We start from the raw sequence: 65,656 nt of genomic DNA on the forward strand, positions 1-65,656 counted from the left end.
TTTTAACTAAACAGTGACTTATTTCCCAATTTGCTTCTAAATACGAAAATAAAGCATTTCAAAATCATTAATTAAACCCAATGGCTTTGTGATGTAGGGGTCAGCATGGGAGCTGTTACCACTTTATCTTTAAGCGGATTAAAAAACGAATTATTTTCTTAAGTTGAAATGGTACCCTAGAATATTGCGATGTTAATGAAAACTTGCCAAAACTTAAGCATTTCGAATCTAACTTACCAAAGTTCCCTCATAAGAGTGTGAAATTTAAGGAAAGTAGTTTTTAAGCACTTTTGTCTAGCAACGAACAAAGCAACTGCTGTTTAAAGTACTAAAGTCAGCGCCAATTTTACATCAGTCAGTTTAACATATAAGAGCGAAACTTTGTGGAAACGTTTTAAAGAAATTCACCAATCGATTGGTTTCATTACTTGTGAAAAGCTTCATTTCCTGAGTAACCGTCACAGACTCAGTCATTGCCATTATGAAAAAGGAATATTGATTTGGCAGAAAATTAATGGCGGCAAGTTATTGAAAGTCCTGGCGGCAGATGTAGAGACCGTATTTACTCGATTAAACGCCGCGGCGGTGATTAAATATTTCAGGATTTGAGTGTGGCGTTTATTCCAGGGCGGCGTTTATTTAAAATCCAAATTATTTCATGTAAACAATAGCCTGCTAAGAGCATTGAGAGAGCATTGAAGCATACTCACTTCGAACTGACAACATTGTTATCAATAAAACCAAATTTCCAAACCGTGTTTGAATTGAACTAGCGCATATTGTTATCCTGTTTTGAATGTATTCCTTTGAGCTTAGAAGGTAGTAGTCAATAACGCTGATAGGGGCCGTAACCAATCAGCGTGCAGGGATTATACCACGTGACCAGGGTTTTCCCATACATTCTCTTAAATTTTAAAATCCAAGATGGCCCCTTTGGTAGCAAAACATGGCGCCCACCGGAAATGACGTCATAGATCCCGCGCATTTAATTTTTAGCCAGGTGTTCACGTAATCGGCGAAGAGTCCTTTACGGCGTTGTTCGGGTGGAAAATGGTGTACTTCGTGGATCTTGTTGAGCGTGTATCCCATGGCAACGGCTTTCTGGATTTCGGGTGTGCACCAGGTCCCTCGTAGTGTGCGTTGCTCGGTCGTGTGAGGGCAGCGATGCGATTTCTCTAGGAGTGGTTTGGTCATTTCGTTTTCCACGCACGATCGGCAGAGTGGGAAGGTGAGTTTACCTCCGTGCCTGAAAGGTAGAACGGGATGGTATAGTTCGTGAGGAGGCAGTATGTCCACTTTGGCCATTCCGAAGTAGTGGTGGATATCTTGATCTTCGGGGTTGAAGATGACTTGCGGGTGTCCTACGGGGTATTCGCCTTCCTTGTTGGCCCAGGGGTAGAGCGACGTCACGTCGACGTACTTGGTTTTTTCTCCTTGGGTCACGTTGGTCACGTGATGCAGTTTGACGGCATTCGTACGACCTCCGAAGAAGGTTTCTCGTGGCTCGAGCGGGTCGACGATTTGGAACGTGTCTAGGAACTGGCGGAGATCTGGGTCGGGTTTGACCTCCAGGTCCCACTCGCATTCCCACTTGACGTGGAGCTGGTAGCCTCGTTGCCTGAGAAGGTTGTGTTTCTGGAGCGTGGACTCGTAGACTTCATGTAGAGTGCGATCGGTGTGGCAGATGGGATATCTGTCGCGTTTGATCGGGAAACAGCGAGGACACCCGTGCCAAAGACATCCGTGGAATTCGTAGACGGTTCGAGTGGTAGGATCGTACCCATCCACGAGGTGATTGGCTAGGTGGACTTCACCTCCGTTTCGCACGGTGCGGATACGATCGCCTTGGTCGTTATGTTGTAACAAGTGCTCTTGCCAGGCTAGCCATTTCAGGGCTTTGACGGACTGATTGGATCTGGCGCCGTGCCATCCACGAGGTGGTCTGGAGGCGATGGTGTTGGGTGGGACGAGTTTCTTGCGCCAGAATCGGTTGCAGGCGGAGGCGATGGTGACGCATTTCTCCATGGGGTCGAAGTCGGCTTTTTGTTTGAATTCTTGTCGAAACTTTTGACAGCCTGCTTTGAGGAGTTTGACATCTGACTCGCAGTAGGCTTCCATTTCCTGCCGTAGGACGAAATGGTAGTTATCGTTGACTTTCTCTTGGTACCACCGTTCGAATTCGGCTTTCTTTTTGGCGTACATGCCGTCGGGATCGTACGTGTCTCGCGTCGGCATGGGTCCTTCGTACTCTTGATTTTCTATGGTGTTGAATTTGTGTGGGAAGAATCCCTTGCACAGTTCGTTGATCCCGAAGGTGGCGGGAAAGTTGGCAAGCGGGAACGGCAGAAAGCACAGGGAATCTTTGAAAGTCAGTCTGTCGGATCTCAGGGACAGTATTTTGGTGCCTACGGTGATCTGGTCCGTGACTTCTCGATGCGTGGCGTAACAGTGTTGTAAGATGAACATACCGTCGTAGCCTTTGAGATTGTGGAAGATGACGATGACGTCCCGATCGTCTCCGTCCACGTCGACGGCGATGGATTCGAGGTGGTCGAACATGTCAGCGGTGCAGGTGGGACCGTAGAAGGAGCAGAATTGATCCTCTTCATCATCTTCTAAGCAGAGTAGAATGGGTGTCTGATTCCCTTCGGCGTCGGTAATGGCTTCGTAGTCGCAGTACACTTGAAGGGGCGGATCTCTGTCCACCAAGACGCGTGTGTCTGGATCACCGGGTTCGGGTTCTTCGAAGGGACGACCTTTGACTTCGTCGCGTGGCACGCGTTTCTTTTTGGGTTCGTCTTCGTCTTTGGGGATGCGTTGGATGTAACATCGGTGAGTCTGCAGAAAGACTTTTTTTTCGCAGATGTGACATTCACCCCATCCGCATACATGATCGGGGGCAAAACGGTCACCTCCTCGCCGGTTCCTATCTTTTGGTTCGTAGACGTGGCAACAGTCTGGACACTTTTTGTAAGTGTCGCAGATGGATGGGATGTTGAGGCTCCGTCGTTGCAGGTGGTAGTTGTAGCGTTGGTCTCCGAAGAATTTTCTGTGGCACAATCGGCAGATCGAGGTGGGTGCTGGAAACTTGCCACGGGTTAGGGGTCGTTTGGCTTCGATGAAATCGGGGCAGTCCTTTAGTTTGCGGGCGGGACACCATTTACCGTCGCAGGGATGATGTTGAAAGTCGTCGTGATCGTATCCTCGATTGCATTCGTCGCAGAAGTAGGATTTGTTGAGGAACCCACTAAACGAGTTACATCCGTCGTAGTGACTGTCTTCTTTGATGAGGCGAATGACCTTGTCCGAGGGTACGGGTCCAGCGTAGATGAGCATGTGCGGTGGATCGATGGAAAGAACCTTGAGTTGGTACCCAGGTAACGCGGCCTGAAACTGCTCCAGTTCGGGAATGCCACAAGGTCCTTCGGGGACGTGGGCTAGACGGTGGAGTTCTTTGGCCAATCACTCTTGGACGGGTCGCCCCTGTTTGAGATTGTGGTAATTTTGGTCTCGCGAATTCCCGTTCGCATCTACCAGGGCTTTCATGGTGACGATAGCGCGAGCGCAGCAATAGATTGTCTTTGTTTTTGATGGTCACGCGCGACCGTTTGACGATTCCCCTTACAGCGGCACAGCTCGGTTTGTATCGTTTTCCGTTCCCACGCCCCCGACCTGGGGTACGTATGAAGGTGGTTTCCATGGTAAACGTGTCGTCGGGGGTGAATTCTTCGTTGGAGTTGAGTTTGGCCGCGAAAGACTGGAGATAAGTGTCTAGTCTTTCACTCCCTTCTTCGAATTCGCGCACAGTGAAGGTGGTGGATTGAAAGGCGTGTGTGAAGGCACTGGACTGCATGGTGAAATGGACCGTGGAGTTGGGTGTCAGGGTAGGATCCTGAGCGATTTGTTGCTCGATGGATCGTTGAAGGGCGTGAGTCAATTCTTGGCCTAGGTTGTCCCTGGGAGTCACGTCTCTATGTTGTTTGAGCGTGGCTTCGAATCTTTGTTTGTTGAGGACGTTTCGCCAGTTACGGCGAGCGCCTACGGGTCTTAATTCGAATTCTAGGAGTGGTCTTGTACTACTTCCACCACCGGTTTGGATCATCACTTGGTCGAGAGCCGGATCAAAGATCCAGTCATCATCATCGTCCTCGTCGAAGAAGGCTTCGTCGTGGGTTCGTCTGTTCTGTGAAGACATGAGTGCAATTTGAATGAGACAATGACACGATCATCGCTTTTTAATCAATAAACGCAAGTTTTTATTGGTTGGGTTTTTACAACTAATCACTGTAGTCCATATTTACATCACGAAACGCGCTATGAAAATTGTATCCTAAATAGATTTTCCTTTTCCTGTTACGATCGTCGACACCGCGTATGATCATATGATGGGGTCTTGATCCATGCATCGCTTTACAAACATTTAGATTACATTTGGCGTATCGTATTTCTATGTGACCTCGACCCCATTCTCTTTTCAGTTGTGCGTAATCTGAAATTTGTCCGTGAAGATCATTCAATAGTTCATTGTTCCTTCTATCGAGTGTGTGTTGCCAGGTTGCTAAGTGAATCACGTAACACTGTAGTTCTTGCGGTAGCCTATCCCAGTGACTCTGTAAGAGAATGGGGGCGAAATTTTCTTAACCACCTATTATGAGCGTACTTAGTGTCATTGACAGGGTAGATGAGAGTCTTTTCTATGGGGACGCGTCTCTTGGCCTCTTTGTAAGAGTCTGATAAATACGTTTCTTGGGGTATATCGTCAATGTCGATGTAAAATCCTAATATTTTCATATGTGTGAATCTGTCTTCTTTCTTTTTTTCATACAGCATGAATTACATCGAACTATGACAATCTTGATGTGTCCTATACCCCATTGTTCTTTCAGTTTGGCATAGTCTAATATTTCCTTGAGAAGACGTCGTAACTTTTTGTTTCTTCTACACTCGAGTAGGATTTGCCTCGTGGTTAGGCGAATTATGTAACGCTGTAGTTCCGGGGGCAGTCGATCCCAGTAACTCTGAAAAATATGAAGTCTCTTAAAGTCTGCTATTCTGTGGGAGGCGAGGATAAAATTCTCTTAACGTCTGGTATTCTGAGATAGGCATGATTTAACCCGTACCCTAAATATATTGCTCGCTTAATGTTTTGTTCGTCTATGTAGAATCCATACACGACCATGTGCTGATTTTCCATTCCTGGAACTCTTCCTTTGGGACAATAATCTAGCAGACATGTCTCTAGAACCACTTTAATGGCGCCTAGTCCCCATTCTGCTTGGACCTTGGCGAAGGCCCGTATATCGTTACAAAGCTCTTTCCTCGATTCACGTTCACGTCTCTCGATGAGAGACTGGGACTCTCTGAGGTGAAGAATGTAGGTCTGCATCTCAGGGGGTAGCCAATCCCAAAGGCTCTAGGATCAAACGAATCGTATTCGCGGAATAAATCATTCAGGTCTGAGACAAATAAATCGCGGACCGCGACCGGTCTCGGTCTGGCCAACCATTCGCTCATTTTCACTTGTCTTTCGAAGTCAAGTTGGGACTCGGCGAGTGAGATAATGTACACTTGGATCTCGGGTGGTAGCCAGTCCCAGTAACTCTATGAAAAGAAGGTGATGAACAAGGCGTGACAAAGATGTCGTCCCAAGTTGTGACCGCAAAACACAACGAAACAAAATCTCAAGTCCAAACGAAGGTAAATCTCTATGGGAGGAGTGACTAGTCTCAGTTCCATGGTCAGTTGTCCAAGGTGTCTACGAACGCACTTAGCGCACACAATGCGTGACAGATCTGACAGTACAACTTTTCTTTGATCACACCCTTGTTCATCTGATCATCGAGTGCCTGGACGTAACAATCGTCTGCTTCATGTAGGTCCATCTGTTGATTCATCTCCTCGTCAGTGATCTCAGCCATGATCAGCGCTCATACAAGTGAAGACACTCAGAGTGCCGTGAACGGTTCGAGCCGCTCGTTTTATACTTACGGTTAAACTGGATCCCAGGTTGCACTCGACCTTGGGTCCAGTCTCCGACCGTGGGTGGGCGTGGTAGGGGATACCCCCTATCCCCTGGGTCTGTCCACGTGACGTCGGCTTTTGTCGTTTGATTGGGTGGTGATTGACATAAAGCGAGGCGCACGCATTCGGCGTTTTTCAGTTTGGTCATGTCGACTGAACCTAGACGTAGCCGCCGCCTTCGAAGTCTGTCACCCGAAGAACAACCGAGACGAGTATGTCGTCGTCGTGCGCGATCACACGAAGATGAACCACCGAGACGTGGTCGTCGCCTTCGGGGTCAGATACCCGAAGAAACGCCGCTTCAACAAGTTTGTTTTATTTGTCAGAGAAATATCGACCTCGATTCTCTGGCGATATGCCAACGTACTCCATGCTGCGGCGTGTTCATGCATCGACGTTGCTACCAGGAGATGGAGAGACGGGTTCGAACCTGCGGCAACTGCCGACGCGTGATCAACGAGGACGAGCCTGAGATCGTGTTGGAAACTGATGAGGAAATCGAGAATGATGATGATGATATTGACCCGTTCGTGTTACCGTCAGGTGCGAATGGTTTAGTTAGATTGGATCAAGAGTTGGAGCAATATCGTAGTGAGGATAGACCTGGTAGCAGTCATCGCGAGGGATCGTATCTGTGGCGTGAATTGCCTTATGACTTAGACCCTGACATTTGGCAACGATATTATACCTATCTCAGAAATTTCGTGACTCTGTTTCCGAATCGAGACCTGTACGTGCACGGTTGTGTGCATCTCCCCGTGGAACCGACCCGAGAGATCAGAGCTATTTTGTACCGTCTGTTCATATACAATACGCCTTACACGGTGTATAACTTGATTCGAATTCAAAGGTTCAGATTCTTCTTTAGACGCATGGAGGGACAAAGGGATATTGTTATTCAACATCTCTGTCTATTACCTTTTCCGGGCGGTCCATCGCTTTACAACGAGGACGGACTATGGACCTGACACTGTTTTTTTCTTTTTTCTTCGCAGTGTATGAACAACACAGAAGAATTCATGATGACATTTGTCATTTCAGAGACATTGGAAGACCTTTTGAGACGCACAATTCCTTGACGCGTTCGTGGAATCACTTGCGTTATCCCATTCCGGTCACGGTGTGGTTCCGTTAATAGCGAGCTGGAGGACTTTGTGCGAACCTCTGAGGGACGAAGCCCCCTGTACATTCATGGCACCGTGTTCATGCCCTTCCATATCATTTCGTACGATCATATACGCATGGAGGTGTACCGAATGTTTTATTTCAACACCCCTTATAGACTGTACAATTTTATCCCCAGACTTAGGTTTAGGTTGTTATTCGTGTCTTCGTCAACTTACGGAGACCAGATAAGGATCGAACGGCTGATGGTGAGATCGAGTGTCTCGGATACTCTGTACCACGATGGCATGGCGTGTGAGTCTTGAATGAAAAAACAAAGAGACTTTTTGAAACAACAAAAGTGTAATTCTTTAATGATTACAACGACAATAAAAACTTTGTTTACAATTAACAATGCGTTCTGTCATCGTTTTACGTCCTGGCAAATTATCGATGGCTTGGATCATCTTGGTGTCGGCTTTCCATTTGTCCTGTAAGTTCTTGGCCCTGGAATAGTCAATGTCGTGTTGTTTGGCCAGTCGGTCCAATCGATTGATCCCTGGGTCTCCTCGCGCTAAACGTTTCTTCAGTTTGGTACCAGGTCCCATGTACTGATAACCGGGCCAATGAAACTCGATCCCAGTCTTGTCCAACCATTTTTGGAGGTCGATACCATACCCTCGTTGACGACGACGGGTACTTTTCCTTCTCCTATGGGGTGCCTTTTTCTTCTTCTTAGGCCGAGTCATAGCTCAGTCCTTTTCTCCAGGGTTCGAAATCTTCCCACCCTTCTTGTAACTTTTCTGCCGCTGTCTTCTTGGCCTTCTTGTACGTCTTTGCCTTGCCTTTGGGACTGTAACCACCGTCGTCGTCGTCGTCGTCTAAGTACTTTTCGGAGACACCGATTTCTCTCAAGAAACTCTTTTGTGCTTCGGACAAGACTTTCTTTTTCAAACTACTCCCCTTTTTACTTGTGGATGGTTTGGGTGGAATGGGAGGTTTGGTAGTTTTGAACTCCTTTTTAACACCTGACGTGGAAGGTGTGGCGGCTTCTTGTTTGATGACAACGGGGGCTGCTGCTGGTTTGTTGACTCCCTTGATGATCTGTTTCAACAGACTTTCGACGGGTGCGTCGGCCATGCCTTCGGGTTCTGCCGTCCCTTGGTACGTGAGGGTACCGCGTGTACCCGTCCGTATGCGTTTCACAAGTTTAATTTCTTCGTTTGCTATGGGTTTGGTCATCTTGACGGTCATGCTGTCTGGGATACGTCTGTCTTTCAAGATGAGATGTTCTTCAGCGGCCAAGCGTCCCGCTTTGTTCAACAAGGCACTCTGGGTGATCTTACCCTTGTAATAATCTTGCAAACGATTAAATTCTTGAACGGGCACCATCATGACTTCGTTCATACCTGACTCAAGGTCGTGTCAGGAAACTCGGACAATTCTCTCAAGGCCGTCTCGTAACAGTCTTGCCAGTACCGTATGGATTCTTCTTTCTTTTCCAACTCGAGTTGAAGACTTTGAACGGTTCGCTTGCCTTTACCGCACTCCTTGCACAACTCGATGCACCCACCGGGCGGCGTGGTATCTCGTTTCGTTTGACAGGTTTGACAAAAGTCACCGAATTTTAAAGCCATATACTCTTGATACAAGGCGTGGTACCTGTTATTCCAGTACTCGGACGAGTCTTTCCATTGGGCTTCTCGGCGATTGGCATCTTGTAACAACTGCACGAGTTTAGGAATGGTATTGGACTCTTCTTCTCTCGGTGGGAAATTGGGTATGACGTCGATGCCCTCGAGCGGGTAACCGTCTTCGTCGCGTCCTTTCACCGTACACAACATGCTCGAAAACAACCGTGTAATCCGTTCCAGAACCCTGCTCCGTTTTGACTCAGGAGATGTTCTCTTCGACGCTTGAGGGAGTTTCTACGTTTACCCACTTCGCGCAAAACCTTTTTATGTCTTTTCAGTTTCCCATAAGTCGTTGCGTTGATGGAGATCCTATTTTTCAGCAAATTGAGAACCATCTCGCTGATGGCATTGATCTGATCTCTGTCGGCGTATTGCAACATCTGTTGACGTTTATTTCGATTGGCTTCCTTCAGGACGCGCGTCAAGAAATGATGTTGTCGTCGTAACCGCTTCATCGTTGACGTATGAGTACGAGTGGGTTGTCTCCTTCTTTTTATCGCTTTCCTCGACGCTTGAAGGCGGATTGATAGGGTATCCTACGTAAGAGTCTTTCGATTGTTCCCCTATTCTTATGTATTTGTTTGTCCATTAAACCGAATGGTCCAGCCAGAGAACCCAAACCCGCTGCTCTCATCAAACTAGCCATATCACCACCTTTCTGTCTCCTCCTCCTCCTCTTCCTACTCCTCCTACGTGCTCGCATGGTAACGAGTGATGGCGATTCAGACTATCGTTGTTCTTTTATGTCTTTTTTCACATGATGGAGCATCGGAACGATTCGCCACGGCTATCAAACTTTTCGCCTCTTCTCATCCGTTCCAACATCTTTTTTGTATGTTTCGCTTCTTCTTTGGCTCTCAGGCTTCCGATGCCTTTGGTGATACCCCAAGCTGCTTTGGGTAAACCTGCCACCACACTGAGAGCACCTTCTCCCCTTTGGTACCTTCTTCTTTTGGTGGTGGTCTTACGTCTTTTTGACGACGCTTTCTTTCTCCTTGACCTCTTGGGCATGTTGGTTCTAAAGAATGAAGACTCTTCCCGCGATTTGTTATTTTTATAGTGGAACGTGACGAAATCGTTTTTCGTACTCTCTAACGTATCGGTCGTACGTGGGAGGTGTGAAATCCGTCACCACGTCGTCTAACGTTTGCATCTTGGTCAAAAACCCATCCAATTCCTCCACTCCAACCAGAGCGTAGTTCCTAAGTTCGGTCAGCGTCTTTTCGTAAGTCGTGTAAGCGAATTGGACCATGTCCATCTTGAACGAATACTTCTTGAAATCGTTCCACCCTTTCAGTAAAGTGGCGAAAGCCGTCAATCCTACCACCGTGTACCCATCTTTCCACACGGATCCCAAGATGATACTCGCGGCCACGACCAGTAAGGCCAGCCCGTTGAGAATGGCGTTACACAATTTGTAGTAACCAAACATCTGTCTTCGACACCACCAATACTTGTGGTAGAAAGCATACAATCCGTCCAAACGTTTCAGCGAGTCCCATTCCACCACGGTGGTGAAAGGTTCATCCAATAAACAGACAGAAGTACTCATGACTCTTCTCTAACCAGTTCCAAACGTATTCTGACTTTCTTTCGGTACGTTCGATCCTTTTAGCTTGTTGCTGGTATTCCCAGATCTCGTCCTTCAAAGCGGTTTCTATGGACTGGTTCAGGATATCCTGGACTTGTCTGTAACTATCGCACTCGTCCGCGATACGTTTCATGTCTTCGTGATCCATGCTGGTCTCATCCCAGTAAGAGCGAGAGCATCGGCATAGATGCAGGAAGTAGGGGAACCACTTGACTTCACTCCTCAACATCTTGATTCGAATTGAGTGGTTTCACTGTACGGTCGATCTTTTTATCGACGAGGCCGTCGTTTTTTCTTGCGTCTCAACAGTTTTCGGACCCCGTGACCCACGCCTACCCCTGCAGCACCCAATGAAGCGGCAGTTCCAGCTCGGATTCCTGTTTTCACGGCGCGTTTACCCAAAGCTTTGGCCAATCCCAACACAGCTCCTTTACCGATGGGTGCTAACGTGGACAAGGCACTCGCAAGAGCACCACCCCATTGCTTTCTCCTTTTCTGTCGACGGCGTCTTCTCATGTTGTTCTCAGTTACGTACACTGGTCGAATTGCGTGTCACGGTAGGACGTTGTCCGTTTTTATAGGTGGTCGTGATCGTGTTGGTGGTCGTGATACCGGCAATGCGACGACCTACGGCCGTTTGTTGTTGTTGTCGCAAAATCTCTTCCAGTTTTTGTTGCATCTGGGCTTGGTTGAGAATACGGGTGCCTCGCCCTCTTCGAGCTCGGGAAAGACCCGATCTCACCGACGAAGGCGGCGTGAAGTCACTGCCACTGCTACCATCTCCACCTCCACCTCCGCCTCCGCCTCCGCCTCCGCCTCCGCCTCCGCCTCCGCCTCCGCCTCCGCCTCCGCCTCCGCCTCCGCCTCCGCCTCCGCCTCCGCCTCCGCCTCCGCCTCCGCCTCCGCCTCCGCCTCCGCCTCCGCCTCCGCCTCCGCCTCCGCCTCCGCCTCCGCCTCCGCCTCCGCCTCCGCCTCCGCCTCCGCCTCCGCCTCCGCCTCCGCCTCCGCCTCCGCCTCCGCCTCCGCCTCCGCCTCCGCCTTCGCCTCCGCCTCGACGTCGTCGTCTTCCACTACCGCTGGCGCTGCTTCTTCTACGGCTCCCGGCATCACTGGGGGACGTCGACGTGTTTTGGCGTGGTACGCGTCTCGGTCGTTTCCCTCCTCGAGTGGCTCGTGCCAAAGGTGTGGCGTCTGTCACTGTGGGTGAACGTCCTGCCATTCGACGCAACGAATTGGGCGTGCCCACTCCAGTCGTGACGTTGGTGCGTGATGCTCCCAAGCCAGCGCTACCCACACCCGCTGTGACGTTGGCTCGTGGCGTACCCGATCTGGCGGTGCCTACTCCGACCGAGGCCCCTCGCAGAGGTGGTGTTGCCAGCGAGGACTGCGGTGAAGGTGTGTTCAGGCTTACGCCCACACCCGCCGCTGCTGGAACGTTGGTACCCGATGGAACCGGCGACCCCCACGGCGAATAATCGTCCAGAGCTGAGAGGTTGAAATCATCACTGTCGTAAGAGCTCATCTCTCCTGTTTCTTGCTATCTTCTCAGCGAATACTCTTTCGTTTTGAATCAAATTTTCGAAATCCTCGTCGTTATATGCTTTCACGATGGACCGTACTTGACGATAACTCGAACATAGACAGATTTGTTTCACCGTCTCGTAATCCTCTTGAAAGGAATACATGCGCCGTAGCATGGCTATGCAACGTAGAATAAACGTAGGGAACCACTCGGCTTCGCTCCTCAACATGACGATGCCGCAAACTGATGGCATCGTACGAATCCCTCGTCTTTTAACACGCGGCTGATGACGCGTTGATCGTCCTGACTGGCCGGATGAAGATCCATAGCATGTAACCGTAAGGTCGATCCGTGACCTTTCGAAACGTGTCCAACACCTCCTGCCATCGCGTGGGAAACGATTGCAGTAATAGATTTCGTATCCCTAACTGATCCCTAGGGTTCTTGAAGGCCGCAATGTAATGAGCGTTTCTTGAAATGGTCTTGGCGAATTTTCCGTTAGGAAATTGATCTTGACACAGGTAAGTCACTGTGATGTTCCGATGATGCGAATGTTTGGTGAAGAGATCCAACACGCGCTTGTCGTTACCCCCCTCGTCCATCAGATCGTCCAGGACCAAAACACCCCCTCCAGGAAACCATCGGGGTAACTGTTCGCTGTCGGGGATCCCCTCGTGAAACTTGACCCCTCCCTTCTTGAGTTTTTGGAAACCATCTTGCCACGAGCCGTAGCAGTAATGAATACTCTTCGGTGGTTCTTGGAACAAGTCGCCGTTCTCCAAGAGCAGTTTGGTGGTGAACACCGTCTTGCCGCAACCCGACGGACCCGCTATCAACAAACTCGACGGGGTGTGAAATTGAAACGCTTTGCGTCGTTCCATGATCTTGAAATGGTATATTCTGTCGAGACGCTCGGTTTTTATCCAAACAACTTGGCCAAGGGTGTCTTGACGGCCGGGATGCGTTTCATTAGACTCAGAAGGGTGACCCTACGATTGAAACAGATGGGCTTTTTGGCTCGACTCTTGGCGGTCGCTCTCTGCCGTTTCGCGAATTTCCCCACCTGGAATTTCTTGGGGTACCACCGTTTTCCCCTCTTGATCTTGGCGATGGCTCTCCTGGCAGCTGCTCTCTTGGGACGCGCTCTCTTGGCAGGCGCTGATCTCTTTAGAGGTTTCTTCACGAATTTACTCAAATCTCCGAACTTGTCTTCGTACCAATGCCTCTTTTTCATTCTTCTTTTCCTATCTTCTTTCTCGGAAAGCCTCGGCATGGTTGGTGCTCTCTTGCGTTTCCTGCGCGTCGTCACCGTGGTCGGTAACTCGCCGGTGTTAAGGACACTGTGTTTCGCGTTGTACTCGTCTTGAAGTCTCCGTGGACTGTTGCTCAAGGTTCTGTAAAGCTCTTGAAGTTCTGCGTTCATCGCAAAAGTGATTTTCAAATGTAATTTGAACCGCCTTTTATGCACTCACAAAGTGATGTCGGAAGGACTTATTGCCAGTACGGGTAACACTTATAATCTCTGCAAGCGTCTGTTTGAAGTCTGGCTCTCGTACGCAGGTGGAACAGGTCGTATCGCAGTAAATGATCTTTTTCCTGATCCAGTATGAATCGGACTCGACGATAACTGTCGCATTCAGCAATGCGTTTCAGGACCTGTCTATGAGGATGATCCGAGGACAAGTCCAGATACCTGTCTCGACACAGTTCTAGGAATCGAGGGAACCATCTGACCTCACCACGCAACATCTTTTCTCAAAATGAACACTTTTTATTCGAACAGCTTACTTTAACAAATGACGCACTCCTCTAGAGGAACCGCACGTGTCCTGGTGACACGGGATTTTACAAATCTTGCGCCAAGCCAAATCGTCCACGATCAAACGTCCTAACATCTGTCCTACTTTACGATCGTTCTCTACGAACTCGTTTTTCTTGAAACGACTCAGGAACGCGTCCATGTCCCGACCTTCGGCTCGGTCGATCAGAAACATCAGGGCATAGCCGCCGCAACTCTGACTGAAGAGTGACTGTAAACTCTTGCCGTTGTGAATATGGTACTTGAAATGACGGTCCAGCCAATCTTGGAGCGGTTCGGCGGTTCCGTACACGTCCAACGGCAGACCGTAACTGTCCAGGATCTCACACTTGTCCTTGTCGGCCCACAAGGCGATCCAATGCATGCCCGGTTTATCGTGAGGGTCCGTGTTCACGATGTAAGCGGTCGGTCCTTCTTGAGGCAGTGTCTTGGGAAGCCGATCGCAAGGTACCGTACCGTAAAAAACACAGCGGAGTGACGAATTCGTTCGGGCCAAATAATCCAATTGTAAATTATTCAAGGCTACTTTCTCCATTTTTTCTTTCTCATTGGTACACGTCGTAGGTGACGACTCTGTTCTCGTTGATCTCCAGCAAGTTCTCGAATTCGCCGTACAACAAGATGGTCAGGTTTGATCCTGGGTTGGCTCCAAAATCGATCACCAGACGCAGTTCACCTGACTGCTTGGGGTTCAACACTGGACTGTCCAAACACCGTTGGCTGTGTTGTCAAATACAAACAGGTTGCATCTCTTACCGTCCCCCCAGTCCACCTTTCGGACCATGTTTCCTTTTCCCCGACACAAGGCTCCCGAGGCTTGTAGGAATCTGAAGTAGCCTCTCTGATCTTTACTGTCCCCATCGTGTTGGAGCTCCAATGTCTCGTAGGGATACTCTTCACCTCTCACCAATTGTTTGATTGAAGCGAGATTGAATTTTCCAAAATTGAACGGACTCTCCGTGATGGTTCCGTTGAAGGCAGCTTGTTTCAACAATAGCACCACTAACCGATTAGGCAAATGATTGTGGAAAGGATTGCTGCCCTCAAAATGACGATTGTCATTGGGATGAGAGTAGGTGCGAATTTCACCTCTCACCGTGGGGTAGGTGACCACTCTTCCACTTTTCATGTTGGTCATGATTTCTCGGTACACCGAGGGAGTCACTCTCACTTGGGCCAGGAACAATCTCACATTCACGTCGGCTTCAGTCAGTCTGAGAGTACTGGCACCGGCCCATCGGATGGTCCACATAGCTGGGGCATTGAAGTACATGTCGATCTGGATCTGCACGCCAGGTACCAGTAACTTGCTGAGATAAAACACTTCCAGGTAAGGTTTGAACCTCAAAGTCACGGCATCTCCATCTAGAAACTGGAGTCGACCCTGTACTAGGTTCTTGAGATCTTGGGGTAAATCAGCATAATTGGCGTGAGTCGTATCCAGCTTATTGGCTGTCAATTCATCAGCATCTCCGTCGTCGGGTACACCGAGACAGTTGTACCAACCATTGGGTGTCAAGATCGTTTCACCGTCGTCTCGGTCGTGGTTCAACAGTGTCTCGATGTAGGCTTTGAGGGGGTAAGTATCGGTCTGAGGGCTGATGAGGGTGCCATTCAATCTCATATTGATCTGTTTGAAGAGGGTGTGAGCCAGATTGTTGGCGAGTCCCAGGACGTCCGCTGTCAACAGATTCGTATTGTCACTTTTCTTTACGGTCAATTCCACCTCGAAGAAACTCTCGTTCAAGTCGATAAAGTCTTCTTGCGGATCGACTTGGAAGGTCACTGGGTTGATCCCCGTATTGAACGGATTGATTCTCACCAAACGACGAGATGACATGCTGAGATCCGTGGGAGGTGTGCTGAACATGTTCAGGCGAGGGTTACGAACCCCTGCTGACCTGGCATGAGCGACCATGTCCGTCATCGTCGTCGTCTACGTCGTCTTCGTTTACTTCTAATTGCGGACTGTACCCAACGATAGCTTGGAAGTTTTGAGCGTGTTGGGAAGATCGTACCGCCTTTATACGTTCGTCGTATTGGGATACGTCTCACACGCCTCGAGTAAATGGGAATCATACTCCAAATAGGTCTTTTCTCACTCTTTTGGACAACGCGCGTTGAATCTCTTGCGTCGCTTTACGTTTCACGGCTCGTGTTGCTCCTCTCTTGACCCCGGCGAGTGCACCTTTCCAATTGGGCTTTCCTCCTTTGCCGCCCGAATTTAAACCTTTCAGACCCTCCATGGCCGTCTCGGTCAAAACGTCTCTGACAATGCCTTGGCCTCGTTTCTTGATACCTCTCCAGGCCGCACCGAATCCGTCTCCATATTGAATGATTTTATCGGGATGAAATCGTATCAAAGTTCCACCGATCATTCTTTCTTAAAGTGTAATGTCACGATCGTATTGCCAGGTCCAAATGTCACCAATTCTCCAGTTGTCTCACCCACTTGCACTTCTATAATGTCAATGACGTCTTTGCGCACTGGAATATATTGAATGTGGTAAGGCTCGAAGTACTGAACACCGGCGCCTCTTCGAATCAAGTTGACCTCTCTCAGTAAATCCGTGACTTGATTCCCCACCACACTTCCACCTCCCACGTCGGAGTAGACGAGCAAGGAACGCGAACTGCTTCCAATCACACTTTCAAAAGCTTTGTTCAGGTTCAGAAAACGCCAATTGCAAAAGATGCTGAGTTTCAAAAAATCAGTTTTTTTGAGTGGGTTTTTTACGACATTGAAAAAAACATGATTTCCGTCAGAATCATATAGGTCTCCATTGCTTCGAATGTCTGGAATGATATCGTCGAAAAATTCGATTCGCAAGTTTGGACCAAGCACGTAACTGTTTCCATTCTCCAGGAGCCATCCCATTTTCAAAGCCAGATCGACGTTAAATCGTAATGCAGGTGTATCCGTTTTGGAACGTAAGATGTCTTTGTTATCCGTGACCAGGTCTTCACCTTCCCACTTGAACGCGACGTAGGTTCTTTTACCATCACTCGTGACATATCTTGAGTTTATTCTCGGTCCAGAGTATTTGAAGATGCGTTCCCTTTCGAAGTAGCTGAGAATGGATTTCATGAATTCGACTCCGTTCACGTTGCTGAAAACCTCTTTGACATTTTCGGTGTTGAATAAAGCTTCTCCAAACGAATGCCCACTTGAAGTTCCAGGTTCAACGCGCCTCCATGCGGTATAGACCAAGGTGACTTTATCTTCAGAATCGGCGAAGGAAGGAAGCGTCACATGGGCATCTGGCATGGCGATGTTACTCATCCCCACTTTCCAACCATGTCCCTCCAGGCGTATGGGATTGGGTAAACGGATCTTGAAATTATTCGCCTTGTTCCCCGGAAACTCGTTCTTACTGTTGTGGCTTGGTAAGCTGACGTAAAAACCATTCATCGTTTGAAATGCAACGTGATCGTGGTCACACCCGAAGCAAAGTTCACCAGTTGTCCGTCGTTCTCGGACACTTGCGTCTCGACAATGTCCAAAAAGGTCGTGCGCACCGGTAGATATAGGATGTGTCTAGGTTGAAAGTCGACCGTTTCCGGATCGTAACGAACTTGTTTCAACAGATCCGTGACTTGATTCCCAGTCACCATACTCTGTCCAACATTCGAATACACGAACAAAGAACGACGATTGTGACCAAACGCTTCTTCGTAACTACGATCCAGGTCCGTGAAAACCCAATTGATGTAACAACTCAGATGTAATGCGTCTGTAATGCGTCTCGTTCCCAGAAGGTATGGGTTTGACCAAGTCCAAGGCCGTGGGCACGACTTTCTGGGGATATTCTTTTCTCAAGTTGGGTCCCAAGACGTAACCCGGTTGTCCATTATCCAACTTCCCCATCTTGACCCATTTCATCTTCTTGGCCAATTCGATCCCAATGGACATTTTGGGGTAGACGCGTTTACCATGGATCTGGAGGATGGTGCACGTTCTCGAGTTGTCGAGGAGGCATTCTCCATTCTCGGCCCTATGCATGACCGTGTACAGCAATTCGGTGGGATCGTCGGGATTTCTCTTTTTCTTGTACATTTTCGCGTCTACCGACGCTCGTAAACTCATCCGCCACATGTATCGATCTCGTATCATGTTCAGTAACTCGGTACCGGTCCTCGGCGTGAATTCCAAATCACCCTCTCTTGTCACTCCAACGGTCTGAGCGTATATGTCGAGGTCAGGGTCCACCATATCGATCCACCAGATTTCAAAAAGAATAGAATCTTTCAAGTCCATCTTACGAACCGCGGACGGAAAAGAGAGGTCGCTGATACCCATTTTCCATCCCGATTCTCTCAACTGTAACGGGTTCGGCAAACGATTCTTGAAACTGTTGGCCTTGTTTTCCGGAAACTCGCTCGTGGTGGCGTTGCTCATCAGCTGCACGTAAAAGTCATCGGTAGACTCATTCATCCTTAAAGTGCAATGTCACCGAGGTCACACCCGATTCAAAGTCCACCAGTTTTCCGTCGTTCTCGGCCAATTGCACCTCCACTATATCCAAAACATTGCTGCGCACAGGTTTATATTGAGTCTGAGACGGTTCGTACGTCGTCTTGGTAGGGTCTTGGGGTACTTCTCTCAATAGATCCGTCACTCGATTCCCCGTGATCGTGCTGCGTCCCACATTCGAATACAAGTACATGGGACTACGAGGAGGAGGTAGGTCCGGATGGCCGCTGACTCCGCGATAGACCTTGGCGTATTCCTCGTCCAGGTAACTGAAACGCCAGTTGCAATAGGGACTGAGCTGTAAATTCCCATTGCTGCTCAAATCCCAAGAGTTATGAGTGCGAGTGGCGTCATGGTTGGACCAGTCTTTCTTGAAATCAGATGGGACGGTGTCGTTTTGGAACATTTTGATCATATTCATATTCAAGTGAACGGAGTAATACGATTCCTCGTTAATCAAACCCAACTTCTTGACCAGTTTAGGACCAAAAAACACTCTGGGACGTTGTCTGTCTCCGGACTCGTCGAGGAAGGTGTCGGTGTTGTCCAGAATCAAATCATTCCCCTCCCATCGAAACACGGGGTAGTATTTTTTCCCGTCCGGCGCTCGTAGACTTTCACCTGCGCGATCCATATAATGATACAAGCGTTCGTGAAAACGATTGATGAGGTATTGCATGAGAGATCTGCCACTCGTCACTTTGTGTCGGTCACGGTTCATTTCCTTCCCAGTGACGTGAAACGGCACTCGGTATCGACCAGGACGCCACGACCCATCGGAATGCAATATGAACGTTTCAATGGTCCATTCAACACTAAACAACTCATCATCATCGTCAAAGTCGTGCACTTGATGCGTGGGTACTTGATGCGGTCGTGACGGTGGTATCGGGTAAGAAACGCTGACCAATCCCACTTTCCATTCCTTGTCGGCGTCAAACATGAGAGGGTAAGGCAGACGATTCTTGAAACTGTTGGCCTTGTTGTCGGGAAACTCAAACGTACTAGCATTGTTCAGCAACTGCACGTAAAAGTCTTTCATTTTTTTCTTGGCTTTTTTGTCACGTACAGGCCTTTTTTATCCACCCAACTGTCGTACTTGACTGGCCAACCTTTCCAACGTACCAAGACTTTATCCCCTTTTCGTTTGACGATCTTGTCGATGCGGAACAAATCATCGTCTTTCACGGTCACCTTTTGCAAATCTTGGGCGTAAAACGTGCCATCGACCGACGTGCCATCCCATTCTTCCACTTTATACGTGGGAACCTTACCAGGACGCACCCTACGTATCACAAACACCTCTTCGGTCCAACCGGATAAATACCCTTTCTTGAACTGTTTGAACTTCTTGTTCAGTCTCACACGATCCCCGACTTTGAGTTGAGGTTTTCTTGATTTTTTTCCCCTTTTTCTTTCCGTAAAGAGTCTCCCACACGTCCTCGCTATTGGCTAAATTAACTTGATCGGGAGCCATCTTGATACTGCGATGATACGAACGATTGTACCCTTTGACCAGATCTTGTAACACGGGTACAAACCTCATCGTATTCTGCACGGTGAAGTATCGGTACAAACGTTCTTTCAAGGTCCGATTGAACCGTTCCACCACACTGGCTTTCGTATCCCCACGGGTCGAAAAATGATGAATGCCTTTCTGTTTCATCAAATCCTGAAACGGCTTGTTGTAGAATTCCTTCCCGTCATCCGTCTGAAGATTGATGGGTTTTCTACCTCCTTTCAAGATCTTAGCCATGGCTTCCGTCACCGCTTTGCCCGTCTTGCTTTTCAAGGGTTGGACCCAGGCGTGCTTGGAAAACACGTCCACCACCGTCAAGAGATAACGATACCCTCGATTGTACCTGGCGATATTGATCACCTCGATCAAGTCGGCCGTCCACTGCTCGTCGATTCCGAACACCACGACCGGTACCGTGGGAAACCGACGACGTCTGGGTTTGTGCAACGAGTAACCCAAATCTCGTTGCAAGACCTCGCGAGCACGTCGTACCGAGATCTTATTGGCCTTGGCGAATCGCGTCAGACCACCCAGACTACCGGGTCTGGAGGGATCTCGATACCGTCCCAGTAACGTCCCGGTCGAAAGCTTCTTTTGACTTTTTTCTTCTTTTTTGACTTTTTTCTTCATAATCGCCAAAGTTTGTAAACGCACTGTCTCCACAACTCAAAACGTTGCTCTCGTACGTCGAGATACTTCTTAAATGAATCGGGTTGCTGTTTCAACCACAAGATATAAACGACAAAACGCATCACGTTGGGTTCGACGTCGGTATAGTCAAATACCCCCAAGGGCGAATCACTGAAATTGTCTGGGATAGGTTCACCTTTACCGTATCTCGCATAGACTCTGGTGCACTTGGAACACAAGGTGACCCAACTCCATCGATCGGCCATGGTCGCACACAGTCTCGAGATCGACCAACTCAACCATTGAGACATGATAAAAATGATTCAACCCAATTTTATTTCAACTTTCTTATAGGTACAAAACGTCGTGCCTGATTGGTTCTTATGAAACTACAAATGTGATTGGATATCAAAAAGAAGGCGAAAGACTACTGATTGGTACACTCATTGTCATCCTCCTCGGATGTGAATCCTGACGTGTTGTCAGGCACTTCCATGTTCTTACAATCTTGGCGATACTCATCATCATAGTCTTCCTCGTAGGTATCCATGGCATAATATCTACAATTTTTCCAAAAACAATCCACTTTACCGGGTCTCCACTTCAGGGCTTCCTCTTCGTCTCCCTTCACATAAAATGCCTGTCGCATACTCTCTTTACAAACACCACACAGTTCATCCTCATCAGCTTCAATGGCACGAAAGAAAAACCGATCCTTCCACATATCGCGTTGACGCATGACATCACCGATCAACTCCTCCAACTTCAGACAAGTTTCCTTGTGATCCCCCCTGTTGAAAGTCAGTAACGACCTCACCCTGGGACTCTCGTCCGCCTCCAACACCCGTCGTGCCACGTCACGAGCGAACCGCAAGGGTTCAAACAGATCACGGATGGCCTCACGCATCATGTACGTGATGTTATTGGTGGGAATCAAACAGGCTCGAGCTGCATCCAGGTTAGGATCCCGACAATGAATGAATCTGAAATCTTCAAAGCCCTTTCTATACAGCACGCGACACCACTCACCGCAGAACAGATACACCCTTTCATTCCTCTTCATCAACTCCAAAATCATACCTCCCCAGTCAGGACGACGTCTCATCAAGAGATCAAAAGTCCACGTACCCTCGGGTAATTTCCCTAACGGTTCAAAGAGATTATCAAAAATGTACACGTTCACGTGCGATAAGTCCTCGAGAGATCCCAAAGGTTCTACCTTCTCATCGGCAATCTCCTTCACTAGATCCCGAATCTGATTAGAGTCGCTGTAGTAAGTCATCTTGACCACTCTCCGACTAACTCGTTAAACTTCTGTCCTTCTCGATCCGCTCGCTTCGTGACCTCCAAACCTGACAAATGAGGATAGCACTTCCGGTCGCCCCAGTCAATCAAGTGCCTCTGAAGCCTATAGTACAAAGGGGAGACAAGACGTAACTCCAAGTCAAATATCTTCACATGTAACGGTCTTTCGCCTTCTTCGACTCTATCCAAAATCTTAGAAGCTCGATTCAACTGTCTCAGATCTTCAATAATCTCTTCCACGGCTCTCTCATCCAAAATCCTATACAGATGGGTCATCACCGCACCACGAGCAAGTCGAGAATGATTCACCTCGGCAAGCGCGCTCCTTTTATACCTGCGCCGTACCTCCACTTTCACTCAGTACTTTCACGGATCACGCGCCATTTTTTTAACTCAGCCAATCAGAATGAAGCGTAGCACATGATCCTATCACCTGACACATCTCTGATTGGGTAACCAATCCGTCTATAAAGTCGAACCACCCATTCCATCACGAGTCATTTGCAGGTGTCATGGATTCACTTGTCGAACTCGTAGAGGTACCAAAACCCGATAAGAAAAGGAAAAAATCCAAAAAGAAGGAGGAGGCTCGTAAGAAACTGAAACTGGACATCCCCAAGAGAGAAGGTAAACTACAATCCACCTTAGATAGATGGCTATTCAAAAAACCTCGTTCTAGACTACGTTTCAAAGAACGCGTACTCCTCAAAGAGATCACACCGGACTCGGTCAGTTGGACCACCGTACCTCTCAAAGGCTTCTCCGAACCCTGGAGCGTCTCTTCAATCAAACGCCAAGAAGTCAAACGCGAAATGAAACGTAACCATTACCGACGAAGGCAAAGACTGACCCCGAAAAACGTGCGAAAAACCAGACACATCCTAGAAACAATGCTACGAGAAAACACCTTATTGGGATACTAACTCGTCTCCATTCCTCATAGACTCAAAGCTACCTGCCATTCAAGGCGGATGCCTGACAGTGATAAGAGAATCACCTCCAACCGCCATTCAAGTCCTGGAACCGATAGGACTCGACAGATTCAAGAAAGACAACGTCATAGAATTACCACGTGAAGTGGACGACAAGGGAGAATTCACCGAAGTACAAGTGTTGCAGGAATTCGACCCCGATCAGTTCCTGAACCAACTGAAAAGACAAGATCACACCTGCCCGCGTTGTATGGTACCCATGAAATTCGGGAGTGTACAAACCCCCTACGGTAGTACCTGGGAGTATTACCGATGCCCCGCCTCCAGATTCTTCACCAAGTGTTATGTGACATGTGGTGCTAGTGAAGTGAGCACCTGCCTGAAACGCGTCGCCGAACAGACCCACCCCTGCTACAATAGAATCGACCCGGCCCGTTTCCGATGTCTATGCAACAAGTCCCTGGTCTTAGCCACCTCCCACTCCGCTGCCAACCCAGACAGGCTCTATCTCAAGTGTCCCAAGCGAACCTGCAAGTTCTTTCAATGGATCAACGAACCCCCACGAGGGGTCGCCGAAGCTAAACTGATCAATGGACAGAACCCAAACTAAGAAAGAGACAGACATTTTTAAAAAAAAAAACACTCCGTTATTTATTTTCATATTTTACACATTGGGTAGTTTATCTTCTGCATCGATCATCGATCGCATTGTGTTTTGAGTACATTTGTTGAAAACTCCATAATAAAAATTGATTACATTAATATAACGTCTCGCCGTGTTCTTTTGTCTCCGAGTCCAGTGAGTGTGGAACGGATCAAATTGGTAACACAACATCATCCTGTGAAAAGTGACCCTGTCCACTGGCGGTTTCACTTTCATGTCCCACACAAGGTTCCTGCGTATGGTCAGGATCGCATTGAACAACGTTCTACCAAACACCTTCTCTATGATGCGGTACTGGCGCTGGCTTCGGGTCCAGTTCTCACGCTGCTCATCCATGAAGAAGATCTGGTGTAGCATCACCTCCAACTGGCTCGAATCCTTGAACCGTATCAGCCAACGGCGGCCCGTTAACAAATCCCGGATCGGAAAATTCATGTCCTCATAAAACCGAACCCAGTCTTCATCCATTCTATCAATGGCCTCCTCGTAGGTAGTCTCAGGCTTTCTCGGTCTGAAGTTCTGTAGATGAATCTCCCTCAAGGCCATGGTAGCGCTCAATACAAGTTTCACTAAAACTCAGAGTGAAGAGCGGACCACAACCGATTCGCTTTATGCAGATACGTCCAGCCAATCACAGATCAAGCCGAAGTCACGTGTACCTACAGACACAGGGGATAGGGGGTATCCCCCTACAACACCCATCACGGTCGGAGACTGGACCCCGGTTCAGACGTGTGTATAAAACGAGCGAGTCGAACCGTTCACTTTCACTCTGAGTTTTAGTGAAACTTGTATGAGCGCCTATAGAAGACTGTGGATGTTATCATTGCTGGGGGTGACGGATTTCAAGTGAGTATGGAAGTGTTAGAGCGTTGTAATGCAGAGTTGACTACCTTGGGAAAGCGGGTGCGAGAGTGGATGAAGGACGAAGAAGAGAATCGCGAGACCCCTTTGTACAGGGACCTAGAAAACCTTTTAGGTTTCATCGGGATGGCCCTGGACGAGATAGACTTACTATTCCTAGAAGAGATGATGGGGGTCGCTGAAGATGATGAGATTAATGATTTAGTAATCGATGTGGACTGGGCTCTCAACGCCTACAAACAATTATTATGAATTTTTTAGAATGGAACCCAGTTGTTGCTATGTCTGCAAACAATCAAGACCATGCTGTCGCCAACCGATCCTAGAATTGGGTAGAAATGGGACCCACAACAAATTCGTCCACACAGTCTCGGGACCGCTGAGAGAAGCCTGGGGACTAGGGTGCGTCTATGCAACCTGTTGCGGGGCCATCTATGGCATGTACCACAATCAGGAGACCTTCAGTTACGAACCCGTCTTCCTGGGAAACCATTACGAAGAAGCCCTGTCACGTGTCAATCACGTCAAATCGTTTCTATGATGAAAAAGGGCGCCGGTCATTAGGATCGTGCACACGTCCCATCCTGTAATCGTGTCGTGTCTAAATAAAAAGTTGTTTTTTGCTCCATTTCAGACTCATGTCGTTTCCTAACCCAAAATGTCTATGGTGTGATGAAGGATACACTAACAAATACGGGCTCAAGAACTACTTCCTGACCACGTGTTGCCACCAATTCTATCACGGAACCTGTAGAGCCCTCCACAATTGGTGGTTGCACCCTTCCCAAAGACTCTGCTCTCATTGTAAAACCGTGAATTTCGGCGAACCTCACCATGACATCCCAAAAAACAAGTCCTAAAGAGGTAAGCGCTTCGATGGTCTAATGGTCAAGACGTTGAGTTGTGGCCTCAAAGACCCAGGTTCGATTCCTGGTCGGGGCATTCATTTGTTTCTCTCTTATTTTCCATAGAGACGCCTGGCCTGTAAAATCTATTTGAACGAACCCCACCCCGATGAAGATGTCATGCTCCTCTTCCTCACCCAACATTTTCTCTACCCATGGTACATGAGAAGAGACCTATCCGACGTATGGCCCTTCGGACGCGTTTTCGAATCCTCCTCAGGCCTCCACGGAGAATTTCTAACCCCCCAGACCATGATGCTATCCCTCGTGCACCTGGGAACCAATGACGTGCAAGCCCTCAAGATGATGCAAAAAATCACACAAGAAACCATGTACATTCTCTCGTTAAAGGATCTTTATTAGTTTTTACAGGCATTAAAAAATGTTTTTCACTCCTCTGGTGGTGGTGTCTTCATCGTTTTGATAAATGCTCGGTAAGCCAACTCTTCTCTGTCATCAACACCGCTCTTCCACTCTTTCCATCCAGCCTCAAAACTCGCCGGCAACCTCTCCAAACACACGGGTTCCCCATCCTCCAGAGACTCGTCATTACGCATCCTAGTAGACATGGCTTTTCTGAACTTAATCCCGTCATCGGCCAGAATCGTCATTTCTTTCTTCAGGAGGTTATCCGTACTTTCACTAACGGCGCTTTTCATAATCTTTCCAAGAAGATTATCCTTCACAGCCTTCAACACTCTCGACGCAAATTCATCTCTAGGAATCACGTCCGGCAAGTCTCCCGATGGAATCTCAAACACCTCCACTGTCGTCTTGCTCTCCTCCGAGGCCATCTTCTTGTCGATCTCCAAACAACAATACCAACTCGACACACACAGCCTTTTTATTCACACCCGAACCATCTCTCATTGGTTCCCGCCTTATTTGGTCAGGCACGTGACACCCTCGATTTCATGCATTGGCTATCGCCTTATTTGGGCATGCGTGCGATCTATGACGTCATTTCCGGTGGGCGCCATGTTTTGCTACCAAAGGGGCCATCTTGGATTTTAAAATTTAAGAGAATGTATGGGAAAACCCTGGTCACGTAGTATAATCCCTGCACGCTGATTGGTTACGGCCCCTATCAGCGTTATTGACTACTGAAGGTACTAATATTAACACATTGTTACAAGCTTGGAAAATAATTTTTCACGGCATTTGCTTTTCTCAGGGTTAGGGTTTGAATAAACGCCACATCATGAGGCGGCGTTTATTAATGTTTCTGCTCTAAAATGCGGCGTTTATTCGAGGGCGGTGTTTAATCTAGTAAATACTTTAAGCTTTTTTTTTTCTTCTCATTCATCTACGACAAAGGCGAAGGAGAAGAGGAAAATAACTCATGAGATATTGGTTAAGAGACATCTCTGAAAATCGCTGTCTAGTGGGTGAATCCAAAGTATGGTTAAAGAAATTCGTTAAAATGACCACGATTCATTTTACAACTACTTCCGGATGACACCTGAGCATGTCCTTTTTCTTGTGGGCCCGATGTTGTCGACTGAAATCCTTCTACCAACCGACAGCTTCCACTACCTCACGCCACGTGTTTTCTTTCACAAATGCAGGAAATTTTAAAACTTCCCAGATAACCAGGGGTTCTACTTCTGAATGTTTTCCCATTTTCACGGCGTTTTTAAACAAAAGGGCTACCAAATGCACGAAATGTGTCTCGTGAAAAAATTTCTAAGAATGCCCTTGGTTGAATTGGTGCGTAAATACAGACGAACGCAAAAAAGTTGAACTGATTTCGACTTTTTGAATTTTGAGATTTGGAATTTTTGTGCTCCTACATGCACTAAACGTGCGTAAATTTCTTGAAAAAAGAAAACGCGCCCCTGGAAATGGGGAAACTTTAAGTCGATTAAGGTAATAAGGCGTGTGTAAAATTGCATTTTTACGTGCTTTAAAACTATTTCACGTACTTCAACGTGAGTAGAGATTTACGAGACTTTGGAAATCCACCTTCAGGCAATGGTAGCTTAAATTAATGTGTCACATACTTTGTTATATGTTCCCTCCGGTGTATAACTTTGACAGTAAAGCAAAACGACTGTGTGAACGATAAAAAATATTTGTTTAAAGCCTGTTGTTGAATATAAAGTGGCTGGTACTACGATTAAAGTTGCAACAGTAGTAGATCCCCTCCCGGGATTTGGTGATTTTACTAGGCTTTAAATCAGGAGATATGACTTTAAAGACACTGAGATTGGGGAATTCCGGATAATAAAATGTACAAAGAAAATCAAGCTGCCAACTTTGGTAAATTCAGAAATAGCCGAACAATGGCCCAGTTGACTTACACAGCTTTACATCCACGTTGTCCACTGTGCAATACTCTGAAGCGTACTCTTTAGCCGTGTCAGATCGTTGAAACCAAAATCGCTCAAATTGCCGATAGTCGTTACACAAGCCCTGGGAACATATAACAAGGAGGGAGGTTTTTAAAATTTATCGTAGCTTTGGAAGGAAAACAGAAAATTAATAGTTTTCGTTCGAACTTCCTATCTATACAGACTTTTATTTCATACATCTCAGCTCTTATTAACCTAGTAGGCGGTCTGTATAGGGATATCTTTTCCCAGATCGTGAGTTCAGCCCTCCATGTAACATCACGCCTTAAAACACTGTCCGGCACTTTTACCCAAGCCTTGCGTGTGTGGGAAGGTAGCGCATGCTGCGGAAATGTTAAAAATTCGTAAACATGAAAAGTTTTGGGCTGGTTTGGTACTAGGTTGTAGCTCTGTAAATAAAAGATAGTGGATTACCCTCGAACAGGCATATTGGGCGAGCAGTGTCGAGTACGGATATGTAAACTTTTATAAAAATAACCGATCAATTCATCGGCACGTTTTACTTCGTTTTCTCCGTCCGTATTGTAAGTTACGGATCCTCGTCTTTTGTCCCACTCGATTTATGGCCCACGCGCTCCTCGCTTGGGCCATAAATGGAAGGGGAAACAAAACCGATCCGCAACTTACGGTAGGGACCCCGAACTTCGTTAGTAAGAGGTATTTATTTGGAAATAATAGGCGCTAATTGGTACCATTATAGTAAAATAATGAGATTATTCACAACATTGCATTTTGCAGGGGGGGGGGTGCTTTTTTACATTTTTGGCCAAAAGAAGGGCGCTTGCTAAGGGAGCCGCTTTTCGAGGGGGGGGTAGGTTGGTAGGTGCTAATTTGGTATGTGAGATTTGATAACTGTTAGAGAAAAAAAAAGAAACTAAAACGACAACTACAAAAAATTGATTTTAACTTTATTTCATATTTCAATTTTTTCAATTGCATCGTTTTCTCTTCACCCTGATGTTCTGAAAAAGAAATAATAGATAACGATGGATCAGTGTTCAGTGTATATATTTTTTATTATAACATAATATTATGGTATAAAATACAAAATCAATATCAAAAAGTATCGCAAACAGTTACGAATTATGCTTCAAATGTATGCACTGTCACTTATCGGATTAGCTCCCAGAGCACTGCCAGGCGGGAAGGGGGTAGAGAAGGTCACTTTCCAACCCCCCCCCCCCGAACTCCCCCGGAAAGAAAATTCTTACTCGGCAAATTTGTAAGAAGAAAACTATCTTCAACATCTGCAGATTTCACAGAGAATGAAGTAAATAGGCTAGTTTGGCATGTTAACCAATAGGACTAAATGTCTGGTGTGTTTGTGGCGAGAGAGTCACGTACGCGAAAGGCGAAGTCTTTAACCCATATAGTTTTACACGATTTGCACGTTGTTATGCGATTTGCGCGAAACCGGCCGGTATCAAAGTTATTTTCCCTTTTTGACCAATTAGGCAAAGCAACGATTCCTCTCTTGAATAGCCAGCAGTGAATACTAGTTACATACAGTTTCTCAAAAAGTTACTGTTGGATTGAAGGTATATAAACATGATATTCACTACAGACCATTTCTGCTTGCTAAGCAAATAATATGAAATGCAGTTTCAAAAACTTTTTACTTCAACATAAATCTCGGCTGATTTCAAGGCCACATGATACACGTTAACCAATAGTTTGTCCATTTACAAGTTCCCTTTTCTAAAAGCAGGGTAATAATTTTGTTAAAGGTTAGTGATTTGCGATTATCTTTAGCTTACAGTCGATACGTTAAAGCCACCAAAAATAAACCATCACCAGTTCTCTACAGACCTTTGACCTCACTTTTCTAACACTTAGTTCAATGATCGAATCTTATGGGAAATGAAAAAGCAATTAGAGCGTGTTTCCAAAGAAATAACCAACGTACTTACCTCGTGCTGGAAAGCTCAAATGCGCGGTTCTCGAAGCATTACGGTCGAGATAAATGATGCTGACTTCATATTATGTTTTGCAACAAGAACAAATTTTATCTTCCTCAATTCCCCACAAAACTTTTATCACTTGTTAGGAATGTGTAAGAAATCTTTCTCTTTGGGGGTATGCAAAATAGGGGTTGGACTAAACTTGAGGGTTGTATGAAGAGTCAGTCTTCTACATTACTTGTGCTTTGCTTTTAGCATACATCTTCCTATAGTTTTGACCAGTGCCTTATTTTTTCGCTATTACTCCTACTAGATGCGCCTCGTGAGTCCACAACATTTTGACCACTGTGAAGACGCGTACTCGTTGTCGATAAGGGTACAGACCACGCTAAACCACATTCGATTTGTCAATGTTGTGATAAGCAACGAGTTAAGTAAATTTAAAGTTTAACAAACATCTTCCAAGCATAGTCAGCAAAAGCTAGTGAAGTAAATTAATGTACATGATATCTTTACCTTCTGAGGTGAAAGATTGTCACTGATGTACTTCAGTGTTAGGTCTCTTCCCATTTCTGTTTTATCATACAAGATACCAACGTAAGAAAGTAAACAAAAGATGAAAGGCATTTATCATTGTCTATTCCCTACTGGGAAAAAGCTATATATATTATAGCAGAGCTCCGGTGCCCCATACTCATATAGGAAAGAAGAGGAAACCCATGAATTGGTTTTCTCATGGTCATCATGGCTAGCGGTATTGCTCGTGGGCTCATATTCAAGACGACAATGGTGGTAGTGGTGGAGTCCTGCAAGATGGCGGCCATACTCCAGCTAACAGGTTGACAGAAACATGCAGCTTGGTTTATAGGGTCCTTCTTTGATATTGGACATCCCTGTTATAGTTAATTGACCTCTGTCAAAACATAGTATCCGCTGACCAGTATCACGTGACCATATCCCGCGCTCAAGTTTAGAGCTCATCGAAGTCATCTGTGGTTTTTTGAAGTTAATCCCTGACGAAGTGCTGGATTTTTTATTAGATTGGAGGCTGATGCGAGGTTAACCTGTTGTAAACAGGGGCCAGATTGTTCGGAAGCCGGTTAACCCTAACCAAGGATTAAAAGTTCACCAAAGTATAATTTTTTCTTGTAAACAAATGTTACATATTGCTTTTGTTTAGTATATTTTGGGATTATTCAAACTCAAAACAGAAGGCTAAACAATATACAGAAAACCTCACCGCAAAGTTACAAAACTCAATTCAAAATTCTCGCTCATCCTGGGCTAGCTTAATCGGTCTTTTAACAACCCGGCCCAGGAGCTAAATCTATATGTTATATGGTGAGCTATATTAAGATGATTCCTCTTTGTTGCATTGTGCATCCTTACTGTACAGAATGTTATGCATACTTAGCGTGCGCACATAAACAAAATGGTGCCTTTTTAAATGGCTTGGCTTGCGAGGGACAAATCATTGTTTCTCTCGAAATGAGCAGTGGGAACTCACAATTTTTTCACTCAGTTTGAATGCAGCAATCGCCTTCTTTCTATATAGTGATCATAAATCAATTTCTATTGCAGATTAGCATAAATCTACTAGCGTTCTATTACGAATGCCGTTCTCTGATTGTCTACGCTACTATCAGTTCTGTTGTAGATAGTGAGTAGCGTAGCTGTGTGCCCTTGTTAACAAAATGACGGCCGCTTCGTTGCATTTTCGAAGTGTCTGTGAGGAGGATTTTGATGAAGTTTTGAATCACCAGTAGATTTATACTAAAACAACTAGATTATTCGCTCTCAATGTAGAAACCAATCCCCCGCCTAGCCCCAGTCCGCACGGCTATGCATAAATAGTTGTTCGACCTTCACGCGGGTTATGCAAATCGCAAAGTATTTCGCTCGAGTTCACAAGTTATAACAACGTTACGTTTTTTCTGCTGTTTTGATCGCCGTATTCCCAAATCGTCAGGTAATGTCCTCTTTCTTCGTTTGTCTTGTATTTCCTATGTTATTTCCATTGTTGTGATTAGTTGTTTAAACTTCTTTACGACCTAAATTATTGCTGGTGCGTTGGTTACAGTTTCTGACGTTAGCGGAATTATGTCGATGGAAAATTCGTCGAAGGGACGAGGGAACGCCGTTAGGCATGAAGGAATGCTGTCCCTGAAGAGAAGTCGGGCTGGTCACCTTGGCTACTTAAACAGGTTGTACAAAGACGTCGAGTTATTAATGCTAAACGCTGAAAATTATCATGAGGCTTGTAAGAAGAAGAAAGATGTTGAAATCGCGTTTGCGAGATGTCTTCAAGCCTGCGGCGAATGAATTCGCCGACGACTCCGAAGTTAAGTCAGACGCGCTCAATGCTTGTCACAGCATAATGACAGGTAAAAAGGAATTCGAGGCAGAGTTGAAACCGGTTAACACAGAGGGGGGGGGGGGGGGGGGGGGCGAGGTTAGGCAGGTGAAGTTTTATTCGTGTCTGGCGTGTGCGCAAAAGCGCCAAAAGTGCAAATTTGCCCGAAGACTTTTGCCCATGACTGCAGGTGCTCAACCTCGGGACCCAGGACCTCCGCAGAACACCATCGTTGCTGGAAACCTGACTGGTTCCCAACAGTTGCTAGAAATATTAGCACAGCAACAAGAAGCTTTGCAGCTTATGACATACACAATTCGACAAGGATTTGAAATGCCCCCAAAAAAGAGAGCTTTTGACCTTCGATGGTAACACGCTTAACTACTGGTTGTTTATAGGCGACTTCGAGGTCAACATCGCTAAGAGGGGACCGGACGCCGAGACGAGGCTAGCTTACCTTTTTCAACATTGTACTGGGAAGGCTAGAGGAGCCATTAAAGAACTGTGCCATAATTTCCGGACCAGAGCAAGGCTACAAAAAAGCCCAAAAGATCTTGTACCACAGATTTGGACAGAAACACATCATTGCGCATGCGCTCATCACGAAGATAGTGGAAGGTCCTCAGATCAAGAATACTGACGTCACTTGTTTATCAGACCTGTCCGTTCAAATGCAGAATTGTGGGCTGACTCTCGTTCAAATGGGCTACGAGGCAGAGGTTAACGGCTCGGACAATCTCGTAAAGGTGGTGAAGCGCCTCCCTGATCATCTGCAGTCTAATTGGGCGGACAAAGCCGGCTCATTAACCCTAGCTGAAACGGAACCTACCTTCATGGATTTAGCTGGTTCTGTTGAAGAGAAAGCTTTGTTTGCAAACACTACATACGGTCGAATAGTTGAAACGACAGCAGACAAAGAACGGAGCTCTAAGCCACCACCCAAAGTAAAGCCACCTCCCTCAAAGGGAAATACCTTTGTGACACAGTCTGAAGGGGTTGCAGACAGTCCTCAAGTGAACACAACTCTTATCCTAATTTACCCTTTGTGTTCTGGTCAACATAGACTGTGGAAATGTGCGCTCATGAAAGCAAAGAGCCTAGAAGAAAGAAAAAGCTTTGTTTGACAAGTAACACTATGCGACAACTGTCTTGGAAGCTGTCACATGGCCATGGATTACAGAAGTAAAATGAAGTGTCAAGTGAATGGATGTGGATGGAAACACCAAACCATACTGTACGTCTACGGAATCCTGTTCCGAAATTACGTTATGTGATGTGAGTCTAATGGAGAAACTCCAAGTAGATGGCTGTCCTAAGGAATTCTCACTAGCAACCGTATATGGCACATCCAACACTCGAGAAGGATTCAAGCCGTCTTTGTCTGTTCGAGGATTACAAATGGAAGAAGAAATCGTGTTAGATAGAGTCTGGACGGTGGATACGTTGTGTTTACCACAAGGTAGTCCACCAACCAAGGAAGATAGCTGCTAAGTGGCCTGATCTAAAAGGAATAGACTTTCCGAGAACGCAATCTGATAAAGTGTCGGTACTCATTGGCAGCAACGTTCCTGAAACTCATTGGGTGTGCAATCAGAGGCGTGGCAGGCGTGGTTAACCTTATGCTGTGTGTACCACACTCGGTTGGACTCTGATGGGACCATTCAACTCGTGTGATAGAGATTGCTTTGGTGCGAACTTTGTTCGCTCTGATGTGAACTTTGTTCGCTCTGACGACGAAACGCTTCTTCAGCAAATGGAGAGCATGTTTAGGAGTAACTTAAACGAGGCTATGATCTCCTCAAAGGTTGCAATGTCAGTTGAAGATCAAAGAGCACTGTCGCAAATGGAAATTCCGTGAAGCGCGAGAATGACCATTATCAACTGGGGTTGCCATGGAAGCACAAGTCAGTAAACCTCCCAAACAATTGTGAATTTGCATTCCGAAGATTGCGCTACTTGAAGAAAAGATTCCAGCGCAACCTTCACCTCTTCGAGAAGTACAGAGAAACTGTTAACGGTTATGTCTCAAGCAGTTATGCAAGACGAGTTCCTTGTAACGAACAGGAGACTGTGAAGGATACATCGGTCTGGTACGTACCCCACCATCTAGCTTTTTATCCTCAGAAACCAGGGAAAGTGAGAGTCGTGTTTGGCTGCGCGGCCAAGATTAAAGGCAACTCCCTGAATGATTAGCTCCTTCAAAGTCCAGACCTAACGAATGGACTTTTGGGCTGTATCATACATTTTAGCCAAGAACTCATAGCCAAGCTTGCAGATGTGGAAGGCATGTTCCACCAAGTGCGGGTAGCTCCGGATGATTGTCATGCGGTAAGATTCCTGTGGTGGCCAAATAATGATCTCTCCAAAGAACCAGTTGATTACCAGATGTTAGTGCACTTGTTTGGAACCACGTCGTCTCCAAGTTGTTCAAGTTTTTGTCTCAAGAAGACGGCCTCGGATAATCTGGACGAATTTGAGGGTTTCGGTTCACCAAATGGATTAGTAAATCACAGGAACGTAATCGCCACTGTTCCAGTAACGGAAAGAGCGCCTTATGTGGTCAACTTGGATTTGGAGGATCTCTCTGTAGAGCGCACTTTGGGAGTGCAGTGGGCCATGGAAACAGATGACTTTAACTTTCGCATCATGGATGAAGGAAAGGCTCCCACAGGTAGAGGAATCTTGTCTGTTGTAAGCTCCATGTACGACCCTCTCAGGTTCGTCGCGCCTATCAATCTGCCAGCCAAGAGTCTGTTGCAGAGCCTATGTAAGCAGAAGTACGGCTGGGTCGAAGAGATTTCTGATACAGATTCCATTGTATGACAAGGATAGCTGAAGGAACTTGCACGTTTGAGAACAATATCAGTTCCCAGGTGTTTCAAGCCACCAGGATTGGGTGCAGTCGTCAACGTTCAGTTACATCATTTCTCAGATGTTTCTGAATATGATTACGGTGCAGTATCCTACCTCTGAATTGTCAACGCATTGTTCTTTTGTTCTTGGCAAATCTCGCGTCACCCCCCTGAAAGTGGTGTCCATACCACGTCTTGAGTTAGAAGCTGCAGTGGTCGCTGTGAAGTTGAATTGACTGATACGGAACGAGTTAGAGTATCCCATACACGACACAATCTACTGGACGCATTCCACGGTAGTCTTGCAGCACATTCGCAATGAATCAAGAAGATTTCACACGTTTGTTGCCAACAGAGTCGCAATGACACACGATGAATCCACACCGCGTCAATGGCGACATGTTGACAACTGTGCGGACCCTGCCGACACCGCGTCCAGAGGAGCGAAAGGTTTCGAACTATACAAGTTGAAGCTGTGGCTTCACGGCCCAAGGTTTCTGTGGAAGGAAGAGGAAAATTGGCCTGAACAACCATCCCAGTTGCCGGAATTGCCTCAAGACGACAGTTAATGTAGAAAATACCCTGGTCTTGCGAACGTGACCGTCCGTGGTAAAATGTTGGAACCACCGTTGTCCCGCTATTCATCCTGAGACAGTCTTCGAAAGGCCATAGGCTGATTAGTACGTTTCAAGAAGCCTTTGGTTAGTTTCCTTAACAAGGATCCAGACAACATACCCAAGAGGCCCTTGACTGTCATCGACATTATCGCTGCAGAAAGTGTCATCGTCAAATCTATCCACCATAATTCTTTTCAAGCCGAGCTAGCTGTGGTAGGCCAAAGAGCATCACGGAACCAGAAGGGGTGTGTTCCACGGTCTAGTCCAATACGCAACTTGAACCCATTCGTTGCTGAGGGATTATTAAGAGTAGGAGGTCACCTCGAGAATGCTCCTGTTTCGTTCGAAACAAACACCCTGTTATTCTTCCGAGTAAATATCATGTGACAAATTTGACCATCCAGAATTGTCATCGCCAACAAGAGCGTTGTGGACCTTCTCAAAGTCTGGCGTTCATCCGACAGAGATTCTGGATAGTACGAGGTCTCTCGGCAGTACGCAGGGTTTTGGCGAATTGCATGAATTGTCGCAAGTAAAATGTTCGTCCTGGTGAACAGATTTTGGCCCACTTCCGTCAGCACGGGTCGCTCAGACAGATCCGCCATTTACCCATGTGGGGTGGACTACTTCGCTACCCTCTTTGTTAAGCAAGGACGCAGTCAGGTGACACGTTACGGGTGACAAACCGTTTATGAGGGCGGTGCACATTGAGGTCACCCACACATTATAAGCAGGCTCCTTTATCTGTGTGTATCAGCGTTTCGTCAGCCGCAGAGGGAAGCCCAAGGAGATATACAGCGACAATGGCACCAATTTCACGGGCACCAAGCGAGAGCTGAGAGAAGCACTGGAGTGACTGGAGCAAGCCAAAATCTATAATAGTCTAAGGTCGAACGACGTTCAGTGGTCATTTAAGCCTCCTGAGGCCAGCCATCAGGGTGGAATCTGGAAACGTATGATCCGCTCCATACTGAAGATTTTATGTGCCCTGTCAAAGGAGCAGCTGGTGAACGACGTCAACCCTGCTGTGTGAAGTGGAAAGGATTCCCAACGACAGCCTTTTAACTTCCCTTAGTGAACACTCAGATGATCCTGAGCCGCTGACGCGAGCAAACTCCTCCTCCTGAGATCCAATTCCTGCCTCCCGCCGAATGTCTTCAACGGTCACGATAAGTATAGCAGGCGCTGGCGCCAAGCACAATGCCTAGCAGATTCCGTTTAGAAGAGATGAATGAAAGACTATTTACCTGCACTTCAAACAAGGCAGAAATGGAGCCTCCCTCGTCGAAACTTCGCCGTCGGTGACTTGGTTCTCCTTGTCGACGAGGTGTTCCCAGACAGCAATTACTATGTGTGCAGCGTTTAGGTGAAAATGGCCACATCTGTCTACAGACGTGACATCAGGAAGCTGTGCCACCTTGAAGGATTCCAGAACTAATGAACTATATAAACTGTGATAAGTTCTATGGCTAAGACTGCCACATTACGAACTGCGTTATCTAAAATAAGTTAATTTTCGTCACATTACTGTAGGATATTCGTTGTCTGGAATTGGTTATTTTCTTGTTGGAATTAGCTGGTACTAGTAGCTAATTCGGGGCCGGTGTAGAAACCAATCCCCTGCCTAGCCCCAGTCCGCGCGGCTATGCATAAATAGTTCGACTTTCGTTCGGGTTATGTAAATAGCAAAGCATTTCGCTCCAGTTCACAAGTTATAACATTACGTTTTTTCTGCTGTTTCGATCTCCGTATTCCCAAATCGTCAGGTAATGTTCTCTTTCTTCGTTTGTCTCGTATTTTCTATATCATTTCCATTGTTGTAATTAGTTGTTCCGCTCTTAATGTATTATGTTTGTTACCTTTATCCTAGAAACCACTGGCAACAACATGTGTAGTTACATTAAGAGTTCAAGTTATCTACAATTGTATTAAACTTCTTTACGACCTAAATTATTGCTGGTGCGTTAGCTACACTCAATTTCTATGCGTGATAGTTGACTCGGGCTGCGCCCTCAACAAACATCACGCGATGGAAATCTCGACCTCATAATCTAATTGTTGAGTGTAAAATTATCACAGACAATGAGAGAATATAGCTAGCACTCTTAGAAGATAATATGTGGCCTCAAGAACACTGCACGCTTGGAACATATTGAATACCTGTTACCTAAATATGGGTGCCTTTATCATGAAACGTACATCAAGTCGCTTCTTGACATTGATGCAATACATGTACATTCATTGTTGTATTTCAAGCTTAAGTTTGTCCCTATTTTTCTGCTGTCACAAAGCGTAAAGTAAATGGTTTAAATGAAAACGTTTCTGAGAGCTGATAATTTAAGGAATTATGGGGTTTATTGAAGGTCCTCCTGCTCTTAAATAAATACTGGGACCCCTTATTATTTAACATTGTAAGCAGCCAACATGTAAAATTTGAAAGAAAATCTATTGTGAGTTCAATTTCGATTGAATTACCTTAATTGTTAACTTTGATTAGCAGCATTCCATGAAAAGAGGAGTAGAAACACTTAGTAAATGGTGAACTCATGGGTAGCAGTAGTTTGTCTGGTGGGATCATTTGAGTGCCAGGTGAAAATGACCTCTGTTCAGTTTGTTGAAACATCAATCACCAAAGACAGTCCTTTTCAGTACTATTCCCTCGCCCAGACTACAACATGAGTAGAACATAATACTCTCACACGCTTAAAATGCTATGGAACACGGGCTAAGTTCCAGTAAGATAGGAGACTTATACCACATGCAGACTAAACCTTACACTTTATTCTAAAAGAAATTCACAGATGTTCAGGGGAAATTAACAAGTTAACTTTGCACATACATGTAGTCTAGCCTCCCAGCAAAGGCTGGTTGATGAGCTAAAAGATCAACTGTTGAGAGTTACATCTTAATGCTTACCATGTTTTTAGATTCCAAGTGTAGCTTACTGGCCAAAAATCTCTGAATCAGTCCAATAGTGACTTGTGTTGATAACCTTATGAATTTCATTTGCAATGGCTACAAAGAGAAACAAGCATATAGCTTATTAATGCTTATATCTGATGTACAGGTGTATATATAATGACAAAACACACCATCTACATGTAGTTGTACATAGTAATGTACCGATTAAAGTCTAACAGTCATTACAGACAAACATATACATCCAGACTGAAAGGAAATTGGAAACCTTAGTTTTGAATAAGTAGAATAATCCTTCAGTATGAAAGCATGAGTACATTGTAAATCAAGTTCCGCTTGACAGGATAAATCGGCGGCAAACCTAAAATGCAACAAATTTAGAACCATGCATGTTTTTCAACATGATTCTTGCTGTCAATGACTTGACCTTTAATAGTTTTGAGTTGATGATGAAGGCTCAATGTCTGTGTATGACAATTTACCATTAAAAACGTACTTGTAGAACACAGTATAATCACTGAGCTTGCTACAAACCAGGCACGATGGATGGGGGATAAGGAGTAGGTTTGTATAGCTGCAAAAAGGAAATATTCTTACCTCTATTTCTAATCTGCTATTTTCATCCCTGAAATTATCAAAAATACATTAAATTAATTATATAAAATATTAATATGCATCAGGGTAAGGTACTGTTTTTTGTTTGTTTGTTTGTTTGTTTGTTTGTTTGTTTGTTTGTTTTGACAGGTGTAATTTAGGAAAACATCATCATCGCCATCCAGGAGTGTTATGCAATTTCAGAAAAAGAAACATTATGGTTCAGTACATGTAAATGCTTCATTACATGTAGTAGGGCTCCAGGCTGCGCTGGTTTTGGTTGCCATACGAAGTAAATTAGAGTTAAGGGGAGTAAAATCACCACACATGTCACCATGAGTGGTGGTGATGGCAAGCTGTTTTTGATAGCGAAGAAATTAAATGTTAGACATTCCTGCCAAATAAGTTATGCTGAGTTTCTTTTGGGATTGACTTTGTATCAAAACTAAAGAATCACAATCTTCCAGTTTGATTGTGATCTTGGTACCAAGTTTATTTGATTTCAATCCCCAATGGAATAAAACAGTGGTACGAGAATGGATTGAAGTGACACTGAGCACTCACACTCTATTGCTCCTTCATTGCTCATCTGTTTTTTGGTCATTAATTCATGGTGGTAAACAGTTAGAATAACAAATCCATGAAATGTATGATCAATTTTGTTTGGTTCAGAGTGGTCAGCTGTTTTATGTTTCATGAAATGCAGTATAATGTATCCCTCAAAGAAACAAACAAAATGAAAGGGACATACATGTAGACTGTAAACCAAAATGTAATATCTGGAGACCATTTTACTGGTAAAGGTTGCTGTAGAATTCAGCTTGGAGGCCTGTGTACATGTACAGGCTGGCGATTCATCTCCATTATTGTAACTAGTGAAATTCCCCACCCCCAACCCTTAGTGACAGCCCTGTCAGATAACATTTTAAAAGTCAATTTTTTTTCAGTCATACAACCTGTGTGCACTTTCTTAACTGAATCAAACTCACCAGTATGTCTCAAGTTGAAGTGAGATTTGTTCATCTGTCCAATGATGAATTCTCATCATTGTGGTTTTGCTTGTTTTTGATGTTACTGTTTTATCTTTCTTGATAGGTTTTGTTGTCCATGGGGCCACATGCGATGGTTGATTAACTAGAACTTAACACAGACTTGGGTACATGAGCACCAAGGAAGTGTAATGGACCAAGAATTAGTATGCTGGACTCTGGATTGAGGAAGGAGCAATCCAGGTTCAAGGCCTTGCTCGGGTCATTGTGATGTGTTCACTGGCAAGACACTTACTCTAACAAACAAAGTGTCTTTCCATCCAGGTGTTCAAATGTACCAGTTGGCAAATTATATGACAAGGTGAACCCTGTGATGGACTAGTCTCCCATCCAATGGGTAGTAGAAATACTCCTAGTTACCTCACATAACCAAAACCAGCATTTAGTGCTGGCCTGAAGGGCTATCAGGACTGAACAAAGAACTCCACATTTCAAATACCCAGTAGATGTTCTATTAAGCACTGCCTCCAGCCCTCTCTTTTGAGCCCTTTGGTCTACAGTAAGAGCCCCCACAAGAGAGATAATAGAGACCTTTAGATTGGACTACGAGTATGAGATTGAGTACAAGTACGATATCTGAATTTCAAACCAGTTAAGTTTCCAGAACCCTTGCTCTTCATGTTGGTTTTAGGTAGAGAGCGTAGCTCATGGCATGAGATGTGTATATGATATATGATCATGTGAAGCCTGCAAACTAGAATTGAAAAGTCGTACTCATACTCCTACTCAAATCTAAAGTCCCCTACTAGTGCATGGCAAAGTACTCGTCGCTGTTATGTACTGCACATATAAACATAATTATTTACAGCATACACACCCAAGTGGAATGATGTCCACAAGAGTGAAGTGTTTTGCCTTAGAAAATGGTCGCAATATGAAGGTTAAGACCAGCTCATCTCTTAACCTCCAGATAAATATTTCAAGTCTGATGCCACAACAGACAAGGCTGACCAAAACATATTAACAGTAAAAATAGTACGGTAATTAAATAAATTACTAGTACAGTGAGTAAATAAATACAGTAATTGAAATATTATGAATTCAATTTAATATGTAAGCCTCATTTATTAAGCATTATTCAATTATCTTTTTTAAAAGCAAAAATTCGCCTGGACACTATTGACTAAATACTGTTATTTCAATGACAAGCTACTTTAGTTTAAGACAAAGAAAAGGCAAAGAAAAGGCTAATTCAAGCCTCCTAGTCCCTCTCCCATGAATTAAGCAATCAAAATAACTAGAAAAGAGAATTAAGTTTAAACATTAGAATCCAGTTGTTACAGCGTATATGTGAATGTATGGTACCTTTAGGGTCCGGATATGGAATTCCTCTGTCTTTGTAAAACTTGCGTTCCTTCCTCTTCTCCTCTAGAAGAAAATAAGGAATGCCTTTGAAGATACCTGTTTGTGCCATCAATTTTAAAATAAATATGTCTATACACACAGTGATGTGATACTGGTACTTGCAAATATAACACTGGTTTGCTACATTGTAACATTGTTTCATATCCTCATGTCAGCATTAGTTGCAGGTTTGAATTAAGTCATTCACCTGACCAAAATTTAATCTCATGTCAAGTGTATAAATTATTCTTGAACCACTGGCAGCATAAAGTAATATTGAACTACTTTTTTCCAGGTCAGATGAGGTAACGTCAATTGTAACATAACACATCCCCAAGTCATTCTGTGAACTAACCTCTCTCCACCCTTGGAAGAAGTTTGTAAACAATATCTTGCATGGTCCTATCAAGTCTGCAATAAACGAATCAAAATAAATCAACATTGCCCAAAAAATGAACTAATTCTGAATGAATGAACAAGTCTGCACATGAACTAATTGTAAGTTTATATATAATTACACCCTCTGATGCACATTAAATGGACTCTATAAGTTATTCACTGTTTTGAATAGGAATTACGTATATGATTTGAAATTTTCTGGGGCTATCAATACTTAAACTGTTTGCTAGCATATTCATGTACTGTACCTTAGATGTACAGCTGTATTTTGTTTAAACAAGCATTGTACTGACACTTGCTATAAATTTGAATGCCTAATAAATTACACACTAGTATCCCCAACTTCACACATCAATCACTGTTGTGTTACCACATACAATACAAAATGTATATAACTTTTAATCAACTTTAATTAGTTTATTTACTACAGGTGCAATACATGTACCAGAGCAGTTTTCAAGACCATTCACAAAGGACACAGACAATCCAGTGATATTTTATATTTTACATTTTTTATTTTATATTTTGCATTTATGTTAGTGTCCCCAATTAGTTATCTTTAGCTAAATACTCCGACACTCAAATAAAGTTTATGTATGTATGTATGTATGAACAAAAAGTTTTTTAAGCCAGTCACGTACATGTACATGTGCAACATAGAAATGCACAGCCAATTACCATTCAACACTCAAGTGAAAACTACTCTTACTAGTAATTAAAACAATCTATCCCACTTGATGTTATAGAGTGGCTGTGATTTATGAACGAGACTGTTACATGTTGGACATCGATTAACAAGCTCAATGTGTCTCACCAGACAACTCTTGCAAACTAACAAAAAACAATGATTTGCAGGCTTAACACAGGCATAGTATTTTAAAAGCCATCCCAGGGTTCGAAATTGCAAGCAATATGGTCGCCAATGCAACTAACATTTCATCTTTCGCAATTAAAAATTCTGGTTTAGTCGCCATAATGGCGACTACATTTCTCTGTGTTGACGATAAATAACAGTTATGTTCTCACACATTATGTCCTGCTAGAAAATTAAATTGAAAAGTCTTGGTTCTAATACATTCGACATAAGAAAAGAAGTCCATCCATCCTTTTGTTTTGCTCAATGCTGTATTGATTCTCTCACATCGGAAAACTTCCAGTCGCCCTATAATGCACTGCAAGCCCTTTATCATTGACTATAATGACAGTGTATGCCTATAAATTGTTCTCTTGTAATGCACAGATCCTTCATACTAGTGTCTGACTCAAAAGAAACTTTATCGAGTAGAAACACTTTTATCATAGATCCTAATAAAATACTTTATTTTCTTTGGTACCCTGATGCATTTTTTCCTTCTGTAGCTTTCAATTTATTGGTCCCTTTCCTAAAAAATTGGCCCCTAAAAACTATCTTCAAGGGCCACTTTGGCCCTCAAGTAAAATTTTCTGGCTGAAACACTGGTACATATGGTATCTGTTGTCCTCCACAGTTGTCTTCCAGAAAGTCAAATAATGTATTAAGGTTCAATTCCACTATTTTGAACTCTCAGGGGAAACCAAAAGTACACTGAAACCTATATTAAGTGGACCCCATATTACGCGGACACCCTCTAAATTAAGTGGACACCAGTTTGAGTCCCTAAATTTTCTTCCCACGTTTACTGTAAATTAAACCTGCATTCAGCAGACACCTCTGTTAAGCAGATGCAGACACCAATATTAAGCCATTTTGTTGCACAAAACCTGCAATAAGCGGACACTTCAAGGGCTTTTCACTTCTAAAAGCTTAGCTCAGACACCTTTAACATTGTTCAGTGATGACGTTTTAAAGCTAACTACATTATTCCAGATTGATACATTGACTGACTGGACATTTGTGCTTTGAGCAGTCTTTGCGCTTACACTGTGTTACACTGTGTCACAAACAGGTTTACTTAATAATTAACTACTAGTAATAGTTATTACGAAAGCTGCCCCTGCTTTCTTTTATTTCAACTAATTGAAAACAATTGAACATTATTGTATGAACTAAAACTTATATATCATTTTTTTTTTTTGTAAACTATATCACTCATAATGTTCCTATAACTTAGGCATCTTATCATGGTTATTATCCAAACACTCAACTAAGTAAACTAAACCAACACTTTCTATTTAACTCATTCCAATCCAAACAGCAGTGAGTTTTTGTTTGAAAGGACACAAAAAGACTTTGTGACAAAAAAGGTATCCTTCATGCATGGGAACTAATATTTCTGTTACTAAAATTTCACTCAGTAAAACTTAAGGAAAAAAGGTTAAAAAATTATTGAGAAACAAAATATTATGTCAAACCACTCTAATGTTTGCATTTGGTGATGAAACAAACCATTTTTCTTGTTATACAAGCAAACATGTCTCGAAAGCAGAATAGCAGTTAAGAAAATCATCTGGAACTTCCTGTCATGATTTTTTTCTAAGACATTAACAGAATAGCCCGAGTATCAGGCTTTTCTTACTCGCGGGGTGGGAGAAGGAAGCACCCGGCAAAGAAAAGGCCTCTCTCTGCAATTACCCCCTACTCCAGCCTTACCCCTACCCTCTTGCTAAGAGAGGCCTGATACTCAGGTTATTAACAGAAGTATCGCATTACTGTCACCTCCATAAATGCAAATTAGACTCAAGTTCTTTGTCCTCAACGAAAACGCTGCAAAACATTTACATTAATGTTTGGACTCCTACCAAGTCACCCAGCCGTGACACGAGCTCTATGCCACATGAGATTACTCAACACAAATAAGCAACCCGACAAAACGACATGCAAAGGTAGAACTGGTGATCCGAAGGGTATTTTAGTCACAACTGAACACAAGCAAAGCGACACTCGCCTCGAACATCAAGATTTCCTGGTACTTCAGAATTACTTACAATACCTTCTGAGTAGTTTTTATCCCAAAATCCATCTTCAGGATCTTTGAAATCTACTATTATATACCATTGCATCTTTATATGCAGGGGGTACTAATGATGCCTCCTCGGGTTTTGGCCTCTGGGCCAAAACCATGTGGGGGCAATTATCACTGAACCTGTCTAGAGCAGACACCCTGTATTAAGCGGACTATACCATGCCCAGAACAGGATTCATTTTTAAAAATTTCTTCTTAGTACATCGTACCACAGGCACTAAGATGCTCAATACAGGTTTCACTATAGTTTGAAGTACAGTTTGAAGTAGTTTCAAAATAGCCGGATTGGATAGTGAATGACTGAAGGACAGATCCAAGGGAAATAGTTTTGAATTTGAAATTACAGGAAATTTGCAATAACTGAGTTTGCATTAGCCAGGTCCAACTGTATATGCATTCCCTACTTTCAAAGGGTTTCTGCTTTAGAGTTTCCAAACCAAAGGTAAAACAAATTATACCTCTTCAATTTTGCTTCTTCTAAGAGTTCTCTTCTTTTAGGGGATTATTACTTAAACATAATAATTTTATACTTACATGTCATTGTGTGTACACATTTTGTGATTGTTGCTGCATCAACCAGATAACCATTGCACAACTTGCAGATTATATGTTCATTGAGGGTTGTCACAGGTAACTTGATACGTTTCTGACAAGATACAGCACAGAAATGATAGCATTAATTTTAAATAATACACCTGCCCATTGAAACTGTATTATCAATGGACTGCCAACCTACTATTTGTACATGTATAATGTTGTTGTCTTGACTGACTCTTTCCTGACTGGACAAGATGTCAGTCTTGTCAGAAAAGTTCTTAAATTGCCTTTCTCCATGGTAAAAGCCACACACAATTGCTCATATTTTGTTATGCAATCATCTTACAACACTGTTTATGGAGCACAATTTGGAATCCTAATACCTAGTTGAACAGGCCTTGATTTCTCAAATTTGCTGATAAAGGCTATCTTACTTATTGTTCTTCAATTTGTGACTGGTGTCACAACCAACTTGCTACACAAATTACAAGAGAAATTACCTCATGCAACAGGGCCCTAACTCAAAACAAACCTCATTATCTTAAGATTTGCTTTACTTGATCACTGTAATAATCAATTAATTCACCCGTAATCTCTCAAACCCTCAATAACTCTCAAACACTCAAACAGGGGGAGGGCATCTGTAATAATTTTTGTCCAAGCCTGGGCACATGATTTTCCCAAACCTGATTGGTTCATTGATCGTTTGCAGTTCAGTAATAAGTGTGACATTAATTGCTGAACTAGGTGCTTCAAATTTTATTGGTTGTTCTTAAAAGTATCTAGAGAGCTCCTCAGAGAAATCTGTTGATGGAAATTTGTTACATATTATTATTGTGACTAAGAATGTGGAGGTTAAAAAGCCAGATTAACAGAGGTAAACAGTGCTCATTTTATGGCAACAAAATTATTGTGAGCATTCTCTATAATACCTGTGAACATAGCAAAGGACATGCAAAGCCTAAGTGAGGAGGGCTATTTCCATTATTTGCTCTATGTGTCATGTCAGATGTCGTCCATTACACACAGACGCCGCTCTGATTTTTCTTGAGGACAGCCAGCAGCTGTACACAGGTTATCGATAATTTGAAACTCCTGCTAAGTCATAGCAATCCTTACCTACCTCTGAAAAAGTTCACCAATCACCCTCTAAAACTAAAACCTTGCATTCCATTTACAATTCCAGATATTATACAACAAGAGACAAATCTGTACTGTGTGTTGGTACATGTATTAGGGGTCTTTGTTTAATATGTGATCAAAAGTTCTCCACTTTTTCATAAATTGCAGTATTCCATATGAAAAAATTCATAGCTGCTCAGGATAATATCTTGGCAATTTAGGTTTAATTAAAGAGAGGATTTCACAGTAATGCGCATGCACACCATTAAAGAGAAATCAGGTTTCCACTTTACATGATGCGTATCACTTGTTTGATTCACATCAGCACAAAACTTTCTTACAAGTTAGTTACTGTTACATTGTACACGAAACAAATAAATATGCAGTCATTAACGGAAGGCAATGCAGTTTATTCAAGGGAGTTTTAAGGTTACAGTATACCTTCAGGGGTGTCTCGCGCGCAAGCGATGTAGCATGTGCAGTTTAACCTGTAGATACCTAAACCCCTATATCACATTAAAGCTTATAGGGCTGGCTATCAAACTATACCAAGAATTTTGAAAGAAAATGAATTGTCGAATTTTTCACGACCACTAAATGCGAGCGCCCGAATCACCTTTCGAAAGCTAAAAGTCAAAGCGAATTTCGTTTTTCGCCAATCTAATTTTTTCCTCGGTTTCAGGGCCCAAAGTGCTTAAAAAACGTGTCTGTGTTTTGGCATATTCAATTGCAGTAAAAAGTTACAGAACATTTTCGAAATAGGATTAAAAAAATGTGGAGTGATCGTACAAAAAATCGCTCTCGAAGAAAAAGTATTTCGAAATTAACAATTCCCAGACACGCCTTTGTAGTTTATATGTTAAACTAGCCACTGTCCAAATTTAAGAGCAATTGAACAAATTCCCTTTGAGTTATAACTCTTTAAAGTGTCTGCTTCAAGTGAAAAGATTTATTCGAGAAAACAGTGCTAAGAAAAATTTTCTGCTTCGCAAATAAACTCTGCCCACAAACGCCTTCAACTGGGTTCTCAGATAACTAAGCCAATCAGTGCAGGGAAAGTTTACTACCGTTAACCACCTGGTGAAATTTACGCGTGAATCTCTAAAAAACTCTTGTGTTTCGCAATGCGGTCAAGGAACCGAAGGCAGAGAGATAATTTTTCTGTAGCTCGGTTTTTCTTGAAGCTGGTCTGGCAAAATGGAGAAGACTAAAAAGGATACGAACGCTAGAGTGGCTGAGCGAAGGAAACAAACAAAAGAAAGCGCGGAGAGCAACTGTGTGTGGGCAACTGTGCATGGATAATATTTCAAATGGTCTCAATGAGTCCAACGATTCATCGATATCGGACTCATCAGAAGAGTCTCTGTCAGCATCCCTGATATTGCTGTCAAGTTCCGAAATTTTTACAGAACCTTTCTTTTCTCTTACCATGAATATTTGCCCGCCTTATACGATAACTATAGCTTCATCCGCTTGGCGAACTTTCGCTTCTTCACTCATTGATGTATTTTCATTCGTTCTTCGCTGTTTTCGCTTTTTCGAACTGGTCCATGGTTTAAACGTGGTCTATGTTTACTTATAACTTAATAGAGACACACCTAATACCAAAGATGCTGGGTAGTCAGAACAACAATGCTGATCAACTGAGTAGTCAATAGACCATTTTACAGTTGTCTGCTCAGTGACCTGGCCTTTGTATGGCAGCAAGGCTAGAGTTGACCTTGTTTTGATACAGACCTCACTGCTTTTGTCATGTAAATGCACCTAGTTAGCATCAGAACAACTTGTTTTACACAACAAAAGCAGTGACGTCTGTATCAAAACAAGGTCAACTCTAGCCTCGCTGCCATACAAAGGCCAGGTCACTGAGCAGACAACTGTAAAATGGTCTATTCATGACATCCATATAGGTAATTCCCACGAAAATCTTCTCGGTTGATTGCATACGCACTATAGGGCTGTCAATCAAGAGGTAAACTTTTACTTCCGGTGAAAACGTAAAACCGCCATTTCTCCGCCAATATTTTGCCTTTTTCAAAATTTTTTTTCAGAAATTAGAGATTATTCTTCGACCACTATTTTGACCCAAAAATCCAAATTTGAAGAAAATTGCCGACCCGAAGGTATACTGTAACCTTAAGCCATTCCGTCCCTTTCATGTAATTACTATAGAAACTCATTGTCTGGAATTATTACCACCACTGTGACATTTGAGTAATTTGTATCTTTTGACTAATTTTGAAAACAGCTAACTGTAGCTACAGGTTCTAACCGTCTCAGTTTTAAAAGGCGAGCTCTATCCTATAAACATTGCATCAGCATCATCTCTACATCACTTGCGAACAAGCAATTTCATTGCCGATTTTAACCAAATGTCTGCGTTTTTATTTAAATAAGTTCAAGGTAGGCGGAACTTCCTTAACACGTAAACTATTTCGTCAGACAACAGCTCTGCATGGTCCGGGCCCTCTACATAGCGTAGAGAGCCCGGACCATGCACAGCTGTTGCATGCCATATACCATGCAAGAGACAATTTATCTCCTGCATGGCACGCGAAACTGCTCGTCCAACATTGAAAGCAGCGAATTAACAGCAGTTGTTTCTAAGACAGTGGAAAGTCTAACTCCTTAAACACTACATGTGTAAAAATCTGGTTCTCTATATATTCATTTTGCGCATTTAAATACAGTTTCCTCACCTGCATTCTGGAGAATTTCCCGACGAAGTATATAACCTTCAAAGTGACAACAAGCATGGAGTTGCCTCGCTTCCAAGCTAAGCCTCGACCACATCCAGAGCACGTGTCATTGTTTTTCGCTGCCCCTTATCGATGCCCAAATCGTCTTGATGTTACTGTTTCAGATGATGTCCCTGAACATGTTCTTTGATAATACAATTTTGGACGAAAAGGTGCCAATTTTTTTCAGCAATCAGTTCTGCAAGTTTCTCAGGAGCATTTTGTCCGTCACCCCGGGGCTTGCTGACGTTCTGAATACTCCGCTTTCTACTCGGATTTCCTTTACTGAAGTCCAGAGGGCAGGAGTTTACTGAAATATGTGTTGCATTTGTAATACATTCATACTCGGATCAAGGCAGTCTTGACTTTCTACATCTCGTCAGTTCTCGTTCTAAAGTTACGCAAACAAATTGGCGAAAATTCATTCAATTTTGCGACTTTTTGTTCCTTTTTCCTCTTGAAAACTTAAAGAATTAATTCTGTATTTTCTATAGTTAGGACTTTTGACATTTCAGTTACAGTTTCTCTGATAGGGTTAAAGTAACATTTCAAGAATATTATCAGATAATTTTCTCGTAGATCCGTTCGGAGTCATTTCTTTATTTACTATCTTTTCTTTTTTTGTACCGACAAACTTAATGAAATAGTTCGGAATTCACGTCTGAATAAGTTAAATCAGAAGACTTCAGTTCTCAAAGGTCCACACAGTTATCGAGAGACTGGCTCCGTGCAAAGTCAGCTTAATTTAATATTGCTTTCAACCGACGACAGTACTGTTGAATCGATCACAAAATTCTATCTAACCTGCTCACGTAATGCACATCTGGTTATCTAAGTTGAAAAATTCGGTAAGGTTTTTATAATTAAGCCCGTGAAGTTTTTATGAAATTGCTAAACTGCCAGAAAAGTTGATATTTTTGGCCACTGACTTAATCGAACGAGCCTTGTTAGTTCGACAATTTATACAAAGTAAAATTTTTTAGCTATCAGGAGAGAACATTTTATCGTCTTGCAGATTCTAAGGAACGCAAACTTACTGTTAATTTGCCACGCAACATTTTCTTTTCTTCAGTGATCACTGCTGTTTTCTTCTGCGAAGCCGGGTGAAAGGCTGTCCTTCGACCCCGCACGCTTCTTTCAGAGACACTACCGACCGAAAACTTTCAATAATAAATTAAGTGAATAATGATTAGACGACATGCAGATTAGACGGCATGGATACGTTTTCAACAAACAATAGGTTTATTTATAATTCTTTTGCACATTTTCACGTTTCCACGTACTGATGGATAGAGGACGTTTTTTCACAGGGTTGGAAATGTACATGATTTATTTTTTCCGTTTGTAAGAGACTGAGTCTTCACTGTAAGATACAAGTAAGAAATTGACAGTTTCTCCAATGTTCGCGAGTACAGGATTCACTAAATTACTAGATCTAAATGAGAATATCGTCGTTGTTCGGATGTCGTCAGTCCAAGACAAGCGTGTTTTTTTGTTGTTTTTTTTTAACGGAAGACTACAATCGCATTTCATTCGCCTTCGCTAAAATCACTTTATATTTACGCGATTCTCACACAAATAGCCCAGGAAAAATCTGTTGCTTTTGATGTATGGCAATGTAGTCGAAAAATAACCTGCGGCCACTGAGGAGCTCTTATTTTTGTTATTTTCCCGTCTCTCTTTCTCCGCCGCGAATTAAGAACGCCTCAGATCGCATCACTGCTACCATCAAATATGCCAGCGCGATTTCTGCGGCTTAGAAGCGGCTATTTTCATTACTTTGCCCTTAAAATGTCCCTAAATGCCCTACATAGTGTAAATAAAAGAACTGAATTGAATTGAAAATCTGACATATGCATGTGCTTAGGATTTTCATGCAGTCAAGGGGTGAACGACAACGTCACCAAACAAAAGGTTTAATGAGGAAAACAATAGCTGTTCACGTGCGTTATAAATCTTTGTACATTTCCTTACCGTCCTCTGCAGAACAAAAACGTGAAATGACTGACTTCTGCGTAGTCTGAGGAACACGAACGACGGCGGCTAATTTTTCGTCTTTCCATTCGAAATTGAACGCGGTCATTGCATATTTAGCCTGAGCATGTTTTTATAGCCATTGGTTTATAATTACCGAATAGATATAGACAGTTGCGAATTTCGCTTGTAAAATATAAATTCATTTTATCTTAGGTATCGTCTTCGGCGTCGCCGTCGTCGTTGCTTAAGCTCCCTTAGTGGAACAACCGAGGGCAGTAAAGACATATGTGGAACAAATCGAATGAAAAATCTTTACAGACGAAAGGCTAAACAATTAATTCTGTTTTCTGATTGCTATACACTCTGGGAACCACTATTAATGAGAATTTCGCGGTTCGTCAAAACAATGTACCCTTCTCCTTGATCCTCTTTATTCTCCTCATCAGACTTCTTTATAGAGTGTCAATATTGTAAGGAGAAATACGATGTAAATCGCTTTTGAAAAAGGCAGCGCATGATGTCAACACGTCAATTGTGCATTGATTTCCACAGATGATGTAAGCACCATGAAACAAAAGGTATTCCAGGTCGAATTTTCGTGTTCTAAATAAGTAAACAAAGGCGGAAAACTCTTTTCAATTTAGCTGGCTAATTCGTTTGTCAGTTTACAGCAGAAGAGCAAGAATGGCAATGCTTCGCTTGTTCTTTTTGTTGGCTTTTGTATTTTTCTTGGGTTCCTCCGTTACTCCGCAGAACAAATCTTCAAACCGGGTAATTACAAAAGTAAACCTTTCGTCATTTGAGAATTTGTGGAAGTTGTAGAGTAGCAATGTTTTTGTCTCATGTGAAATCCGCTTCCATTTGTCTAAACTGTAATATTTTAATGTACTTTGCTAGAAAGGTTTACCTTCCTATTTCCAAAATATTCTTTTAATTAGAGTACCGGCGCCACAATCAAACCAAACTGCTGTGCACCACAAACTGTATGCAGTAAAGATGGTAAGTCAAAATTATCAAATATTCCGGCTTTAAGTTTAGATTCTGCGAACGAGAACACTTTACTTATAAGGTCATATCTATTGATATTTTTTTTGAAAGGAAAAGATGGAAAAGATGGACAAAACGGTGAGATTTTCAATAATTATAGTCTGCTATTTTATCGTGAAAAGCTTTTTATTCCTAATACTGAATCAATCAGACCACGTTTGACAATAATTTGTTTCTCACTAACAGAACTGCAATTTGTTTTCCACACAGGAAAAGATGGTCGTGATGGAATAAACGGTGATGTCGCCATATTTTAGTAAATTTCAAGCGAAAATGTTCATAATGTTGATCCATTACGAAATTTGTAACGAATCATGTCTACAGTATGCCGATTAAAAACATTCCTGTCTAATTAGAAGAAAAGCAAACAAATATTACTAAAATGTAACCACAACACATATTAACACAATTACAATTTCACAGAGAGGTCAACAAATTATATAATCAGAGAGGTACGGTCGAAAAAATAAAAAGTCAAGTAATGAAACTTACACTAAATTGTTAGCCAAACAGATTTTAATATCTTCCTGCGGTAATCGATTTAGTACGCTAAACAATAAAAATGTTTTCGGCAAACCAGTAATAGTGTTATTGAAAAATGATCCGAGCCACGAACAGAAAAGGGTGCAATTTAAGACATATCAGTAAAATTGTTTTTAAAGGATCTTTAATGTTATGTTTACTACAAATCATTAATCGGAACAGGACGTGACGGACGAGATGGGACAAATGGAGCAAAGGTTGGTAACTTTTTCTGTGTTACTACAGTTTCATTCCAATATCAGAGACAAAAAATATGCCATAAATCACAACCTACAGGATGTAGAATTTTGATTGCGGGCCTCATGTGCTTGCATTCCGCTTTCAATCAAAAATAGTTCGTTACCATGGTTACTAAGTGATTTTTTTTTTCCAGGGTGATAAAGGTGACACAGGGTTGAGGGGACAGGATGGAAGTGCTGGCGTCAAGGTGAACTGTACTTATAACTTAAAATTTAAGTCTAATCCATGGCCAAATGCAGGAATGAATTAATAATCATTTAATAAAGGAGTTTAACGTATACGTACAGTCAGCTTTCTAAAAAGGTTTCTCATATAAGCATAGCTATAAAGGCTACCAGTGCTTGTTTTCTTTACACAAATTTGTTGTATTAAATAGAAATCCGATTTCTATAAATGTTATCGGCAAAACCTTAATCATAATATCTCAAAGTACCTTATTTAGTTTACACTGACTTTTAGGCTTTTCCACAAATTTTCGGATATTTTGGGGGATATTCAAAAGTTTCCCAGATACTTTTAAGATATTTAGTAAATTTTGAGATAATTAGAAATATTCATAGCTTTTTTGGCGAAGCCCAGTGTTTACCTCGCTATTTTCTTGAGACAGTACTCAGTTTCCGAGTTCAGCGATTTCCCACTTGAAAACTGTATTCTAATTATTTCTGATCACTACGCGCACACGCAATTTTTCAAAACGACGGATGCTGATCACAATAAGACGCCTGAACCTTCTTCCTCTGCTCCTTTTCCTACTGCAAAAAAATTAAACATTTTTCCCGAAAATGATTGAAAATCGGTTCATTTTTAAAACAAAGATAAGGGATATTTAGAGGGTAATCGAGATTTTTTGCAAACTAAGGCGATTTTACGTAATATTTGTGGAAAGGCCTACTAAGGACTTTCAAAACGTCATTACCATAAAGTGTGGGTTGCCTAAATTCTGTTAACTTAATTGCATTAATTTCTATCTTTTTTAGGGCGAAAAAGGAGAACCAGGAGTAAGAGGAAAGGATGGTAGTTTTAGTACAAAAGTAAGTTCCATTGATCCTTAGATTAGAACCAGGACTAAAAGAAAAGGATGGTAATTTTAGTACAAAAGTAAGTTCCATTCAGTCCCTTAGTTTTACTTTAGAACCAGGACTAAGAGGAAAGGATGGTACTCTTAGTACAAAAGTAAGTTCCACTGTCCCTTAGTTTTACTTTAGAACCAGGACTAAGAGGAAAGGATGGTAATTTTACTGAGTACAAAAGTAAGTTTCAGTGTCCCTTAGTTTCGAACCAGGACTAAGAGGAAAGGATGGAAATTTTAGTACAAAAGTAAGTTCCATTGTTCCTTAGATTAGAACCAGGACTAAAAGAAAAGGATGGTAATTTTAGTACAAAAGTAAGTTCCATTCAGTCCCTTAGTTTTACTTTAGAACCAGGACTAAGAGGAAAGGATGATAATTTTACTGAGTACAAAAGTAAGTTTCAGTGTCCCTTAGTTTAGAACCAGGACTAAGAGGAAAGGATGGAAATTTTAGTACAAAAGTAAGTTCCATTGTCCCTTAGTTTAGAGCCAGGACTAAGAGGAAAGGATGGTAATTTTAGTGCAAAAGTAAGTTCCATTGTCCCTTAGATTAAAACCAGGACTAAGAGGAAAGGATGGTAATTTTAGTACAAAAGTAAATTCCATTGTCCCTTAGTTTAGAGCCAGGACTAAGAGGAAAGGATGGTAATCTTAGTGCGAAAATAGATTTCTTACTCCTTTCCTTCCACGTTTATTAGCAAAAAATAAGAAATGATATCCGATTTGCTGTAAAATAAAACAGGGCAAAGATTGTTTCAAGATATTGTATGTCGTGTATCATAACACGATCACATGTATGAGTATCGTTTAGTGTTATCTTAGTAGAATTGAAAATTATGCTGATCATTTTTGTGCTCAGCGAAGTCAAATTCTTATGAAGCGCTGGCAATGAAAAATAATCGTTTAGATGTCAAAGGTACGTTGGTGGACCTAATTGAGTTTCATTGTTATTCCTGATTGAGGGTGAGAAAGGATCTACTGGAGAAAAAGGAACACTTGGAGAAAAGGGGCAGAAAGGAATGCCGGGATCATGTGACACGCAGGTACTGAAACAGAAACCGTCATGTTAGTATTCATCCAGTAAAGGTATTGAGAGGACCATGCGAATGAGGTTAATTATGTTCTTTATTGCTATTACTTGCAATTTAGGGCATAACAATATAAATATAGATGGAAATGATGTTTAGTTTCCTTGTGGTGTGTAAAGCTGGATTTTTCTTTATTCTTTGTAGGCATCCTCTTCATCTTCTGGAAAACCATCATGTTGTACAACTGGTAAGACAAGTTTATCGTTCGTTTTGTTTCAATAATTCATATTGCTTTTAGACAGCACCAAGTTTATTAATAAAAAATCTTTTAAAACGAGCGAGTTTATTTTGGTAGTCTTTTAAAAACGCAGACAAATTTTGACACCTAGAGTAATTTTGTCCTGTTTTTCTTTATGTCATTTCACCCTCTTCAGAAATAATTCGTGGCCTTTGTCAGTAAGATCGGCCTTAAGGTATCGAAAACCCAAGGAAAATCACTATTTTCCTGAAGAAAGCAGTGCTCGACAACAACAACAACAACAACCTTGAAAGGCCGAGACACACTATGCGACAAATCGCTGCGACACATCGCGGCGACAAGTCGCTCCGTCGCTGCGACAAGTCGCCTCGTCTACACTGCTGCTGCGACAAGTCGCTGCGACAAAACACTTGTTCGGTCATGCAAGCGAATTTGGAAGAGGGGAAATGTGAACTAGTTTTGCAAATTTAACATGGCGGACCAGCGAATACAGCGAAGGGCAAACAAAAAGAAGCTTTTAGTTCTGTTTATGATGCTGTTAGATGACGAAGAATATAAACACGTCGAAAGAAGATGCTAGACACGACAATGGGTTTCAAGAAGAGAAGAAAGAGGGGCTTATTCGCTTCTGGAGGGAATTTTTCCCATAGTCTTTACGATTTCTATTCCACAGGACTCTATTTTCTTTACAAAACTCGATTACCATTCTACTTGTTGTTACATTCCATTCTGAAGGGGAAGAAACCTCGGATTGCTCAGGTTGTTTATCTTGTTTCACATGTTCGGTCGCCATTTTGAATGGTTTTCTGAGGAATCATGGGAAAATAATTGACGCTCCCTCATTTGTTGATTTAAATTTTCTCGCAGCGACTTGTCGCAGAAGCGTATTCACGCTGCGACAAGGCTGCTTGCGCTTATTTTGTCACTGCGATATGTCGCACGAATTCAAACCAGTTTGAATTCGTGCGACAGATCGCAATTCTGTCGCAGCGCAAATGATGTTACACGAGGCGATTTGTTGCAGCAACCTGTCGCGGCGACGTGTCGCAGCGATTTGTCGCATAGTGTGTCTCAGCCTTGATTGTACTAGTTGTTACAAAAACTTTTATAGAGAGGAAAACAAGTTCAGCCATTGGCGTCCGTGCAGTCCGTGACGAGTGCTGGCCTTTGTTCCACTTCAGACGTCATCACCTTTGACCAAAATTGGCATCACTTATAGTAACACTCAAGTTCTGCAGGAGGAATAGATCTTTCCGAAGAAACCCAGATTAGAGTGATTGCGTCAATCTAGCCTGAGGATGCATCAAAGTCACCAAAATGATAAGAAATTTTAATGAAAAGCTCAGAACAGAATTTCCCTAATTTACACTTGGCTACTCTGTGGTACGAATGTGATGTTTTCTCGGGAATTCATGAACAATTCACGAATTCGGGAATTCATTAAGCAAGCCCAGAAGAAGGTCAACCACTGCAGCAAAAAGATAAGAAAAGGAGAAAAGGGAAAGGCGAAAGAAAAAAGCGAAAACCTAAAGTTGTCGTCCAAAATTGTGATTTGTGCGCCGGGCCTAAAAAAAAAACAGTCCTAAAACCAGATACTACTGATAAGAAAGGCCTCCATGTTGCACAAATGCCTATCTGAGTAAATTGCAACTAATTTAGCTCAAATCCATGCTGAAAAATGTTTAAAATGTCTAAAAATTCGATTTGTTTTTGCCAAAAGTCTCCAGGTGTCAGTGGATTAACCACGTGACATATTTTTCAAAAGATAATTCCTTTTGTCGAAAATGTTGGAAATCTATTCAAAGAAAGCTTAAAAACGTCACGAATGGCGGAAAATTTGGATTTTGGGTTTTTACATTAGATAGAGTACTGGCTGGCAGCCAATTAAGGTACTATATAACCTCGATAGATAAACTGAAACAAAGGTCGGTTGACTATTGAGAACATTCCGTTTAATCATGAAACTTTCTTAAGGTACTCGGGAATTTTGATAGATTCACATTTTTCCTGGAAAATATGTCCATTGAAGAAATATATCCATTATGTTTTATTCAGATTGTTAAAAAGTGAAAAAGGACCATTAGCATCCTTTCCAAACTTCGCCGTTACATTGTATTTGAACTTGCATAATTATAATAACTGACTGACTGACTCGCTGACTGACTAACTGGCTGGCTGGCTGACTGACTGACTGACTGGCTGGCTGGCTGGCTGACTGACTGACTGACTGGCTGGCTGGCTGACTGACTGACTGCCTCACTGACTGACTGACCGACTGACTTCAGTGTTGATTGACTGACTAGCTAGTTAGCTAGCTAGCCTGACTGACTGACTGACCGACTGACCGACTGACTGACTGCCTCACTGACTGACTGACTGACTGACTGACTGACGAACTGACTGACTGGCTGACTGACTGCCTTACTGACTGACTGACTGACGTACTGACTGGCTGACTGACTGACTGCCTCACTGTCTGATTGACTGACTAGCTAGTTAGCTAGCTAGCTAGCCTGACCGACCGACTGACTGACTGACCGACTGATTGACTGCCTCGCTGACTGACTGTCTGACTGACGGACTGACTGGCTGACTGGCTGACTGACTGACTGACTGATTGACTGATTGACTGGCTGACTGGCTGACTGACTGACTGACTGACTGGCTGACTGACTCACTGACTCACTGACTCACTGGCTGACTGACTAGCTCGTTAGCTAACTAGCTAGCTTGACCGACCGACTGACTGACTGACTCACTGGCTGGCTGGCTGACTGACTGTCTCACTGACTGACTGACTGAGTGACTAATTGGTTGACTGACTCACTAAGTGACTGACTGACTGACTGACTGACCAACTGACTGACTGGCTGACTGACTGACTGACTGACGGACTGGCTGACTGACTGACGGACTGGCTGACTGACTGACTGACGGACGGACTGACTGGCTGACTGGCTGACTGGCTGACTGGCTGACTGGCTGACTGGCTGACTGGCTGACTGGCTGACTGGCTGACTGGCTGACTGGCTGACTGACTGGCTGCCTCACTGACTGACGGACTAGCTGGCTAACTAGCTAGCTAGCTAGCTAGCTAGCTAACCAACTAAACAAGTAAAGCAGAAGCTAAAGCATCAGATAAGACACTTCATAGCAGTCAACAGTGTGTTCCCCAAAGCTCTGTCTTAGGACCCGTATTGCTCAATATTTTCATTATTATGTCTCTTAATTATTGCCTTTCGGAATGACATAACTGTTTGAAGGTTGAAAGCAACAAACTGGATAGGTTACATGAAAGAGCGCTCCGTTATCTATACAACGGCCAGTCTTTTGAGACTGTTACTCTCACTGACTGTAATGGTTACAGCCTTGTTGATCGGCGTATCCAGAATATGCTAGTTATCGTGTTTAGAGTACTAAACAATTACCGAAAAGAGTATTTAAAAGACCTGTCCAAAACTCTGAGAGAGATCAACAAGCCTCGAGTGCCTGAACCTAACATTACTGGCTTTGGCTTTAATCAGTAAGATGCTCAGTGGCCGTTACTTGGAAAAGCATTTCTCACACCTTAATATCCTTGAACACAATGTCATCTTTTTACAAAGCTGTCAGCAGTCTTAAGTTTTAATTTATAAGATATTTTTTAGATGTTATAATCACTCTTAAAGTTCTACCTTGTAATTAAGTCTAATTTTTCTAATTTTGCTATTTTTCCCCTCTTTCTTTCTGAATTTTACTTTTCTATTATTTATTTCTCGGCAAATTAGTGTACTCTATTGCTCAAGTCAAGTCAAGTCAAGTTAACTGTGTATATACACTTAGTTTTTGTGAGGACAATCCAGCTAGTTTGCAGGTATAACACAGAAAGTAAAAGTAAAAAGAACTAAACTGACATATAAAAGCTTCAAACAAATAAGATAATATGCTAGAGGCCTAATCAGCCTCACCAACTCGAGTATAAATAATGTTATCATGCATGTATGAAACAGTGCATTAACAGTGGAATATATATTTTTTTTCCAGGATGTTCCTCTGGTTTACATTTCTTTGAGAAGGTTCAAGATCTACCAACCAGAGGAGCTGGAGATGTTGAACATTTCACCATTAATGGAAGTGTGTTTCTCGCTTTTGCCAACTATCATGGCGATATTAATAAACACAAGACAAGCTCCATGATCTACAAGGTGAATGAACAGACTGGAAAATTTAATTTGTATCAGACCTTGCAAACTAGAGGTGCTACTGGTCTTGAATACTTTTCAATCGCCGATAAACATTTTCTTGCCGTGGCAAATCATTACGACGGAACGCATCTACTTGACTCTGCAGTGTATCAGTGGAATGGACAGCGGTTTGTGGTCTTTCAGAAAATACCCACCAAGGGCGCACGCCACTTCATATTTTTCACAATTAATGGTGAAAACTATCTGACAGTAGCAAACTACCATGATATGAGTACGTATTCCACAAAGTCAGTGATCTACAAATGGAGTAACGGCAAGTTTAACAAGTTTCAGGAGATCCCAACTGAGGGTGCCCTGGAATGTGCTGCATTTGTAATAAATAATGACACGTTTATCGCTTTTGCCAACTATTACAACTCCAAACAGCAGTATTCAGTTCAGTCCACTGTGTTCAAGTGGTCAGGAGGACACTTTGTTAAACTGCAGTCTCTTCAGACACACGGGGCACACGGAGTGAACTCTGTTAACATCAATGGTCACACATTCCTCGCCTTTGCTAACTATTACTCTGGAAGTAAACGCAACACCGACTCGTTTATTTACAAGTGGGATGGAAACAAGTTTGTCCTGTTTCAGTCCATTACCACTCGTGGAGCCCAAGCTTGGCATCCCTTTGTGATCAGCGGTCAAACGTTCTTGGGTGCGGCTAATTACTATGGTGACAGTCAAAAGTACAACACTCAGTCAGTTGTGTACCAGGCCTCTGGAGCGCAGTTCATCAAGTACCAAGAGATTCCAACACAAGGGGCACGTGACATGACAACATTTGAGTACAAAGGTCACACCTACCTGGCAGTGGCAAACTATTACAATCAGAAATACAACATCAACAGTGCCTTGTACAAGTGGGTATAGAGATAGATACAGACGGTGTCGGATCCTGAAAAATGACCAAAGATAAAGAACGCTTATGCATAATTTAAGGGGAACTTTTGCTGTCGCAGACTTGAGTAGACAAATCAGAAATCAGTAATTGTGAGCTTTTTTGTGATCCCCCGGGAAAATGTGACAATCTTAAAAAGATGAAAAAGGAACATAAAAGATGATTTAAGAGAGCTTGCCAGATCTAGATTGAAGGTTAATGAGTGGAGGTATTTTTGGTATTTTTATGTAACAAAAACTTGATTGCTTGCGGATTACTAGTTTGATAGTTTGTTAATTGGTTATAAATCAAATAATGATATAAAGTTGTTCAAAGACAATAATAAAGCTGTGCTTGGGACATGACTGACTTGTGTACTCCTTTTTATGCTTATTTGCGCATTCCTTGTTCATTACCGGTACAACTTTATCTACATAGTATCTAAAATATAGCTAAGAAACATAATACATTTTTGTGGAAAACGTAACCACGCAGATAACATGATTGGGTGTCTTTTATTCAAACAAGGCTGGACAAGATGATCTTTATCATTACTTCTTTTGGAAATCAGCATTTGAACCATGGCGTACCGTCGCGAGAGTTGTTGAAGTGAAGAGTACGTTCAGAAAACCATTAAATGAAATAGTTCACATACGGGATATCATTCCTTTCTCTCCTCACATTAACGACATAAGTTTTGTTATGATGGCATCAATTTGCTCAGTGATTTATTTGGCAAAGAAAAAGGCTTGACCCTGCTTTGTTATCGTATTTATTATATGACTGACAAAATTACTTCATAGTGATTGGCTGAGAGCAGCCAATTTATCGTTAATTCCTAATTTACGCTGCAGTGCAAATTAACGCCCGCTCCTTCGCAATTTTCTCAGTGATATTATAAATGAGTAATCGTATGAAATCTCTAGCAATTACTGATTTAAACTTCTCGTGATATTTGAAAATTATTTCAAAGTGCCAATTTTGAGAGAACTAGTGTAAATCCTTAATTACACTCGCATTCATACGATTACCAAAGTGAAGCGCGATCAAAGTAAGTGACGAGAGCATGAAGCAAGTGTTAGAGGGAAACAGGAGCTGATTGGCACGAGCTGATAACAGAAGTGCCTTGAAAACATTAACGGAGTAGGAGGTGTCTCTCCAGCCGCACTCTTGAATAGACACCGAACAATCAAAAAGCTAGATAGCCCAGGAGCCTGTTTCTCAAAAGCCCCGGAGTCTTTTCGGGCCCGAAAAGCCATTTTTTAGTTAATCGGTATTTAAAGACAGAGTGGTGTATACGCTTGAAACTTCTTGTACGGAATGGAAACTCTGTTTATATCAAGAATATGTGAATGAAACAGCTCTGTAATCATAGGTTTCGAGATTTTGCTACGGTTTTCCGGGTGCGAAAACTTATCAGGACCTTCGAGAAACGGGCTCCAGGTGAGACGAAACATTCATATCGAACGCTACCTCAGAAACTAATAAAACATGTTGAGAAGAGGCAACACTCTATTTACGTCCTGGAAGTAAGCGAACAAGGTGCAGCAAAAGATCAAATATTATATCGGCCTTGAACATGACTGAAGAGTTCAGCAAAACACTATAAGATATCTCAAACCGGTGTCCACGGTCAAATTAATTAGAGAGGAAAATACATGAGGAAACAGACCTACCAAATCAGGGGTGGAATATTTATCTTTATTTATTTAGATAAATTATTCATCATATCTATCACCAAAATTCTCCATCGTGATTGGTTCTCCGTGTGCCTATTTATCAAGTAATCGTATCTATAACAAAATTCTTCATCGTGATTGGTTCTCCGCGTGCCTATTTACCAACTAATCGTATCTATAGCATAATTCTCTAGCCTATTTATCAAGTAATCGTATCTATAACAAAATTCTCCATCGCGATTGGTTCTCTACGTGCCTATTTATTATGTAATCGAGTCTATAACAAAATTCTCTATCGTGATTGGTTCTCCGCGTACCTATTAATCACGTAATCGTATCTATAACAACATTATCCATCGCGATTGGTTCTCCGCGTCCCTATTTATTATGTAATCGTATCTATAACAAAATTCTTCAACGTGATTGGCTCTCCGCGTACCTATTAATCACGTAATCGTATCTATAACAACATTATCCATTGTGATTGGTTCTCTTCGTGCCTACTTATCAGGTAATCGTAACTATAACAAAATTCTCCATCGTGATTGGTTCCCCGCGTGCCTATTTGTAATAGTAATTGGACCGAGTGGAGTGCAATATGGGGAGTAATCGCGCGAGTAATTTCAAAATTGGACGAGCAGTCCCACAAAAATAATTTTCCAACTACTATGAAATATGAAATGTGAAGGTGAATTAATCAACATGACAAGAGCGTGGGACAAAGAATAATTCTGAGTCCCCGACAGGAATCGAACCCATGACCTCCGGAACACCGGGCGGTCATGGGTTCGATTCCTGTCGGGGACTCAGAATTATTCTTTGTCCCACGCTCGTGTCATGTTGATTAATTCACCTTCACATTTCATTACCGAGCTTAAAAATTCACCATCTTTATTAACTTACTATGAAATAGTTTAATAAATTTGATAAAGGGCATTGTTTGGATAAAACTCCAAATAAAACGTTTTGTGCAGAAAGATAGATTGGCTGATTCGATGGATTGTACCAGTACGATTCGAAATCAGTCCAGAACGTTTTGGAGTGAGCATTCACAGAAAAGGTGATATAAACTCTCAGGTTCATCATTGCGATTAGTAAATGCATCATTAATTCTAAATCCAATTTTGCATAGTTTGCTGTTACTGTCGAGAATAGAATTAATTACTTTGTATTGGAAAGCCTTGACATATGACTCAAGTGCAACCAAATGTGGGTAACGAGAAGATTTCTCTAAATTGTTAGGTTGTGAAATTAAAATCACTCTTCAATTTGTGGATAATATTAGGAGGCTGAACTTTTTTTGAAACCAGCAGCGAGTAATAGTCTTTTGATTTTTTTGTCTTTAATATCGAAGACTTTATTTCCAATTATAAGTAATAGAGATATGACTGATGTATCTAGGCTGATTTCTTTAAACTGTGAAGGTATAGAATGACGGAGGCCCGCCCATTGCAGAAAATTGCTTTTGTCAATTTTGTTCGAAAAATAGTCATAGGAGTCTATTGTATTTAAGTTAAATAGAAGATCGTGTATGTTGATGATTCCCGACTTAAAGTAATTTTTGTAGTAAACCGGCTTGTCGTCTATTCGATTCTCTTTATTATTCCAAACAATATTTTTCCAATCACGTTCCGAAGCAAAACATTCGCGGAACTCCAACCACCATAACAAAAGTTCGTGGTAAAATTGAGAAGATATCGTTTAATCAGAAACTTCGTAATTACAATTTAGAAAGAACAGACCTCTTACGGGTTCTAGCAGATGAAGTCAATACGTCTTCCATGTTGCATTTGAATTGTTAAATAGTCGTTTTAGGCAGGCCAACCTTAAAGATTTGACCATGCTTCCCAGATCTATCATTTTTAGACCGCCTTTCTTATAATCGTTTTTCATTGACAGGCGAGTTACTTTGTCTGTACCTTTCCATGGGAACTTGAATGACAATTGATTCAGTTCATTCACAATTTCCTTTGGTGTAGGAAGTAACGAACATACGTAGACGAACTTTGGGATCAAAAAAGATTTAATTATGGTCACTTTACCATAAATAGACAGGCACCTGGAGGACCAAATATTACTGAGTTTTTTAATTCCATCTAGCCTTTCAATAAAGTTCTTTTCCTTTAATAGTTTCTAATCATATGTGAAATGTACACCCAGAACTTTAATCGGGATTTTAAGCCACTTAATACCAAAATATTCTTCTTTACTTTCTTTTAAAGATCCTATCCACATACCCTCAGTTTTTGAGCAATTGATCTCGAGACCGGAAGTATTTCGAAACCGGTCCAGTAGTTCAAATAATACTTCGGCTGAGTTAGTATCCGCTAATATCGCCTTGGTGTCGTCAGCATACTGTAAAAGTTTCGTTTGTTGCTCTACTCCGATATAAATTCCTCTAATGTCCGAATTCTGTCTAATGGCGATAGCCAGTGTTTCTACAGCTATTACGAACAGATATGGAGACAGCGGGTCTCCCTGCCGAACTCTTCGTTCTATTGTAAGGAAATTTGAAGTCATACCGTTGTTCAAGATACAGCTTTGTATATTTTTACAGAAGACTTAACCCAGTGAAGGAGATTTGGACCAAAATTGAATGCCTCAAGGCATTTAAAAAGAAATTCCCATTCAAAACTACCTGGTCTTCAGGAAGTGTGGGTATACTTAAACCGTTTAGGAAAGAAGAAATTTTCAGTGCAATATCTGGATCAGTAGTATTGCTTTTGTACAGGTTTTTGTAGAACCGTTCTTGCTCCTTTAATATACAAAATGGATCCGTTTCAATTACTCTGCTTATATGAAGTTTTCGTATATGCTTTTTCATATGATTTCTTTTCTCGAGGTTTAAAAAGTATTTCGTGCTCTTTTCTCCATGCTTATGCCCCGGCGGGGGGGGAGGGGGTGGTACTCCCTAATATGGGCTATATAGGTATGTGCGGCCCCCAAGGGTATGGTTTTTGAGCCGTTTTGGTCATTAATAGGGTATAGATTTTAGCTGATTTTGGTCATAAATAGGGTATGGTTTTTGCACTCTAGCCTTCATGTGGGTAATTTTTTAAGAAGAAGCCACTCTTTCATCATTATCGAAAAGAAAAACAAAAACAGCCCTTCACAAATTATGTTTATGGTAACTTAACATTGGTCTGAACTAGGGAACCAATCATAACGCACGTCTGAAACAGTGTTTTGATTTAAGGGTCAGGTCATAAATAGGGTTTCGAATTTTTGGTCAGGTCATAATTAGAGTAGGAATATCGCAGATTTTGGTCATAAATAGGGTAAGGGTTTCGGGAAGCGGGCCGCACACCCCCACTCAATTTTTCTGGAAGTCCTCCCCACCCCCCTTCCCCGGGGGCTCAAGCCAACGAGCGCGTGCACGTATAATTATTCGTTTAGTTTTTTTCCTCATAAAAGGTTTCTAACCTTTCCTGAGCCGCATTAAAGCGAGTTGCGTTAGAGTCACTGGGTTTAGTTTCGTATTCTTGCTTTGCCTTTCTAAGTTCATCTTGGAGATTTGATTCTGTTGCATTTCTTTCCTTGGCTTTTTTCTTTGAGTAGTTAATAGCGTGTGCCCTTATATTATATTTGATCCAATCCCAAACGCTACGACTGTCCGAAAGTTCTTTACGTCCCTCTGCCGTCCATACTGGAAGCATTTCAGTAACATTATTTACATATTCTTGCAACTGGTGCTCGTTTTATGAAGCTCGATTTGACGTAGAAATTTTTGCAGAACTCTACGACTCTACGCTTTCGTCACCAGTCTCCTCCTACCTTTTGGTTTTACCGCAGTTGTGTATTGTTGCTATGGTTACCTGCCTATTTCGTAAGACATTTGATTTGAATTTGTAGCATATTCCTCGCATATATTTCATATACATTTAAGTGTTAATGCGGTTTACAGTGTTCTAATCGTTTTCAAATGAAAATTCTGTATTGAGTT

The 65,656-nt window shown here is 42.8% G+C and overlaps 5 protein-coding genes, 1 non-coding gene and 1 pseudogene across 9 annotated transcripts; 2 read left to right on the forward strand and 5 right to left on the reverse strand.

The window, feature by feature from the left end:
* Positions 1–848: 848 nt before the first annotated feature.
* LOC149118092 (uncharacterized) lies at positions 849–4,195 on the reverse strand (annotated as a pseudogene).
* Positions 4,196–9,542: 5,347 nt separating this feature from the next.
* Positions 9,543–10,877, reverse strand: LOC110055070 (uncharacterized). Its single transcript, XM_020761449.2, has one exon. It carries the CDS (start codon positions 10,369–10,371, stop codon positions 9,874–9,876), a length of 498 nt encoding a protein of 165 aa, XP_020617108.2. The 5' UTR covers positions 10,372–10,877; the 3' UTR covers positions 9,543–9,873.
* A 7,256-nt stretch (positions 10,878–18,133) lies between these two features.
* On the reverse strand, positions 18,134–19,267 carry LOC149118093 (uncharacterized). Its single transcript, XM_089289220.1, has one exon. It carries the CDS (start codon positions 19,265–19,267, stop codon positions 18,179–18,181), a length of 1,089 nt encoding a protein of 362 aa, XP_089145346.1. The 3' UTR covers positions 18,134–18,178.
* Positions 19,268–25,009: 5,742 nt separating this feature from the next.
* Positions 25,010–25,081, forward strand: Trnah-gug (transfer RNA histidin (anticodon GUG)). Its single transcript has one exon. It is a non-coding gene; the product is annotated as a tRNA-His (tRNA).
* A 296-nt stretch (positions 25,082–25,377) lies between these two features.
* LOC149118095 (uncharacterized) lies at positions 25,378–26,600 on the reverse strand. The gene has a single exon (XM_089282315.1). It carries the CDS (start codon positions 25,836–25,838, stop codon positions 25,434–25,436), a length of 405 nt encoding a protein of 134 aa, XP_089138441.1. The 5' UTR covers positions 25,839–26,600; the 3' UTR covers positions 25,378–25,433.
* A 1,685-nt stretch (positions 26,601–28,285) lies between these two features.
* LOC110046838 (polycomb group RING finger protein 3-like) lies at positions 28,286–48,829 on the reverse strand. Of its 4 annotated transcripts, XM_089289245.1 has the most exons (9): positions 48,727–48,829; positions 44,903–45,014; positions 41,383–41,438; positions 40,989–41,051; positions 39,624–39,774; positions 38,638–38,665; positions 38,038–38,136; positions 29,816–29,871; positions 28,286–28,360 (listed from the first exon to the last, which is right to left on the reverse strand). In XM_089289245.1, exons 2-8 carry the CDS (start codon positions 44,920–44,922, stop codon positions 29,854–29,856), a joined length of 435 nt encoding a protein of 144 aa, XP_089145371.1. In that variant the 5' UTR covers positions 44,923–45,014; positions 48,727–48,829; the 3' UTR covers positions 28,286–28,360; positions 29,816–29,853. The 4 variants fall into 4 exon arrangements, with proteins under 4 accessions (XP_089145371.1, XP_089145359.1, XP_089145364.1 ...); XM_089289233.1 differs by lacking the exon at positions 29,816–29,871; XM_089289238.1 differs by having other exon boundaries at positions 28,286–29,871.
* Positions 48,830–51,340: 2,511 nt separating this feature from the next.
* LOC149118096 (uncharacterized) lies at positions 51,341–60,399 on the forward strand. Its single transcript, XM_089289257.1, has 10 exons — positions 51,341–51,513; positions 51,681–51,741; positions 51,841–51,867; positions 52,000–52,026; positions 52,495–52,529; positions 52,706–52,759; positions 53,550–53,603; positions 54,604–54,684; positions 54,874–54,916; positions 58,952–60,399. Exons 1-10 carry the CDS (start codon positions 51,427–51,429, stop codon positions 60,025–60,027), a joined length of 1,545 nt encoding a protein of 514 aa, XP_089145383.1. The 5' UTR covers positions 51,341–51,426; the 3' UTR covers positions 60,028–60,399.
* Positions 60,400–65,656: the final 5,257 nt, after the last annotated feature.

The sequence above is a fragment of the Orbicella faveolata genome, unplaced genomic scaffold, assembly GCF_042242905.1.
Source record: "Orbicella faveolata isolate gen_17 unplaced genomic scaffold, um_ofav_v1 contig_1, whole genome shotgun sequence".
In the NCBI taxonomy this organism is placed as follows: domain Eukaryota; kingdom Metazoa; phylum Cnidaria; class Anthozoa; order Scleractinia; family Merulinidae; genus Orbicella; species Orbicella faveolata.

Excerpts from the sequence above, each read along its gene's own strand:
- LOC110055070 (XM_020761449.2), bottom strand. The coding sequence starts at position 10,371 with ATGAGTACTTCTGTCTGTTTATTGGATGAACCTTTCACCACCGTGGTG.
- LOC149118093 (XM_089289220.1), bottom strand. The coding sequence starts at position 19,267 with ATGAAAGACTTTTACGTGCAGTTGCTGAACAATGCTAGTACGTTTGAG.
- LOC149118095 (XM_089282315.1), bottom strand. The coding sequence starts at position 25,838 with ATGGCCTCGGAGGAGAGCAAGACGACAGTGGAGGTGTTTGAGATTCCA.
- LOC110046838 (XM_089289229.1), bottom strand. The coding sequence starts at position 44,922 with ATGTGTACACACAATGACAT. Across the intron at positions 39,775-40,988 it reads TCCATATCCGGACCCTAAAG|TTCTAGTTAATCAACCATCG; the intron begins GTACCATACATT and ends GTCTGTGTTAAG. Across the intron at positions 38,137-38,637 it reads ATAGCAGATTAGAAATAGAG|CCATTGCAAATGAAATTCAT; the intron begins GTAAGAATATTT and ends TTCTCTTTGTAG.
- LOC149118096 (XM_089289257.1), top strand. The coding sequence starts at position 51,427 with ATGGCAATGCTTCGCTTGTTCTTTTTGTTGGCTTTTGTATTTTTCTTG. Across the intron at positions 51,514-51,680 it reads AGAACAAATCTTCAAACCGG|AGTACCGGCGCCACAATCAA; the intron begins GTAATTACAAAA and ends TCTTTTAATTAG. Across the intron at positions 52,760-53,549 it reads ATGGAAGTGCTGGCGTCAAG|GGCGAAAAAGGAGAACCAGG; the intron begins GTGAACTGTACT and ends TATCTTTTTTAG.